Source organism: Pipistrellus kuhlii, unplaced genomic scaffold (genome assembly GCF_014108245.1).
Source record: "Pipistrellus kuhlii isolate mPipKuh1 unplaced genomic scaffold, mPipKuh1.p scaffold_m20_p_8, whole genome shotgun sequence".
Lineage (NCBI taxonomy): Eukaryota > Metazoa > Chordata > Mammalia > Chiroptera > Vespertilionidae > Pipistrellus > Pipistrellus kuhlii.
The window spans coordinates 32,134,104-32,206,192 of NW_023425584.1; the positions used below are offsets into that span (position 1 = coordinate 32,134,104).

General features: G+C 39.7%; 2 protein-coding genes and 1 long non-coding RNA gene across 9 annotated transcripts; 2 read left to right on the forward strand and 1 right to left on the reverse strand.

The window, feature by feature from the left end:
* Positions 1–6,411: 6,411 nt before the first annotated feature.
* On the reverse strand, positions 6,412–47,714 carry LYRM7 (LYR motif containing 7). Of its 7 annotated transcripts, XM_045576669.1 has the most exons (6): positions 30,427–30,540; positions 21,531–21,585; positions 20,585–20,602; positions 19,067–19,137; positions 15,141–15,222; positions 6,412–6,721 (listed from the first exon to the last, which is right to left on the reverse strand). In XM_045576669.1, the coding sequence occupies exons 1-6, from the start codon at positions 30,442–30,444 to the stop codon at positions 6,651–6,653; spliced, it is 315 nt and encodes a 104-aa protein (XP_045432625.1). In that variant the 5' UTR covers positions 30,445–30,540; the 3' UTR covers positions 6,412–6,650. The 7 variants fall into 7 exon arrangements, with proteins under 7 accessions (XP_045432625.1, XP_036279642.1, XP_036279646.1 ...); XM_036423749.2 differs by lacking the exons at positions 20,585–20,602; positions 30,427–30,540 and adding an exon at positions 46,904–47,262 and having other exon boundaries at positions 21,513–21,585; XM_036423753.2 differs by lacking the exon at positions 20,585–20,602 and having other exon boundaries at positions 21,513–21,585.
* LOC118710927 lies at positions 29,827–30,877 on the forward strand. Its single transcript, XR_004985594.1, has 2 exons — positions 29,827–30,001; positions 30,458–30,877. It is a non-coding gene; the product is annotated as an uncharacterized LOC118710927 (long non-coding RNA).
* Positions 34,961–39,152, forward strand: HINT1 (histidine triad nucleotide binding protein 1). Its single transcript, XM_036423754.2, has 3 exons — positions 34,961–35,143; positions 37,181–37,285; positions 38,829–39,152. The coding sequence occupies exons 1-3, from the start codon at positions 35,033–35,035 to the stop codon at positions 38,991–38,993; spliced, it is 381 nt and encodes a 126-aa protein (XP_036279647.1). The 5' UTR covers positions 34,961–35,032; the 3' UTR covers positions 38,994–39,152.
* Positions 47,715–72,089: the final 24,375 nt, after the last annotated feature.

Consider the following 72,089-nt stretch of genomic DNA (forward strand, 5'->3'; position numbering starts at 1 on the left):
ACCTTATTCCAAATAGATACCTACATTACAGTTGCTGTGGCAACCCACCACTTTTCTGCATTGTGTGTATATAAAAGCCACAAAGTGATGTTTTTGCAAACGATGTTATAGCAGCCTCCGTTCTGAATTCAATAGTTAATCACCCACATCATTGAATTGTATTTTCAGTCTTATGTGTTCACTCTTGTGGAGGGAAATAATAAAGCACTACAGTTCCTGGGAAAAAATGGCCAGGCTTTATTTTTAGTATAAAGAATCAGAATTTTGCCACGGCTGGCATTGCTTAGTGGTTAGAGTTTTGGCCTGTGCACCAGAAGGTCTCATTTCCTAGTCAAGGGCACATGCCTGGGTTGCAGGTTCAATCCCTGCCTCAGTCAGAGGCAACCAATCTCTCTCTCTCTCTCTCTCTCTCCCCGCCCCCTTTTTTCTCGCCCCTTACACTATCTCTAAAAAATCAATGGAAAAAATATCCTCACTCCTTGGGTGAGGATTGAAGAAAAAAAAAGAATCAGAATTTTATTCTTCTGAAAAAGATACTGAAGTACATTCAGAATAAGCACCAAATCCTGGAGAGTGTGAAGCTGTTACTGTCCTTTCCAGAGTACCCCTGGAAAACAGCAGAGACTCGATGCACTGCTTGGTCTCTGTAGGGCTGGACATCTTTGCCATGTTGGAGTGGAGTGAGGCGCAGAGGCTGTGAGCAGGTAGTGGCGCGGCGAGCTCTGGGCTGTGCCCCCAACGGTCCCCCACCTCTGAGCCAATTTGCATTACCACCAAGAGTGCACAGGGTTCCCTTTTTTTCAGATCTTCTCTAATACTTGTCATTTATCTTTCCGATAACAGACATACTAACAGGTGAGAGGTGATATCTCATTGTGGTTTTGATTTGCATTTCCATAATGATTACTGATGTTGAGCATCTTTGCATGTCTATTGCCCATCTGTATGTATTCTTTGGAAAAATGTCTATTCAGATTCTCTGCCCATTTTAAAAGTAGAATGCTTGTTATTTTTTGCCATTGAGTCATATGAATTCTTTATGTATTTTTTTATTATAACTCCTTATCAGATACATAATTTGCAAATATTTCCTCCCAGTCTATAGGTTGACTTTTCATTTTGTTGATAGTTTCTTTTGCTGTGCAATATAAATAAGTCTTTGTATGGATAAATGCTTCCATTTCTCTTAGGTAAATATCTAAGAGTGGAAAGTCTAGTATAGGTGGAGTATATGCTTATCTTTTTAAGATACTGCTAAACTATTTTCCCAAGTTGTTCTGCCATTTTACCTCCTTGCCAATACTTGGTATGATCAGTCACTCTAATTTTAGGTATACAGAAGCATCTCATACCTTTTAATTTCCAGTGGCTAATAAGTGCTTATTTTCCATTTGAATAGCTCTTTTAATAAAGTGCTCAAATATTTATCTATTTAAAAAATTGGGTTGTTTTATTAAAAGTTCTTTATATAATCTAAATAAAAGTTTTGTAGTTTGTGATTTGTAAATACTTTCTCCAAGTTTATAGTTTGTCTTTTCATTATTTTTCACAGCAAGGGTTTTTTTCAATTTTGATAAAGCCTAGTTTATTAAATTTTTTAATGTATTGTACTTTTGGTTCCTTATCTAAGAAATCTTTGCCTAACCCAAAGTCACGAAGATTTTTTCCTGTTATTTCAAGAAGTTTTATAGTTTTAGGTTTTACATTTAGGTCTATGATCAATATTGAATTAATTTTTGTATGTTAACTATCAGCATGTGTTAATATTCATCATTCTGTATTATATTCTCCTGATCATAGGAGGATGTTTACATTTTCAGGTAGATTTTTATACCCAGGGAAGTGTTGTTTTAAGTAGTCCAGAGTTATTTTCTATCTCCGTTAGGCTTTCCATTCCAGAAACATGATTATCTTTTTGCTAGATAGTCTCTGTGTTCCATATCTGTTACCTTCTGATGACTAATCTTGAGCTCTTTCTGTTGCTTTTTTTGTATCTCAAATTTTTCCTTTGTGCTAATAATTCCCTTTTTGTTGTGTCTATTATGATCCTTGTATATTTTGTTTCCTGCCTTTTCACCTCATTCTTAGTTTATCCATTATTTGAGCTTCTTTTATAAACTGGCTTCATATATTTTGAAATTTCTCTTCAGTATACAAAACACCCTTCCCCCCTTTTCTATTATATATTCTCTTATCGGAGACTTGCATTTCTTTCCAGATAGTTTGAGATATAGGTGTTGCTTTTTTGCTTTTTTCTCCGTACCCTAAAGGGCATGGGGCAGGAAAACTTCCTGCTGGGCCGAGGAAAACTGCTGAAGACCTAGGCTCTGATCTCTTCTGAGATCTTTTAATGTTTTATGTTGGAGGCCAGTCAGGGCATCCCACTCCTGGGAATTTCTGCTGAGGTCCAGTGGTGCCATGAAGAGGCTCCGTTCTGCTATTAATATTTTGTTCTTTTGACATGTCTCCTTGGGTGGTGTAATAACTCCTCTGTATGCTTTTAAGTTGATCGGGGGAGGGGAGAGGTACTGAGGATTTAAGAGTTGTGTCAACCTGCTTTAATTTCCTTAGCAGTTTCTGTGCTCCAAGGCCAGGAAAGAAATTATGTTCCACAAGTTTTAGTTCCTCCTTACATGTTTTTAAGTTTATGGCTTAAGAACATATCCTTCTTCCTTTCGATCTCCGGCCAGGTCCCCCATTGGTACTGGAACTGGTTCACTCAGGCCAGTCTTTCCAGGGAAGGCTAAGAACAGGGTCAGTTCATAGCTGTATCCTACTTGTGTAGGTTTACAATAAATTGGTGTCTAGGTCTCCATTAAAAGAGGGAACAATCACTTATGTCAAGTGCTACTGAGAGGAGGAATAAGATAAGGATGAGATTTGACCTCTGCATTTAACAAGTGCAGGTCACTAGTAACTGGGACAAGGAATTCAGAGAAGTGACTGGGATTAAATCTTTTATTTTCTTTAAACAACTCACATTTATTATTGATAACAATAAAAAAAATCTTGTAAAGCCTCTCAGTATTGAATTACCAAGAGTGAGGTAATAGGTTTACAAAACATTTACAGAATTTGATATGCAAGTAATGCATTTAGGGAGGAAAGTGAGTTAAGACACCAGTGCTGGGAAAGGCAGAGGGACAGCTGCGTGGGGAGCGCAGGGCACAGGGGAGACCGGACGCCTTGTCACAGGAGGCACAGGCCCCTGCCCCACCCAAGAAAAGCGCGTGGGCAGTCCTGTGTCCTGGCGTGCACCAGTGCCGATTCCCAATCAGCTTAACAAGAACACATCCTCAGAGTGAGGTGGGTGCTGGAATGGCTGTGAGTCAGAGTTCTACAAACATCCCTGGGCTGAGGTGGACTGTCATTTTTTTGGTAGATGTCAGCATGGGATTAAATCTCGATTGGAATCTGTACAAGAGAAAATGGGGATGTAGATATGCGGAGGCCTCCTAGGACAAAACAGAGCCGATAAATCGTGCTGAAGCTTTGAGGGCAGAAGTTTCAAGAAAGTTTTTTTTTAAAGATGGGAAATATTATATTTCAGAATGTTGAATACTGTTGAAAAGATAATCTAGTGGAGAGAGGGGGGAAATATTTGGTAGTAAATAATATTATAGGAGTAAAGTCCTTGACTAGCTAAGAGGGTTAGAGTAATCCCAACATACAGTTGGCCGTGCCGAACCCCTGTGGAATAAAAAATCCATGCATAGTTTTTGACTCCTCAAAAACTTAAGTTGTCCCTTGGCAATACGCAGGGGATTGATTCTAGGACCTCCCTTCCCCAACAGATAACAAAACCCATACATGCTTAAGTCCCCTATATGAAATGGTGCAGATCAATGCAGTCTGCTCTCCACATCCACAAATTCCTGACTGTGAATCAGAAACTCTATAGGTATTCACTAAAAAAAAAAAATCACTTATAAATAGGCCTGTGCAGTTCGAACCCATGCTGTTCAAGGGTCAACTAACTATATATTTTAAGTGACATAGGAGATGATAAAGATTGCTTTATATGTGATCAGAAAAAGGATGGTCTATTCAGTAAACTATGCTGAGGCCAATTGTTTTGCCATTAAAAATGATATAGATTCCTCCTTCATATCATAAACAAAAATAAATTCTAGATGGCATAAAGGATGGGATATAAAAAGCAAAACTTCAACATTCAGAGAAAAATATATTACAACATGTTTATGACTTTGGAGTAGAGAAGAATTTCTTTAAAAGATACAAAAGCAAAATTAATAAGGAAAATATTTAAAAAAATGGATACACTAAAATAAACTCCTATATTTTAGGTTTATAATAAACAGAGTTAAAAGATGAGTCACAGATTGGAAGAAAACATTTATATCACAGGTAACTAACACAGGATTAGTATCCAGAACACACATCTATTTAATTTTTATGTAGGTATCATTTCCATATATACAATAATATACATGGGAAGTAGCAAACCTTTTGACATGTATAATCCATTCCATAGACTACTAATTTCCTAAAAAATACTAGGAAGCATTAAGGGTAATCTCTGGTTTAAGTATTCTAGATCTAAATAATTTTGATAATGTTCTGATCTCCTAAAATTGTTTTTAAGTATTAATTTTTTTTTTAGCTTAATGATTTTCAGAGGGAGAGAGAGTGAGATGAGAGGAAGAGAGGAAAGGGAGAGAGAGATGGAGAGGGAGAGGGAGAGAGGGAAGGGAGAGGGAGATGGAAAAGGAGAGGGAGAGGGAGAGAAGAAAGAAAGAGGGAGAGGAAGAGAAACATCAATGTGAGAACACAACATCCATCAGCTGCCTCCTACACACCCCTATCGTGAATGGAGTCTGCAACCTGGGTATATGCCCTTGACTGGGAATCAAACCAGCAACCTTCTGGTGCACAGGATGACACCAACCAACTGAGCCACACGGGCCAGGGCTTAAGTATGGAATTTTATATCCAGTGTTGATAAACCAATATGTTTTGCCAACAAAGCATCTTGCAAAATCATGTGTTATCACGGAATGGGAGAATCAATCAGTGAATGGGAGAAAACACTGTTCACTGAGTAAAACAAAATGGTAAAGATACTCATAAAAGAGAAAGAAAAATAATATTAAATATAATTTTATAGTTACCACCATTAAATGGTAGAAAGCTAACTATTTTGGAATACTGCCAATCTCTTCAGGGATGAGAAATGTAGAAGAAAAGCCACTTAAGTTTTAATGATTAAAAATGAAGAGGATAGCTGAAACCGGTTTGGCTCAATGGATAGAGCATCGGTCTGTGGACTGGAAGGTCCCAGGTTTGATTCCGGTCAAGGGCATGTACATTGGTTGTGGGCACATCCCCGGTAGGGGGCGTGCAGGAGGCAACTGGTCAATGTTTCTCTCTCATCGATGTTTCTAGCTCTCTATCTCTCTCCCTTCCTCTCTGTGAAAAATCAATAAAATATATATTTTTTAAAAATGAAGAGGATAGTCATATATTACATTTTTACAATAAAGCCTCACTGTGGTCTAAGAAAAGATAATTCTACGAAGGCTATAGTTTGACTAAAGATCATTTAAAAAAAAAATTAGGAATTTTTTATTCCACATAGGTGATACTAGGTGATTTTGATATATTATCATCTATTTTCAGAAGACTGATTAAAAAGTGTCTTTTTAGGAACACAGAGATATTCTCTATCTGTAAAAAGAAACTATTGCTTGTTAGCTACAGAAACCATTTCAGTGCTTCTGGAAACAAGGGCCACTTTCTGTGAGAGTTAGCACATACTGTGATTGTTAAAAAACTTTTTATTTATTTTACAGAGAGAAAGGAGAGAGAGAGAGAGAGAGAGAGAGAGAAACATCAATTTGTTGTTCCACTTATATTTACATTCACTGGTTGATTATTATATGTGCCTTGTGCAGGTATCAAACCTGCAACCTTAGAGTATCAGGACAATGCTGTAACCAACTGAACTACCTGGCTAGGGCCACATACTGTGATATTTTGACCAATGTAGTATGTTTGGGACTAAATGTCAATTTAATCTAATGGTTTCATTTTACATGGGAGGAAAACCCATCAACTTGCCAAAACACAGCATTCTCAAATAGTTATAATAAGAGCAAAATAGCCAAAACCGATTTGGCTCAATGGATAGAGTGTCGGCTTGGGGACTGAAGGGTCCCGGGTTCGATTCCGGTCAAGGGCATGTACCTTGGTTGCGAGCATATCCCCAGTAGGGGGTGTGCAAGAGGCAGCTGATCGATGACTCTCTCTCATCGATGTTTCTAACTCTCTCTCTCCCTTCCTCTCTGTACAAAATCAATAAAAAATATATTTAAAAAAAAAATAAGAGCAAAATATTCATCAAGGTCAAAGAAAAATAAATATGATATATTTCCCTAAGCATTTATATCACTTGATAAAGTTTTTTTTTCAATGAAAATTAAATATCTTCTTATCTAATGTTCTTTAGAAATACTTCGCTATGGCCTGAAGTTTTCAGCAATGTCTTTTAAATGGGAAATTTAATTATAAAACTATACTCTAATTTTCAACATGCTAATTTAGAGAAAAATATCTGCATTTCTAGGACTTATGTTGCAGTATATATTTTAAAATTAAAAATTATAAAGTCTTGATTTTATCCTAGAAATTCAGTGCTTCTGATTTGGTGTATCACAATATGGCACATTTTCTAAAAGAAGGTCTTTCCTAGGAACCAATTCTGAAAAACAAAACAAAACAAGAAAGGAATAATTAACATCATTAAAATTAAAAAAAATTAAATACTAATATGCTTATTCCCCCTAAAATTTGTAACAAGAATATATGGAATTTTAAGGCAAATTTTCCATGGATATTTTATTTCAGCTAACTTCAAAGGTGGAGTCCTTGATTTTAAATGAAGACAGTAGGATTCTCATTTCAAATTATTATAAAAACATGTATGGCCAACTTAACCTTTATCACTTATTTATTAAATAAACTAATTAAATAACCAACCAGAATTCAGCTAAAGCACATTATCAGCATCTGATTACAGATTATTAATAATTAAGACCATCAACTGGAAAATGTTTTTATATGACTTACTATAGAAAAGGCAAGATGGCTTTCATAACTTAAAGATTCTAAATGTTATAGAACAGTGGTTTTCAACTGAGGGTGTTTTGGGAGGTCATACCAACTGAAGAGTGCTACTGAAATTTAGTGGGCAGGAGCCAGGGATGTATAGAACAATATGGTACAGCAAAGAACTACCCTGGTCAAAGTATTAGGAAACAAACAACTCTTTACAAGTTTAAGAAGACTGAAATCATATCAAGCATCTTATCAGATCACAAGAGCATGAAACTAGAAATCAACTACAATATAAAAACCTCAAAACATTCAAACACATGGAGGCTATTTAGTATGTTATTAAACAATGAGAGGCCCTCTGCAGGAAGAAGACCTATGCAGGAAGATTTGTGCAAGAATGAGGCTTCCTTCCTCTGGCTGCCAGCATCGCCTTCGCTCTGGCTGGAGCTACCTTTTGGCTCAGGTCTGGAGCCACCTTTCTGCCTTCCCATGCTGCCCAGAGGCCCTGAGTGGCTGGGGCAGTGCAGAAGCCTGCATCATTGCCATGGTGATAACACAAGCATTCTGCCCTGTCCCCTCAGCGCCTGCATATGCAAATTAACCCACATTCTTTGGTGGATTAATTTGCATGCTCACTCCTAATCGGCTGGTGGGTGTCCTGAAGGTATGGTCAATTTGCATCTTACTCTTTCATTGTGTAGATCACATGTGTCAAACACAAGGCCCGAGGGCCAAATCCGTCCCGCCAGGCCTTGCAATGTGGCCTGCACCGCGCTGTCATCACTGCACTCCGCTGCGTTTCCATCACAATGACAGTTTATGACTGTTCAGTAAACCATTCGGCCTGCGATTTAGACTGGATTTTAGATTTTGGCCCCTTCTCTGATTGAGTTCGACACCCCTAGTGTAGATGAATGGGTTACTGATAAAGTCAAGACAAAAATAAACAACTTCCTGGAAACTAATAAAAATGAACACACAACAACACAAAATCTATGGGACACAGCAAAAGCAGTCCTGAGAGGGAAGTTCATAGCATTACAGGATTATACCTCAAGAAATAAGAAAAAGCTCAAATAGTAGTAAATATTCTAACCCTACAAATGAAAGAATTAAAAGAGAACATGAAGAAAATTCAAGAGTAAGTAGAAGGAAGTAAATAATAAAGTCAGAGTGGAAATAAATGACAGAGACTAAACAAAAAAAACCCAACAAAACAAAATATTAATACAACCAAAAACTGGTTTTGAAAAGATAAACAAGATTGATGAACCTTTAGCCAGACTCATAAAGAAATAGGAGATAGGACCCAAATAAATAGAATCAGAAATGAAAGAGGCAGAGTAACATCTGATACTATAAAAATACAAAGGATTGTTAAGAAGTTGCTGTAAACATTTATATGCCAACACACTGGATAACCTGGGCCAAATGGACGAATTTCTGGAAATATAATTTTCCAGAACTCAATCGGGAGAAATCAGAAAACCTAAATAGGCTGATAACAAGTAATGAAATTGAAGCAGTAATGAAAAAAAAAACTCCCATCAAACAAAAGTCCTGGACCAGATGGATTTACAGGCGAGTTTTACCAAACATTCAAAGAACTAGCATCTATCCTCCTCAAACTACTCAAAAAAATTCAAAAGGAAAGAATTCCAAGCTATTCACCCTTTTCAGCTACACACATGAACATATGCCCTTCTTCCCATATATAGAAATATCTATTTACTATCTGACCCCATAGATTTCATCCTGATTCAAATCAGGGATTTCTGTCTGTGTCCATTAGATACATGGAATATACCTGTTAGACTATAGTAAAGAATAAACAGGATATAGCAATAAAAACCTGAAATGGGAAACACATGTTAGTCTACTCCACAGAAAATCCTAAATCCTGGTGGACAGGAAGAGCAAGGACTACTGCCTTTTGACAAAGAATAAATTCTCTAGTCAACCCATCTGGCAGTACTTAATCCTGTTTTCTGGGAGACCCAAAGACTCTCTCTTGTCCACTGTCTTTCAAGGCTCCTTGTTCATCCTCTTGGGTATTCTACTTATATTGGGGCATAAGCCCTTATTTGAGGCTCTGAAGCTTTCATATAAGAGTTCTTAAAAAAAAAAAAAATGGCAACAGAGAAGGAGGAAGCTGCATGGAAATGCTCCTATGAACAAGCTGGAATTACAACTAAAATAAGAAAAGGCTTCCTGGAAAACTCACAGGAGAGAATGCTGATACCCAAGGACCGAAGGTGGAGATGGCATAGAGCACATGTGTCAAACACAAGGCCCGCGGGCCAAATCCGTCCCGCCAGGCCTTGCAATGTGGCCCGCACAGCGCTGTCATCACTGCACTCCGCTGCGTTTCCATCACAATGACAGTTTATGACTGTTCAGTAAACCATTCGGCCCGCGATTTAGGCTGGATTTTAGATTTTGGCCCCTTCTCTGATTGAGTTTGACACCCCTAGATAGAGACTGGTAGGAGGAGCGGAGGCACAAAAGAGCTGGCTGGGCACACACAGACAGCAACTGAAGTCCCAAAGAGATATCTCAGTTCTGGAGGGGTGCCACTGAGAACTCTGAAGTCTAATCCTGAAGCTGGGCTCCTCAGCTGAAGCATTGAACTGAAGAGGGTACCCACATAACATCTAGAGGTGAAAAGTGATGGGGTGCTGTCTGCCAGGGAGTAGCAGCTGGAAGTTTGGGCACCTTCTTTTAGGGCCAATGCACAGAAATTCCCTGTGGAGCCATCCACCTTGTGCTCTGGCAGAGGGAGAGTGAAGTGGACTGGAGCTGTGAGAGCAGAACCCAGGACTGGAGACTCAGGGTATAGAGCTCAGAAGGCAGACACCCCAAGTTTCCTGGGCTGAGTCATTCCCTCACACAGCAGAGGACATCTCTCCCACATAGATATCTGCCTTGCCTGGGATAGTCAATATACTCTATTGGAAAACACCTTGTCCTGCGGCCACTTAAGAGATTAAAAGTAACAATGATTATGCTGAGAGGCAAATGAATCAGTTTGTAGTGAGTTCCTTTCTGGGCCAACAGTTCTTTTGAGTCCCAATTTCAATGTCAAATAGTTCCTTATGTGTACATGCCAGCCATGCTATTTCAGATCTGGTTGGCGGACAAACAGTGGTGATGCAGTTGCCTCTTAGCATAACCATTATGGCTTGTTGCCGAGACCGGTTTGGCTCAATGGATAGAGCGTCGGCTTGGGGACTGAAGGGTCCCAGGTTCGATTCCGGTCGGGGGCATGTACCTTGGTTGCGGGCATATCCCCAGTAGGGGGTGTGCAAGAGGCAGCTGATCGATGACTCTCTCTCATCGATGTTTCTAACTCTCTATCTCTTTCCCTTCCTCTCTGTAAAAAATCAATAAAATATATATTTAAAAAAATTGTAAAAAAAAGAAAACCATTATGGTTTGTCTCAGTTTAGGTTCTTATAAGGGTATTTCTTAGATCACATGAAATCACACATCTAGAGGGAATGTTGAACAACATAGACTGATGAACAAAAACAGACCCAGAGAAAGAGAAGCAGCAAACAGACTCTCAAACCCCAGAGGGAAAGTAGGGGAGGGTGGGGGTAAGGGGAAGAGACCTACCAAAGGACTTGTGTGCATGCATATGGGCCTGGCCAGTGCTCATGGGCAACAGGGGGGGTTAGAGGGGGGGTGAGGGCATATGTAGGGAGGGGTTTGAGATGGGATTGGGGGGATGAGGACAATTATGTGACACCATAATCAATAAAAATTAAAATTAAAAAAATAAAAGTAACAATGAGCCTCCAGGCAGGAGCAACTGTCCCACCCAGTTGAAAAAATTCTCATCATACCTAAGGACAATTGCCTGGGGGCAGTTCAACTGGAATCCTATTAGTCTGTAGACATAGGCAGTCTCTGGAGGCTTTTGAGACTTTGCCTGATCTAATTAGTCAGAAATAGCCTTAACACTGTCCTGAACTAGAGAGTGAGAGGTATAGAGGATCTACCTAAAACACAGTCACAAACCTGACAACCAAAATGAGGAAACAAAGAAACAACCCACAAAGGAAAGAACTAGTGAATTCTCCAGAAGAAGAGATAAATGAAGCAGAGATAAGAAATTTATCTGAAACAGAGTTCAGAGTAATGATGTTAAAAATGCTCAACAGTATGAAAAAAAATATAGTAACTATGGAAAAAGAACAGCCTGAGATAAAGAATGACATAACACAAATAAAGAACACATTGGAAGGAATACACAGTTGATTAGGGGAAGCTGAGGATCGAATTAGTGAATTAGAAGACAGTTGAAAACATCACTCAATTAGAGAACCAAAAAGAAAAAAACAATTAAAAATCAGGAGAACAGCTTAAGGGAGCTGTGGGAAAATGTGAAACATAACAAATTTAGAAGAGTAGGCATGCCAGAAGAGGCAGAAAGAGAGAAAAGAAAAGAGAAGGTGTTTGAATAAATAATGGTAGAAAACTTCCCTAACCTGGTAAGGAAAAACTCACATAAGTTCAGGAGGCACAGAGAACCCCAAACAAGAAGAACCCAAACAGACCCACACCAAGACACATCATAATTAAAATCCCAACAATTAAGACAAAGAGAGAATCTTAAAGGCAGTAAGAGAAAATAAAACTGGTACCTACAAAGGAGTTCCCATAAGGCTGACACCTAATTTCTCATCAGAAACTCTATAGGCCAGAAGGGAATGTTATGAAGTACTCAAGGTAATGAAAAGCAAGGATCTGAGACCAAGATTATTATATACAGCAAGGTTATCATTCAAAATAGATGGTCAAATAAAGAGCTTCCCAGACAAAAAAAAAAGGATAAAGGAGTTATGAACACCATGCTAGCATTACAAGAAATGCTAAAGGAATCGCTATAAGGGATTGCTAGAAGAAAAAACAGAGAGAGAAACCTAGCTATACAAAATTAAAGTATCTATAAATAAGTACCTCTCAATAATAACCTTAAATGTAAATGGATTAAATGCTCTAATCAAAAGGTGTAGGATAGCTGAATGGATACAAAAACATGGACCCAAAAATATGATGTCTACAAAAGACACACCTCAAAAAAAAAAAAAAAAAAAAAAAAAAAAAAAAAAAAAAAAAAAAAAAAGACACACACAGGATGAAAGTGAAGGGATGGGGAAAAGAATAGTCTTTAAAAGCAAAATAAGCAAGTTGGAGAAAGATAAACATATAATTTCACTGATTTGTGGAATATGATGAACAAAAATAGAGCCAGAAGGGGATATACTAAAATATAATAGAAGTCATCCTGTTATTTATAGATTTTTAATATTTCCTACAACTTTTGTGATATCATACTATGTTAGTATAGCTTTGGTAATATTATTATACTTAAAATCCTCTTATTCTTGAAATCCTAAAGTTTATTGCATGTGGTCATTTTCTTAAATAATTGGTGTTTACTGCATGTAACGTTATCATATTTAAAATAGTTTCTCTTGAGATATTAATTTTTATTGCATGTAACATTATTATATTTAAAAGCATTATCCTTAAAATAAAAAAACCTGAAAAAAGTAGAGCCATCATGGTAATATAATAGTTAAGAGGTTTGAGTATTTTAAGTCTTTCTGTTGCCAATAACTATATTTAAGTAAATCAACCTGAAATTTTGGGTCCTTGTCTATAAAAAAAAGAAGAATTCTTTTAGCCCAGCTGGTATGGCACAGTGGCTGAGCATTGACCTATGAACCAGGAAGTCACAATTTGATTCCCGGCCAGGGCCTATGCCTGGGTTTCAGGCTCAGCCTCCAGTGTTGGGCATGTAGGAGGCAGTCAATCAATGATTATCTGTCATCATTGAAGTTTCTCTCTCTCTCCCTTGCCTTTCCTCTCTGAAATAAATAAAAATATATTTAAAAAAATAATATTTTCAAATCAATAGTAAAAAGGCAGATAATTGCCAAGAAAATGGGCAAGAGACTTAAACAGCCATTTCATAAAATAACAGGCCATTAAACAACTGAAAAAGTGCTGATACTTCATTAGTTATCAGAGAAATGCAAATTAAAATCAAATGTAATACCATTACACAACTACCAGAAAGACTAAAATTAAAGAGTTATACAGTACCAAGTATTGTTGAGGATATAAAACAACTGGAGCTCTAAGATGCTGCTGTTGGAAGTGTAAATTAGTTTAACCACTTAGAAAACTGGTTAGAAGTATCTACTTAAACCTAAATTCTATATAATAAAACCCTAATATGCAAATCAACTGAACGGTGAACAACCGGTCCCTATGACGCACACTGACCACTGGGGGGCAGACACGCAATGCAGGAGATTCCACCTAGTAGTCAGTGCGCTCCCACAGGGAAAACACTGTTCAGCAAGAAGTCGGGCTCGTAGCTCCTTCGTACTGCCTCGGAGGTGGGAGGGGCTACCACCACTGCACTCGCTGTGGTGGCGGGCTTACAGCTGGTGAGCGCAGCGGCAGTGGCAGTAGCCTCTCCCACCTCCATCACAGGCCTAAGGACCCCTTGGGGGATGTCCACCTGCTGGCTTAGGCCCACTACCCCAGGGTCCAGTCTGGTCTGAGACCACAGTGCACAAATGTCGTGCACTGGGCCTGTAGTAAACACATAATCCTTTTGACCTGGAAAATTCACTTTTATCTCCAAGAAATGCATTATATTTGTATTTGTGTATGTACATATCAATGTACATACATATTTTTTTATGTATTTAAACCACAAGGCACACATAGAATATTCATAGAATTATTATTTATTACAGTCCAAAATTAGAAACAACCCAAACAATAGTAGAATGAATAAAGTGTAGTATATTCAAACAATATTTATAGAAATGTTGTTATACACAATAATATAGATGATTCTCACAAATACAATATGTTGAAAGAAGCCAGATAAAATAGCAAATGCTGTATGATGTAATTTATATTATATAAAGTAAAAATATTTATTATGTTAAAAATTGATAGTGTTGAAAGTCAGGACAATGGTCATACTTGTGGGGTGGGGATGACGGGGAGAGACATAAGATCATATGGGGTCTTTTGAGGAACAGGTAGTATTATATAGCTTGATATGGATGTTGATTACATGAGTATTTTACTTTGTGAAAATTCAGTGGGCTATACAGTTATAAATTGGGCACTTTTCTGTTTGTATGTTATACTTTAAAGAAATGTCATCTTTTTGGTATTATTGTTGTCCCCAAAGTAACTTCGGGGAATAAAAACAAATCCCACCCCGATTGCACGTCTGGTTGCCTTGCGCAGAGGGAGGGCACGGGTGTCAGCAGTGGCAGGGCAATTTGGGGAGGGGCTGGCCACTCGCCATCCCCAGATTGTCCGCCAGGTTTGCCTCCCACAGAGGGAGGCCACCAGTGATCACAGTAGGGTGACTCAGGGCGGGGCCAGCTGCTCGCTATTCCCAGATCGGCCCACTGGTCACCTCCTGCAGAGGGAAGCCAGGCTCCCTGCATGTTGGACACCCACTGAGGGCTCCTAGACTGTGAGAGGGTGCAGGCCGGGCTAAGGGACCTCTCTGAGAGCATGAGATTTCATGCGCAGGCCTCTAGTATAATATAAAATGAGATTCTGCCGAAGCCACACTAGGAGTTTTAAGGTATAATGAAGGATCCTCTATTCTATTTTTATTTTTTATAACCCCAATTGTTTTGAATTAAAATAACTCTAATCATAGAATAAAGGGTAGAGAAATAGACTTAGTTTAGGTACATGTTAAATGGTACTAGAAATATTAAGAACCCCAAATAAATGATAAAAATAGTCATACTGTCTTTGTAACTGTAGTTTTGTAATATAATCAGTAGTTAAGGTTTTTAAAGAATTTTAAGAATAAAAAATCTGATAAAACAAAGTTTCATACTTCAGTATTTTTAAATGATAGCCTTATAAATATGTGAAATATATACCACATTGTCTGGCAAAATCAAACTCTTTTAGCAATCAGCATTAAGAGCACTGTAATTGCTTAATATTTTAAAACACACTGCAATCAGAAAACATTTTTCTTTCATTTTACTTACTCAGTGTATTGTTGTCTGTGTGAATACCTTGTATAACAGATGTTCTGAGCAACAATTCCACATCGGAACCTATTTTTATTAGCTGTTAAGAAAACCAAACAGAATAAATCCTTTAGGTGTTTTTCAGTTGTTCATACAAATGTACTGTTTTTGAAAAGTATAGGTTTACTACAAATTTTTATGTAATAATCTGCCTTTAACTTTTTATAATCATTCCAAGTGTGCAAAAAGCTCAGACAGGCATATATTATACTTTTAACTTTTATCCACCTGTTCATATTTTGATCCAAAACAGGTTTAGAGTATTTTTTTGTTGTGGTACATATATATTTTACAATGTGTTTAAAACACAGTTTTTTTTAGGGTGGTGGTGGTGAATCTTTCTTTTATAGAATTGGATGTTCTGAACACTAGAATGTTGGATTAGGAGTCAGAATACTTGGATTCCAACTCTGGTTGTCATTAAGTGTATGGCCTTGGTTTAATAAACTGAGTTTCAGACCTCATTATTTGCAAAATGAAGAAATGGATTAGAATAGCAATTCTCAAAGCTGTGGACCGCTTGAGCCACTTTAGGACCCTTTCAGGCAACCCTGATGTCAAATTTATTTTCATAATACTAGACCCTAGACCATTCTACAGAGTTGTGAGAAGTAGAGTTTTCTCTATAAAATACCATTTGTACTTGAATGAACCATTGATAGGCAGACAAACTGATTATTTAGACGGGTATTTGCTAGATTTTTTTTCTTGAAAATGAGTGAAGTGAGAAGGGAAGTTAACCGAGGTCAGATGATATAGTCTTATAGATCATGGGATGATCTCTTGCTGCTTTTAATATACTCTGTCTTTTGCTCTTGGCATTTTAATTATGATATGTCTTGGTGTGGTCCTCATTGAATTAGTTTTGTTTGAGGATCTCTGTGCTTCCTGGACTTGTAAGTCTATTTCTTTCACCAGGTGGGGGAAGTTTTCTCTCATTATTTCTTCAAATAGGTTTTCAGTATCTTGCTCTCTCCCTTCTTCTGGCACCCACATAATTTGGATGTTAGTATGCTTGAAGTTGTCCCAGAGGCTCCTTACACTATCTTCAAATTTTTGGATTCTTTTTTCTTTTCTGGTTGGGTGTTTTTTGCTTCTTTGTATTTAAAATCTTTGACTGGATTCTTGCAATACTCTAGTCTGCTGTTTGATCTCTGTATATTATTTTTTATTTCAGTCAGTGTATGTTTAATTTCTAGTTGGTCCTTTTCATACCCTTGAGGATATCATTAAATTTATTGGCCTTTTCTAAAAAATTCTTGAAAAACCTTTTAACTGTGATTTTGAACTCTATATCCAGTCGTTTGCTTTCCTCCATTTTTTTCTTTTATGACCTGTTTCCTTTTCTCCACATTTTGGCTGCTTCTCTGAGTTGATAGAGTGGCTTTGTGTGCTAGGTGTCATATAGGCCCAGTGGTTCAGCCTCCCTAGTCACCCGAGGTGGACACTCTTGGTGCACCCCTTTGTGGACCGTGTGCATAGTCTTGTAGTTAAGCCTTGATTGTTGTTGGTATCACTGGGAGGAACTGACCTCCAGGCTAATTGGCTGTGACAATCAGCTGTGTCTATATTGGGAGAATTTCTGTGCTGGAGACACCCTTATGAGACAATACTTGCAAAAAACCTCTGTGCTTAGCTTGGATGAAGTGGAGTCTCAGGATGAAGGAAACAGTATGAGTCTGGGTCCCCAGTCTCGCCCGGCACTGGAGTTCAGAGCAATCAGGAGCTTTTGTCCCCCTCCCCGTTGAGAAAGTCAGCCGCATGCTCAGTTGCCAGTCCTCTCCATGCGCACGTCTCCGTACCTCTGCCTTCTGCAGCACCTCTGAGTCTCTGAGTCTCTTTCCTTATAGCTGTAGAATTTCCACTCAGCCAGCCTTCCTGTAGTTCTGTATAATGTCTGTTTTGTCTTTTGGTTGTAGTTTCGAAATTGTTGTGCAAGGCAGCAGTTTAGGTGTTTATGCTGCCATCTTGGTTTCTCCCTGTAGTTCATTTTCTCAGTTTAGTTGATATAAACAATTAAAAATGTAAAAAATCTTAAAAGTTTAAATCATGATTTAAAAATTTAGAAATTGTTCCAAGACTGGTTTGGCTCAATGGATAGAGCGTTGGCTTGGGGACTGAAGGGTCCCGGGTCCGATTCCGGTCAAGGGCATGTACCTTGGTTGTGGGCACATCCCCAGTAGGGGGTGTGCAAGAGGCAGCTGATCGATGACTCTCTCTTATCGATGTTTCTAACTCTCTATCTCTCTCCCTTCCTCTCTGTACAAAATCAATAAAATATATTGAAAAAAAAAGAAAAAAAAAGAATGTAAAATGTCATCACTCTGGAAAATTAAAAAAAAATTAAAAAAAATAAAAAAAATTTAGAAATTGCCAAATTGTTATCAGTCTACTGAATAGCAAATTGGACAAACCTTCATATGTACCTTTTAACTTCTATTCAGTTCATGACTTGAGTCTAATTTCATCTTAACTTCTACATGAATAAACATTTCATAGTCCCTGGTTACCCTATCATATGCTTAAGGGAAATCTTTCCCTTTTTTATTACAGGGATAGAAATTCTTTTTTTTTTTTTTTTTAAATATATTTTATTGATTTTGTACAGAGAGGAAGGGAGAGAGATAGAGAGTTAGAAACATCGATGAGAGACAGTCATCGATCAGCTGCCTCTTGCACACCCCCTACTGGGGATATGCCCGCAACCAAGGTACATGCCCTTGACCGGAATCGAACCCGGGACCCTTCAGTCCCCAAGCCGACGCTCTATCCATTGAGCCACACCGGTCTTGGCAGAAATTCTTAAGCTATTTCATTGTCTCACTGGCTTATTATAGATATTTACTATTCAAAAATGTAAATGATTTTCATAAAATTTTAACATTCAGAAATTCTGTTAAACACAGAAGTATTTCTCTAATTTATATTTTCCTTTTAATCAAACCAATTCTTGGAATCATAACTACCCTTGCAAATAGTTTTCCATTTTTCACTTTCTTCCTATGGGTCCTTTCCCTAAATTTATCCAAGGTTAGAAACAGGAATACTTATGAAGCTCAAAACGAGATAGTGTATATATGCAGCATGATTTTATACAGGAAACAAAACATTGTGAATTTTTTCAATGAATATGCATTGGGAGTACTAGGGAGCTCACGGACTGGTTTCAGTAGACTGTCTTAAACTAAAATAAGTGATTAAAATGCAAATATTAAAGGCAAACCAAGAGTCGTCATGAACTGTGGCTGGTTCACTTCCATTGCCAAGACAGGAATTTAAAAAAAAAAAAATCTGTCCAGTTGAGCTAAATGAGTAGGTGTTTCCTCTATAGTTCTGAGTTACCAAAGCACTCATTCTTTTCAGTTTCAGTGAGAAGATAGCACTTCTGTGGGTGACTGGGCTGATTCAGCTGCTCTTGTTTTTGTTTGTTTGTTTGTTTTTAAAAAAATATATTTTATTGATTTTTTACAGAGAGGGAGAGAGATCGAGAGTTAGAAACATCGATGAGAGAGAGACATCGACCAGCTGCCTTCTGCACACCCCACCTGGGATGTGCCCACACCAAGGCACATGCCCTTGACTGGAATCGAACCTGGGACCCTTCAGTCTGCAGGCTGACGCTCTATCCACTGAGCCAAACTGGCTTCGGCAGCTGCTCTTGTTTTAACTAGGGTTCCCATCCTTATTCTTTTTACCAGGCAACTTGTTTTCTTATGGTTGTAGGCAGATGACACAGAGGAAGTGAGCCATACCAAGCAAGTGAAGCTTATTTTTAACTATCGGGTTTTTATTTCGCGTAACCCCTCTATTTCCATCACTTCCTCTAGTTGCTAATACAATTTACAAGTGTTTTATTGTAAAATTGAAAAATTTAATTACCGTACCTCTTCTATTTTCTTAGAAGAAGTTTCATTTTTATTACTTTTGAATTCTTCATTTATTTTTATTCTGGCTGCTACAGAAAGAAAAAATACATATAGTTACTTGCCTAATTTATTATTTCTGCCACAATAATTTACATGTTATTCATTATGAATCACTACTTCTCTAGTAAAGGAAATAGTTTTGCCCCATGTAAAACAAAGTATAAAAATCATAAATTTATTAAAGAAGTCTTTTGGAGAGCTTATGACAGGCTGACAAGTTTGTAATTAATATAAACCTTCAGCACTCTAATACTTTTGTTTCCTGATTTTCACTTTCAATTTCATTTGTGTACTTATTAGATTCAATAAATCAATGTAATTCTTTGTTTCTATAAATCTAAGAATTTAAATTAAATGTTTTTAAGATGGCTAAACTCAATACTTTAAGCACATTAAACCAGACACACATATACACATTAAAATAAAGATATAGCAGCTCTGAGCACTTTGGCTGACATTTAAAGTAAATGATAAATAAAACTTTTGTTCATGTACACCACTGGGACATCACCATCATTACAGTAGCATAATTCAGTTTAACTTGACAAACTGCCTTATTGTATTGCTGTAAGCATTTAATGAAATGATCCATATAAAGTGCTTAGTAAACATGCAATGTTACCTGTTCTTATAATTATTTCACTTAAAAACATTTAAAGCAACAAAACTATGCTATTTTGATGTGAGAATAGTCATAAAATCTTCCTTCTATGCTTCAGAATTTCAATATGCAAGGTGGTTAGAGTTTAGGCTTTGGAGCCAGACTGCTTAAGCTGAATCCTAGCTCTACTTCTTTCTAAGTATAATGTGGGGCAAATCCTTTCACATTTTTTAGTTTCTTATCTGAACAGAAATCATACAGTGAAATCTCGATATAATGGACTAATTCGGGCGAGACAAGGTGTCTGTTAAAGCTGACAGCCCATTTTATAATAAAATTAGAGGCCTGGTGCATGAAATCCGTGCACAGATAGGGTCCCTAGGCCTGAAAGGTGATCAGAGACCATCTGGACTTCCAGCTGCTGGCTGGGGACTTCCTTTGTTCTGCAGCACCCCTTGGTGGTCAGTGCACGACATAGCGAGCAATCGAACTCTTGGTCTCTCCTGGTTGAGCTCCCAAGGGGACACTTTGCATATTAGTCATATATATATAGACAGGTTTTTCAAATGTGTATGTTAAAAATTTGACAAATATAGATACATTTTTGTAATTAAAATTAAGTATTTATGAAAGTTTAATTTCACAGAAAACTTTTCTATATGTATGAATGTAATTTTAAATTTGTACTAAATAGGTCTAATAAATGTGTGCATTCACCAGTCGCTGTGAATAAACAAATGCACAAGTCTGGGCTTGGCTTAGCTCATGTTGGAAGATGGGTGGCACGTGTTAAAACTGCTGCAGAAAGTCACGCATGCAACAATAAAACCAATTACTCTGTGGGATGTTCCAAAGGAAAAACAATAAAAACTTACCTTCTAATGCTCTGGTATCTGTGTTCAAATGCTAATCATTTGCTGAACATGGTTTACGAGAGGTGACTCTGGGATTTAAATATGCAGACTATGGTTGTAGATATGTAACATTTATTTATGTTGGTGAAATTACTAGTATTTTTCAAACATATGGCTTATTCACTAAAATTTGTTAAAAATAATAAATTTCTTAATAACAAATAACAAAATAACAAATTTATAGATTTAATTATAAGCAAATCTTGGTATATAGCATTTTTAAATTAATAAGGTGTTAAATTAAATTCACATATGACATACAGGCTAGAAATTTTTCCATTAAATCCTAATTCTGTTAAATCAATCTCTGCAAAATTGAGGGTTTACTAGCAACTACATCACAGTGTTGTTATAATAATTAAATGAGGAATTTGTGCAAAGTATAATATCAGGCATATATTTTAATATTCAAGAAATTATTTTGGGTGAATTATGAAAACTAGAATATCCTGGGACAGTGGAGACACTTTACCTAGGTTAAAGAGGTTTTGAAATGTATGAGGATTGGAAGTAAACATGACCAACAAAGAACCAAGTAAGACAGAAATCACTTAAAACTGTGCAGTACTAAATGTGGAATTGCTTGGAATAGATTATCTTTTTTAGCTGCTGTCACTTCTAGAATGACACAAGGCATTAACAATACGGTAGTATCTAGTCCTAGATGTGTGAAATTGTGATTATAAAATAGAGAAAGGACTTTAATTTTCTTTAAGTGTATACTCCTCAAAAAGTGTAATGTAAACTAATTTTTATAACACATAACAACATTAGGGAAGAGGTAGTGAAGGTCATTCCCTAAGATGAGGCTTGGCTATGTTGGGTCTCTTGGACATATGAGCAGCATCTGAAGAATGGACTTGTTCCAACGGAAAATTAATACACTTACCTTCTAATGCTTTGGTATCATTTTTAAAAACTTGTTGTCTGGTCCTGTGCAATGTTTTAAAGAGCTGTAAAACCTATCAAGAAAATCAGAACTTAGACTGCAAAAGAAAAAAAATCACATTTTACATAATTAAGTAGCTGATGAAAACCAGGGTTTGTGGAAATACCTTTACATTGATTATTTATCTTTAAATTTTAAAAAAACCTCTTTATTTACAAAAATAATACAAAGTTATTTGAAACAAAATAATATAAAGATAGTTAAAAGTTAGTAATTTCCCTACAAAACCAGCCAAGGTAAACAATTTTTCCAGTCTGGTATGTACTATCATTTCTCTTAAGATATGGAGGCCTACTTTTGTTTTTAAAAAATATATATATTTTATTGATTTTTTACAGAGAGGAAGGGAGAGGGAGAGTGTGTTAGAAACATCGAGGAGAGAAACATTCATCAGCTGCCTTCCTGCACATGCCCTATTGGGCATGTACCTGCAACCAAGGTCCATGCCCTTAACCAAGAATTTATTAAATCTTAAGAGAGCTCATAAGGAAGATGTTTCAGGCAAACTCAATTGTGATTTCTCAAAAAACAAGTAGAATGCTGACACTTCTGAAGTGTCAGCATTCTACTTGTTTTTTGAGAAATCACAATTGAGTTTGCCTGAAACATCTTCCTTATGAGCTCTCTTAAGATTTAATAAATTCGAAAAAGCAGCCAAGTATGTTGCTCCATTAAAAAAAAAAGATTTAATAAATTCATGAATTTGTCTATACTAGTATGTGCCTCACTTTATGAACAAAAGAAAGCCCTAATTGATTTGACTCAGTGGATAGAGCGTAGGCCTGTGGACTGAAAGGCCCCAGGTTTGATTCTGGTTAAGAGTATGTTAAAAAATGGAGAGAAAAAGAATCAGATTGTGAGGAGGATCTAGGATTGACTGAGGCCACCTCACACTTCTTTAAAAAACAAAAACAAAGGCGACAATAAGCAACAACAGTAAAGAACCCAGTCCCAAACAGCCAACCTGTCTGGAGGGTAGAACCTCACTCCAAAGAGCCCAGCCCCTAAGCAACACCTATTTTTCCAGCAGGCCCAAGGAACCCAAACTGTGTGTCAGAGGGATTTCCACAGGCTCCTCTCCTTGTGAGTCAGCAGCCCTTTCAGCCTCTGGCTCCTAGGCCAGAATGCTCCCCTAAGGGTCCTTTCCTATAAGGCAATCTTGTGGAGACCAGGACTTCCCCAGGGCCCGGATCAATACGATGTTAATGGACCTACCCTGGAATTGCCCAGCCAAGGCCTAAGAGAGGAATCTAGTTCCAAAGGGCTGACACCGGTTCTGAAGTGCCGAGCCTGGACTCTAAGACCCAACCTAGTGCCAAATAGCCAGTCAGTACTGAAGGGCGGGGCCTCGCCAAAAGCCACCTCATACTTCTCAAGTCCAGAAGGATACTCAATGTTATTCTCCCAATACTGCTTTTTCTCCTGTCTTCTCAATTTCAGTGATGGAAGACACAGACTTTCTCAAGCCAGAAATTTTAAAGTCATCTCTAAAGCTACATTACTCTTCATGTGGAAACTTTAGGATGTCTAATTTTTTTATATCCACCATAGCCCCAAACTAAGTTCAGATGCTCCCCATGTGTTTCTTAGAGTACTTAAAAAGATCTGTCTCTCTGCCACCCTTCCCTCCTTTTCTCCAGTCCATTCATCAGATAACATCTAACATTTACTGAGTATATCCTGTGTACAAGGTACTATTTTAAATATTTTATATATTTTAGAAAACCTATAACTTCAAAGGCATACACCAAAACAGAAACAGGAAACAAGGTGCAGAAAACATAAAGACAGACAACTACACTTAAATCCCAAGTTGTTGCAAACATGCAACAAAAACAAAAAGGAAGAATTTAAAAGGAGCCTTTAGGCCTTGGCCGGTGGCTTAGTTGGTTGAAGCATCGTTCTGCACACCAGAAAGCTTCAGGTTCCGTTTCCAGTTGGGGGAGATGCTTAGGTTTTGGGTTTGATCCCTGGTCAGGGAGAGTGTGGGAGGCAACCTAATTGATGTCTATCTTTCACGTCAATGTTTCTCTCTTTCTCTCCCCCCTCTCTAAAAATAGTAAACATATCCTCAGACGAGGATTTTTTTTAAAAAGGAATGTTCAGAAACTCCCAAAAGCTTATGGATATCAAATGAGTAAGAGCAGAGGTTAACAAATAAAAATTTAGAAGAGAAAAGATAAGAAAATTAAAAGAGTGATCTAGATGGCTCCAACAAGAGAGAACAGATAAAACAGAAATTAAAAGGGAGAATAATTAAGGAAATTTCACCAAGTAAGGTGCTGGAGTTAGCAGATTGAAAGGGCTCCACCAAGTGCCCAACATAAAACCCACACAATGGCTCATGATGTAAGTTCAGCTAATAAGTGCTAATAAAAAGAAAAATGTGAGAGAAAAAACCAGTTCACATACACTGGGTATGTGATCAGAATGGTACCTGACTTCTCATATCACTGTGAGAAGACAATAGTATATTATATTCAAGTTTTGAAAAAAAAAAAATCCAGCTTAGAACATCAGACACAGCCAAATTATTACTTAAAACAAGAGCAGACACATTTTTTAGAAATGCAAAGTCTCATATGTCATACACCTTTTCTTGGAACAATGCATGTGTTCCACAAAACAATGGATGAACCACTAAGAAAACAGCAAGGGAATCACCTGTCCAACAAAGGAGAGGCAGAGATAACGGTAAAGGACAAATATAGGTCAGCATTTGTGCAACCAGTTGAGAAAGCAACTAGTCTGGACTACAGAAAAGTCTGAACTGATCCAGAAAAGATTACTAGAGAAAAAATAAAACTGGTAGACGTCAGTTTGGCTTAGAGTTTGGGAACAGATATGCAGGAAACTAACCAATGATACATACAAGGCAGTTATTAATTTTAAGAAAATATAAGAATTATAAATTAAAGACAATGTAATCATCCTATTTAATAAAAGAGTAATATGCAAATTAACCATCATTCTGTCACAAAGATGATGACGCCCATAGCCACAAGATGGTGGTGCCCAGTCCTCTCAACCACGCCAGTCTCCCTGTCAGGAGTGTGTGTGTGTGTGTGTGGGAGGGGGGGGGGGGGGGGGGTGGCCGGCGGGAGCAGGCCGCGGAGTGCGCTGGTGGAATGCTTGCTTCAGCGCCGCCGCGGTGACAGGCAAGCATTCCACCTGGCCTTTGAGAGCCTCTGGGCAGTGGGCGTGGAGCGGCTGGGTGAGGCCTGAAGCGGGGAATGCTTGCATCGTGGCCCCAGCGATGAGACGAGTGTTCCACACCTGGCTGCAGACGGGCCTCTGGGCCGCGGAGAGCCTCTGGGCAGTGGGTGTGGAGTGGCCAGGCCCTGCAGAGAGCTACTGGTGCATGGATTTGTGCACAGGGCTATTAGTATAGTTATATTAGAGATCTCAGCTGTGGATAAATTTTACAGTCAAATAATATCAGAGACGAAAACTGATTCACCAAAATGTGTACATTGTGAAGAATAGGCTGTAAGGGGAAGCTTAGTCTTCAACCTCCAATGTAAAAAGTCAACAAATAATATCTCCAAAGAGAAAATAAATAGTAGTTTAAGCATGTTTAGAGACATGGAGGTAAATATCAGAAGGAATAGCTAAAATGATTAAAAGCTCTTATCTCAGGAGAGCAGGAATTAGGAGTATGTGGACGGAGGTAGATACCTACTAGCATTTGTGTAACATTCTTTTTAATTCATCTGCATTTGTCACAACCTTTTTAAAGCAGAATGTGACTTGACACTACATTTCCATTCACAAAACTTGATCTAAGTTACTTTCAAATGGCTTTACAGTATGCCTAGGTGAGCTTATAATTTTGCTTCTCTAAGTAATACTTTTCTTTAGAAAACAAACCTATGGATAATTACTCCCGTCAGATTGGTTCAGCTTAGTATACTAATTTCTAGAGGCCATACATGCAGTTGATAAATACAGAGATAGAAGGTTTAAGAAGCAGACCCTAGGGGATGAAAGTTGTTTTAACCATATTTATCTCAAAACATTTCAGTGACAAAAGATTTGGTCTACTAAGGAACCCACCTGAAAGCTAAACACTTTAGAGTTAGGCCACAATGTTAACAAGCATTAGGTTACACACTTCTCACAACAAACACAACCTCATTCTGTTAAAATAAGCCAACATGAAACTAGAAGAGAAAAACTAGTTCTGCTTAGAACCAATATCTTTGATTTCAGGTTTGTCACTGGACTCCTTTTCTTCTTTTTTAAAATACATTTTTATTTATTTTAGAGAGGAAGGGAGAGGAGAGAAACATCAACAATGAGAGAGAACCACCTATTGTCCACCTCCTGCACGCCCCCCTGTGGGTTTCAAGCCCATAACCTCAACCGGGGGTCTGCGCCCTGGGAATCGAACTAGGACCTCCTAGTCCATAGGTCGAGGCTCAACCACTGAGCAACACTGGCTGGGCTCTTTTTTTTTTTTTTTTAATCTTCCTCTTTCTCTTCCTTTTCCTTTTCTTCAGCCTCATTATTACTGACTTCTTTACCACATTCTTCTCCCCAAAAAAGTAAGGGAGTATCCAATAAATTTAGTGGTTTTTTCCCCCCACAATCTCCTTTATATTTCTCTCCTCCAAATACTTGGTCTGGTCTTCTTTCAGATTCAGGATGAGCGCTGTTTACTGTGTCAGTCCTAACTGTGAACAATCTTACTGGGACGATTCCCAGGCATACTGCTCATCATTGTTAGATTTGGTTATGGGCACCTTTTCAGCAACCAAATAGGCTAATTACAACCTGACACCATAATGGCCAATCATAGAGATATCTGCACCAGCATGTAAAGCTTCCATGAATGCTTTGGTCTCAGACTTGGCAATAGTACCAAGATTATTGATCAAATCAGCCTTGGCCATTCAATTCCAGTATCCACGATAGTGAGAGCTTGGTCATATTTGTTTGGAATGAAGTTGATGTGCAATTCTTTCCCCGAGTCCAGTTTACTGGGATCTGACAAGCGTTCACAGCTGCTATTGTCCAGTGGATCTGATGAATCTGAAATAAGTTCCCTCAGAAATATCTCTTTGCCGAAACCGCTTTGGCTCAGTGGTAGAGCGTCGGTCTGCGGACTGAAAGGTCCCAGGTTCGATTCCGGTCAGGGGCATGTAAGTTGGTTGCGGGCACATCCCCGGTGGGGGGTGTGCAAGAGGCAGCTGGTCGGTGTTTCTCTCTCATCGACGTTTCTGGCTCTCTATCTCTTTCCCTTCCTCTCTGTAAAAAAATCAATAAAAATATATTTTAAAAAATATCTCTTTATTCAAGTAGGAAATAGTAATGATCAGTGACATCAACTGGGCAACTTCTACCTGAAAGGCAAACAACTCAACCTCTTCTCCCTCCATCAATTGGTTGTGAGTCTGGGTTTCCTCAGGCATCTCAGCTAAGGGACCACTTGGGCTCCAAAATAATGCAGCACCAGGATACAGAACCAACTAGCCAACTATTTCTTAATCTTTACTACACATTTATCACCTTTATAAAAACAAAAATTTTAAGTGAGAAAGGGAAAGGATAGGATCAAAAAGAGAAAAGACATCCCACAGAATGGGAGAAGATATTTGCAAACCTTATATCTGATAAAGGGCCAGCTATCTAAAACATATAAAGAACAACTCAATAATAAAACATTTTTTTTTAAATAGGCAAAGGATTTGAATAGACATTTCTGCAAAGAAGACAAACAAATGGCTATTAAGGCAAAAGAAAGATGTTCAACGTTTGCCACTAGGGAAATACAAATTTAAATCTCAGTGATACTACTTCACTCCAGTAGAAGGGATACAGTAAAAAAGATAGTAAAAAACAAATGTTGACAAGAATGTGGAAATATTGGGATGTATAGATTGTTGGTGGGAATGTAAAATGGTGCAGCCATTTTGGAAATGCTTGGCAGTTGCTTAAAAATTAAACAGAGTTATAATATGACCTGGCTGGGTATATACCAAAGAAAAATAAAATGTGTATTCACACAAAACTTATATATGAATGTCCACAGTATCTATTTATAATAGTGACAAAAAGTAACCACCCAAATGTTCATCAATTCATAAATGGGTAAATATAATGTGTTCTATCCCCAAGACATATTGAAGTCCTAATCCCTAGCACCTACAAATGTGACCTTATTTGGAAACTAGAGGCTTGGTGCACGAAATTTGTGCACTCAGGTGTGGGGGCGGCATCCTTCAGCCCGGCCTACGCCCTCTCGGCCTGCGCCCTCTCGCAGTACGGGAGCCCTCAGAGGATGTCTGCGCCCGGCTTCTGGCTGAGCGGTGCTCCCAACTCCCGGTGACAGGGACAGGAATTGCATTGAGTGTCTACCCCCTCGTGGTCAGTGCATGTCATAGTGACTGGGCATTCTACTGTTCGGTTGATTTGTATATTAGCCTTTATTATTGTATATAGGATGGGGTCTTTGTAGTTATAACTAAGTTGAGGTCATCATTCATTATTGCCTTGGGGCTATCAGAGCTACTATCATGTTGGAGTAATTAACTTTTATTAAAAAATAGAAAGCTGCTTGGCTCGTCGCATAATGGATAGTGCATTGGACTTCTAAAAAGCAGAAAGTTAAGTCACATATTGTCTTCTCTTTCCCATTTACTTATACTGACTTGTCAAATTTAGGCAGTGTATATAGAAATGTATTCTTCACAGATTAGTTTGAATCTGACATTGCCATTTATTATAAGCTTGGACTTTTTGCCTCGGTTTTTTTTTTTTTTTTTTTTAATAATGAAGTAATTTTAAGGGTGTATGGTATAATTTCTATACTAGGTTTCACTGTAGTTATTATCTACTAGAGGCCCAGTGGATGAAATTTGTGCATTGGGGGGAAGGGGGGGCTCAGCCCAGCCTGCACCCTCTCCAATCCGGAACCCCTTGGGTGATGTCCAACTGCCAGTTTAGGTCCAATCCTGGTGATCATCCCTCTCACAACCCAGAACTACTGGCTCCTAACTGCTCACCTGCCTGCCTGCCTGCCTGATTGCCCCTAACTGCTGCCCTTGCTGGTCTTGTCACCCCCAACTTCCCATGCTTCCTCCCCCCACCACAGGCCTAGTCTCACCCAACTTCCCTCCCCACCAGCCTGGTTGCCCCTAACTGCCCCCCCAACCTCCGCCAGACTGGTTGCCCCATATTGCTCCCCCCCCCCCCCCCCCCCCCGGCGACCTGGTCATCACCAATTGCACCCTCTGCCCCCACCAGCCTGGTTGCCGCTTGCCCCTCACTGCCCCCTCTACTGGCTTGGTTTCTTCTCACTAACCCCCTGCCGGCCTGGTCACCTCACTCAGCTGCTGCTCGGTCGTTTGGTCACCCCTCAGTAATCCTCCTGCAGGCCTGGTCGCCCCGTGCAGCCTGTTTGGTCGTCTGTTCGGTTGCGATGGTCGCTTAGGCTTTTATAGATAGAGACACCTTTTAAGTCTGGGTTATATGCCCTCCTGAGCACATCCCAGCATCGGGCACTTGCTACACTGTATGTTAATGTAATGGCTCACTTGCTGTACCATACTTCTTCAGAGGCTTCTTGGTTACCTCTGTATCCTCCACACTTGGCATAGGTGTCTTCTACATTATAGGCCTGACTAAAGTGTTTTTGGAACAAATCCTTTCATTTGTATTCAAGTTTTCCAAGCGATTTTCCTTTTCAAGAACTTTCTATATGCTACTTCTTCTTTCTGAAATGGTCTTTTTCTCTCTTCTCCTACCTATTTCTAATTAAACTTCACATCTCAACCTAACTTAAACTTCTATGAAATATTGTTTTGCATCCCTCCAGATTAAGTTAAATCCCAATTATATGCACACAAAATACACTATTGTAGCTCAACGCACTTAATACAATTCTAATTAAGTAATTGTTAAAGGTTTCTGACCTGCTAGACTTCTGTATGAAGGCAAAGGTGGTCTGTTTATTGTTGCACCCACTATGCCTTAAAAGTATAGGCTAAATGTTGGGTCTTAGGTATTACTAATAGCTATCATGTAAACTCAATAAAAGTTTAAAATGAATAACCCTTTACAATTGTTTCTACTGGTGCTGGCATGTATATTAAAACATACTGAGAACGCCAAGTTCAGTAGTAGATGAGGCATTGCTTGGAGGCTGGCTACCTATTACTGACCATAGCATTGTTCTTCCTCACTATATTGAAGCAGGCCATTTCCCCCTTCTAATGCCTGAGTTTCAGCCAGTGACAGGGACAGTTCTCAACCTGCCATGCTGATGAAGGTTAGGGATGGCTAGCCCATGAAATTGTGCACCGGCCAGGAACGTGTAACGGTGGCGAGAAATGAACCTGAGACCATGTGACCCCGGCAGGACCACTGCTTCCCAAGCTCATTCAGGGAACGTGGGTCTCTGCTCTGTGTCGCGGAGTGTTACTCTGGTAAGTGACTGCGCTGACTTCCTTGGTCCCCAGACCTCTGCGTACCTTCCAATTACATGACTAGACCACACCTTTCACCTCCTCGGGTGCGTGGGGCGCAGGGATGCCGTCAGCGTCCCCGGCACCTTCCCACGGAGGGGAAACGGGTCCCTCAGACAGATACTCGGCGGGGAGATGAACCGCGGGCGGAGCTCAACTCTGGCATTACTCAACACACTCGGTACCCAAGCAGATTAAGAACTAGGAACCATAGGTGCCCCCCACCCCTCTTCCACACCTGCACAACCCGAAAACCAGTCCTCCGAGGAGGGCCTGAACCCGTATATCTTTCGTCAGGCTGCGCTCTTACCCTCCCCTCCACCCCCCCGCCAGCCGCCGCTCTCCCCGGTCGGCATCGCACCCAACACCTCCCCAGGCCCTGTCACCTTGGCCGCCTGACCCATGCTTCTCCCACAGCGGCAGCTACCTCTTCAGCAGTCGAGTCGCCCCGCCTCTCGGCAATCAACCGCGGCCGGGGCGTGCGCAGGACAATTTCCTAACGCGCTGCAACCAATCACCAAGCAGCATCTCTCCGTAGCCCCGCCTCCCAGGGAGAACCGGGAGAGAATAGTTTGCTGAACCAGTGACGTCTGGTAAAACCGCGAGACGCTGCCGTGGCCAATGAATGTAACCGTAGAGAGGAGAACGGAAATCACCTGGGCGCCATGTTAGTTAGGGGCAGAGTCACTTCCCGTTACTTCTGCTGCAACCCTCTGGTGGCGGAGAGTGGGTTGGGATTTAATAGAGCGCTTCGGTACCAACATACCATACTGTTCGCTACCTCCGGTTTTGGGACTGAGCTCATTTATTAAAGAACTCTCTCTCTCTCTCTTTTTTTTTTTTTTACGTTGCGTCTGTTCTTGCAAAAGTGCATAAATAAGAGCCCAGTCATAACAACTGTAGCGAACAGACATTGATTGGAACGCTGACTCCCAAAAGTGCTATGCCTGCATTTTCTAATTTAATTTCCCCAGAAGGTTCCGCTGTTACTTGCTTAAGACCTCAAGACTAGTAGATGGAGTTCGGGGATACAAATCTCTATGCCTAACCTGAAAGCTTAGTTTTACCCTCTACACATCCAGCCTGCTCAACTTGCCTTACTCCTTTTTTTGCTAGTCAAGAGGTCAGAAATAGTTTATTAGCAGCATCACGATCATAAACAATCATAAAGCATTTATTTAAATACATTTTAACTTATGATCTTGCAAGCATCAGGAAAAATCTTAACTTTGTTCCCATTGCATAATCATTGTTTGCCTTTTGTACCCCTACAGCCTTTCAGGTTAGGTTAACTTCTAGGTAAAACTGACTTTATTAAAAATGAAACGGTTTTGAGCAATGGGTCTCCAACACCCTTCCTTTTCCTTCTCTAATTTACATAATTGGAAATTCGTCATGAAAATAGCAAGGTAATTATCCACTTTGCTTTTTTTTAGAATTAAAAAGTTGACATTCAATATTATTTTGTATTAGTTTCAGGTGTACAGCATAGTGGTTAGACACTTAACATCATTTACCAAGTGATCTTTCTAGTACCCAGATGGCACCATACATAGTTATACAATATTATTGATTATATTCCCTATGCTGTACTTTACATCTCCATATTTTTGAGTTGACTTTACTTTTCTATTAGAATGCATTAGGTTTGTAGAAGTGTTTAATGTAATCAAACAATTAAACCAAATATAATGGGTACTTTCTTTTATCCAGGAAACAATAAGATGATCTTATGACATTGCATTAGAGTCTTCTGATTGCTAATGAATGATTAAAAATTGCTTATTTTCATTTCCAGATTAAGATCATAGCTCAATTTCCTGAAAGTTTATAATTTATTGTTATAAGGTCTGGCTAACTGGGGTTCTGTATTCAGTTAATGTTTGAAAATACATTGTTTCCATAGTACCCAAATCGGTTCAGTCCTGAAGCCTCTTTTTTTTTTTTTTTAGATAAACCTCTATGGTTCCTTCAATTTTTTATTTTTTTATAAATGGGGTGACTGTTCTGGTTGTTCTGGGAATATGTCTTGATTGGTGTGGGACCCAGAACTGAACAGGAAATTCCAACATATTCATCATTCATGTAAGTTCTTGGAGCTATGTGGTAGGCAGAAAAATGGCTTACAAAATTCTAGGAACTTCTGAATATGTTCCTTACATGACAAAAGGGACTTTGCAGGAGTGATGAAATTAAAGATTTTGAGATGGGATGATTATCCTGGATTGTCAGGTGGGCCCAAGATAATCAATCACAAGAATCCATATAAGTGGAAGAAGGAAGCAGAGTTAGGGAGAGGATTGAAAGACGAAAATGCTCTGCTTCTGGCTTTGAAGATAGAGGAAGGGGCCCCAAACCAAGGAATGCATTGGCCTCTAGAAACTGGACAAGAGAAGGAAACTATCCTCTCCTAGATCCTCTGGAGTGCAGGCCTGTTGACACCATAATTTTAGCTCAGTGAAACCCAATTTGGGTTTCTGACTTCCAAGAAGCCATCTGCTTGTGGCCTTTTCCATCTTCAAAGCCAATAGGATAGCACCTACTATCAAAGCCTCATCCCTGCTTTCATGATCATATCTCATCTGATTCTCGTCTCTTATGTTCCTCTTTCACTTATAAAAGCCCCTGCGATTATATTGGCCCCACCTGAAAAAAAATCCAGGAATCTCCACACCTCAAGATCCTTAACTTAATTACACAAGCAAATCCCCTTTACCATTTAAAGTAACCTACTCATATGCTCCTGAGATTAGGACATGGCCATCTACACTGAGTGGTTATATTATTATGATCTCTGAATGCATAATAATCTGGCTACTCAATATATATACACACATATATATATATTAGAGGCCTGGTGCAGGGGGAAGGGACATGGACAGTTGGCCGGCCTGCCTGCTAGTCGAACTCCAGGTTGAGGGGACAATTTGCATATTAGCCTTTTATTATATAGATATACACTGAGTGGCCAGATTATTATGCGTTCAGAGATCATAATAATCCGGCCACTCAGTGTGTATGATAGTAGCTTGGATTAGGATGGTGGAATAGAGGTGAGAAATGATTATATTCATGAAATGTGCTGAAAGTACACACAGAAAAGTTCAGGATGATTCCTAGGCTTTTGGCTTGAGCAATTCAATGAATGGCATCACAGTAGATACGGAATTCTGCAGGAGGGGGCTTTCTGTTTGATTGTTTATTGTGATACAAACAATTGAAAGCAAAGATAAATTTGAAATGCCTAATAGACATCCAAATGGAGGTGGTGAGTGGGCAGTATTATATACCATAAACCAAATTGGAATTAAGGGAAGAAATAGGTTAGATGATAAATACTGGAAAGTCATTTCTCTGTAGATGATAAAGCCCTCAGACTTAATGAAAGGTGACCATATCATTTATTATCTAAACCAGTACATATTTTTCTTTTTAACTTTTTGACAATTTCAGACTTACAGAAAATTTTCCAATGACAGAATTTTCAGATACCTTTCACTCAGATCCCCCAAATGTTAACATTTTATCACAACTGCTTTATCTTTTTTTTTTAATCTACATATGGATATGGATTTTTAAAAAACTTCTTTGCTGTTTGACAGTGAATTGTGAACATGAAACCCTTATACTGCTAAATAATTTTAGTGGGTTGTTTCCTATAAAAAAGACATTCTCTTACATCAGTGGTTCTCCAAGTATGGTTTCAGGCCCAGCAGCAACTGCATCACTGGGAAACATTTTATAAACCTAAGTTATAGAGCCCCAGCATATACCGGTATATCAATTTATTTTGATAATTTTGCTGAGGGTATGTGAAGAAATTAGCATGATTTTCAGAACTATTATATAATTTACAGGCATTATTTAGATTTTTTCCAATTGTCCTAGTAATGCCTTTGATAGCAAAAATAACAAATGAACTTCTGATATGTAAGGGGGCCGCTATCTGTAATTTTGCCAAGAGAAAGTGGTAAAATAAAATAATTTAGGGTTGTCCAGGAGGTGTAGTTAATTTTTCTTAATAAGGACACTTGGAGATTGCTGGCTAGAGAAGAGGGCCCAGAGCATTCTGCACTGAGAGTCCTGGGACAGGATGCTCACTGTAAAGGAGAAATAGCATCCGGAGAGGTTGGGGAGCGGCCTATTGCTGAGGAGAGGTCATGGTCAGCAGTGGCCAATGGTGCCAAGAGGTCCAGTTTGATAACTAGAATCACCTATAGGATTTTGTAAGCAGAGGTTCTCAATGATTTTAACAAGAGGGAAATAGGCTCAGAAGAGATGAGAAATATATATACATATCTTAAAAAGGAGCAAAAACGTGGAGGAGGCTGTGGGTTAAGGCAGGTTTAGGTACTTTAAGGTGAGGCATTTGACTTTATGTTGGGTACTGCTGGGAAAAACTCTTCGTACAACAGGGTAGAGAGGTTTACATACTACTGATTGAATTGATCTGGGTTGCAGCCAGGTTTTCTAAACGCTCTCCAAGCGAGTCTAACGTGCAGCTCAGGTTGAGAGTCACTGTTAGAGGGGGGAATAAATGATGCGAGGAGGGCTTAAATCTTGGAGCCAGACCTACTGCAGCTGAGAAGTGAAACTGTCAGGCACGGTGTCTCACCCAGCACACACTGGACCATCAAATCTTTCGTTACAGCAACCAGTTTTCCTACAAGGATCCTTAAAGCCAGCGAAACCTGGCTTATACGAGCACCTCCACTCTCTTGAGACAAGAAAAGAATAAAGAAAAACGACCTCACCGCGGCTCGGGAAGCCTGGGATCGAGAATAAACCTGCCGCAGGCTGGGTCGCGCGGGCCGCTCCCCTCCCGCGCCCTCGCGCCCGCCGCGCCGGCCGCCCGTGCGCAGGCGCAGAGCCGCTGGGCCCCGAGCAGCGGTCCCCGCGCCGCCCGCCGCTCGCAGCTCCTCCCTCCTCCCTCCTCCCTCCCCCGCTCCCGCCGGAGCTGCGCCCCCGGAGCCCTGCGGAAGCGAGGCCGCGATGGCAGATGAGGTCGCCAAGGCCCAGGCCGCTCGGCCTGGTGGCGACACGATCTTCGGGAAGATCATTCGCAAGGAAATCCCAGCCAAAATCATTTTTGAGGACGACCAGGTAGGCAGCGGGGGCCGCGGGCCGAGGCGGGGCCGCCGCCCGCAGACACGCCGGCTTCCCGGCGGGAGGAGGAGGGTCGGCGGCGCCGCGGGGAAGAAGGAGCGGGACGGCTGCCGGCGCGGCCTCCGCCGCGGGCCCCCAGCCAGCGGCCTGCCGGCGGCGCGTGCGGCCGCTCCGGTTACGCGTTATCTGCCCGGCGCGGCCCGGCCGCCAGGCGCCCGCGGGGCCGCTCGGCGGGGTCCGGCGCACGTGCAGGACGCGCCCGGCTCCCGGCGGGGCGCCCGCCCGGCCCGCGGCCGCCCCGGGCCTCCCGGGTCAGGATCTGACAATCTCGCCGGCGCTCTGCCTGACAGCGCGAAACCCGATCGCGCCTCGCTCCGGCCCAATCTCCGCGATCTCCCGCGCCGCCGGCCGCCGCCTCCGGCCGCCTGGCCCGGGAGCGGGCGGAGGGGCGTGCGGGGCCGCTCCCCCGGGGCCGACCCCCACCCCGTCCCCGCGGACCGGAGCCCCGCGGGCCTGCCTCCGGGATTTGCTCCCGGTGGCGCCTCCCGGAAGCAGTGTTATGCCCAGAGACAGAATGTGGGTCCCCCTGACTTGGCCATAGGTGAAATTTACACGTCTTGTGTAAAATGCTGAGTGGGCTGTTGTTTTTATGGTTTGGATCTCAGATAAAGCTTGGCAGGAGGTTGGCTGATTTACGTGGACAACATTCTATAACTTTGGCAAATTAAGACATATGGATTATAAGAGAAACATTCATTTTATGCTGCTAGTAGTGTTCTTAGATTCAAAATGTTGGCTAAGGTTTAGATTTCTCAAGGTGAGCTTTACTTGTCACTAGTTAGAGAAATTCTTTTATTTTGGAGAGTGCGCATTTCTTTAAAATATTCATATACTTATTGATTTCAGAGGAAGGGAGAGGGAGAGATGGAAACATCAAGATGAGAACCTCCGATTGGCTGCCTCCTTCACGCCCCACACCAGGGATGGGCCCACCACCCGGGCCTGTGCCCCACCCACCGGGGATGGAACTGGGACCTCCCCGTTCATAGGTCAACATTCAGCCACGGAGCCCCGCTAGCCAGCTAGAATGCACATTTCTTTTGAAATATTTTCAATTGCTTTTTATGAATGATAGTTAAAATAATGACTTTTGAACCACTGTAGTCCCAATAGCCATTAAATGATTCAGCATTCTGTATGGAAGACCCAGGAGAATTACTCCTGAGACAGGTAAGCAAGATAGGGTCTAAGTAGCTTCCACCTTCAGTAGGGAAGAGAGATACGAAAACGTTCTTGTCTACATGCTGCTTATCCTCTTCATGTCTACACAAGAAAACAGGTGTATGTCTTAAATCGCTGAGTACAATGGGAAGAAATAGGTATTTATGTAACTACAAATATGTGATTTTAAAACTGATCACTGCAGTCAGGGAAAAAGCCCAGAGATTACACAACCACGGGCTCCTGACCTGGGGAAGGTGCCCAGGGGAGTGGGAGAAGATACCCTTCGGAAATGACGGAAACAGCAGTTTAAGTCAGACAAAAGTTGGGGTTGAGAGGATCACTGCAGTAGAGGTAACTGCACTTGAAAAAGCCATTAGGGTAGAGAGAGAGGGAGAAGGTGACTTGAGAAGGTGGAGTTGTATGGGATCAACCTGGAAAGGTAGACAAGGATTTGTCTATGTAATTTCTACCCATCCTTTGGATCTCAGTTTAAATATTGCTACTTCTAAGTGGTTGACCCTGACCACCCAGTCTAACTCAGGCTTTTCTCTGACAATCATCTCTTTCACCCTTTACTTTCACTTTGTAATATGTAGGGCTTTTGGTTAATTATACTTTTGTTTGTTTAAAGTCAATCTTCCCATTAGACTGGTAAGTTCCATGAAAAGGACCAGGAAACCACATGTATTGGATACACTGCTGGTTTCTTAGCATTTACTACAGTGTCTCCCAGGGAGTGTGAAAGAGTTAGTTTAGCTCACAAGAGGGTATACTTAACTTTGATTTTTTTTTTCCTCCCCTTCTCCTTAGTGTCTTGCTTTCCATGACATTTCCCCTCAAGCACCAACACATTTTCTGGTGATACCTAAGAAGCATATATCCCAGATTTCTGTTGCAGAAGATGATGATGAAAATGTAAGTAAACTTATTAGCACAATTTTTATTTTCTTGCTATTTACTTATTTGTTTAATTCTCACCAAAAGATACTTTTCCATTGATTTTTTTTTTTGAGAGTGGAGGGAGAGGTTGAGGGAAACATGATATGAGAGAGACACATTGATTAGCTGCCTCCTGCACATGCCCTGACCAGGGCCACACAACTGAGGTAGGTGCCCTTGAACCGGAGTTAAACCCAAGATGCTTCAGTCCTCGGACTGACGCTCTAATTACTGAGGCCAGCCAGCCAGCAAAATATTCTTGCTTTTTAAATTGGGAGGCTAAATTTTGATCTTAAACTGAGGTTACATTTTCATCTTACTAAGTGCATAACTGAGGAAAACAAAATCATTAGGGCTTCAATATAATATATAGTTTTATTTTTTAAAGAATGAGATATAATTGATATATTAATTTATATACAACATAATTATTTGATATACATATTATGAAACAGTCACCACAATAATCGTATTAACATCTGTTATCACAAATTTTTAAGCAGAAAGGTTCCCCAGAAAGTTGAGGAGATTCATTTTTTCCTCAACAAAGAAATAGCATATCATATAGGAGAGGGTTCATGGACTCTTCTGTTAATACTGTTAGAGAAAAGAAAAATACTGTTTTGGTTTTGCTAAGAGATATAGGCCTCAATTAAAACTTTTTTTTGCACCAAAACCGGTTTGGCTCAGTGGATAGAGTCTCGGCCTACGGACTGAAAGGTCCCGGGTTTGATTCCGGTCAAGGGCATGTACCTTGGTTGTGGGCACATCCCCAGTACGGGTGGTGCAAGAGGCAGCTGGTCGATGATTCTCTCTCATTGATGTTTCTAACTCTCTATCCCTCTCTCTTCCTCTCTGTAAAAAATCAATAACATACTGTATATTTAAACAAAACAAGACTTTTTTTTTTGCTAATGTTCTTTGTAGTAGATTGGATAATGGCTTGTAAATATTTACTATTCTTTAGGGGTGTATTGTACTTGCTGCCTCATTGATGTCAGGACTTGGTTTGGCCAATGAATGCAAGCAGAAATGATTCATGTTTTTTGAGTGGAAACTTTAAAAGCTAGCACATGGTTTGCCATCTTCTCTCTTCCCTCTGCCACCATATCGTTATAGAGGCTGTGCCATCAGCCTGGGTTTCAGAGGAAATATAGAAATAGAGCCTGGTCACAGCTTAATCAAATCTGTCCTGACATACTGCTCTGGACAAGAAAGGGAGAAGTCTTACTTTATTAAGAACACTTATATACCACTTGCAATTTGATTTAAAAATTGTTTTAATTAAGCAGATTTTTGTTTCCAATTTTTAAGTTGAAAATAGAAATGAATATTTAATCTTACTGGGTTTTTATTTGTAAATTATGTTGTATTCGGGTGAAAAGAGCTTCCAAATATTTGTCCAAAGGAGTATGTTTTTAGCAAATTTTAAATTTAATTTTTCTTCTTGATAGTTCATTATTTAATGGTGAAAAGTTGTAAACTGCCTGTGCTTAAGAAACTTTTTCTTCTTTTCCAGCTTCTTGGACATTTAATGATTGTTGGCAAGAAATGTGCTGCCGATCTGGGCCTAAAGAAGGGTTATCGCATGGTAGTGAACGAAGGCACAGATGGGGGGCAGTCTGTCTACCATGTTCATCTTCATGTTCTTGGAGGGCGGCAGATGAATTGGCCTCCTGGTTAAGCATGTTTTGGGGATAATTTTCCCTGCTGTAGCCAGTGATCAGTTTTGCAAATTCTAATATGCTAAACAGTACATTTTATTTTTGCCTGTGTATGGAGTGATTGAGGAAATAATTTCTAAAACCCATACATAATAAAAGACATCATTGCATGTTCTGAATTGTTTTTGATTTATTACTTTAAAAATATATATGCTGGGATGTATGAAGGGGGTGATCATAATTTAGTAGGTTTTTTTTGTTTTTTTTTTTCTCCCTAAGGAGGATCCACATATGTACATTTTTAGAGTGGTGTGACTACTCTTTGAAGACAAATTAAAAAATTATAAATTTAGCTTTAGCTTTGAAAGAAGCTTTTAATCCAGGAGAAAATTTACTAATCTAGTTCTCTTATAATCTAAGAACAAAGGAATATGTGATATGATTAGCCCAGAAAGTGACAGTTTTGGGTTTAGAAACACTGTTTTTTGACCAGGCCATATTCCCCTGGATTGTTTGGATAATTTGGAAAGGATGAAAGTAGATTTGTCACAGAATTTTGATGACCTTGTGAAACCATACATTGGTATTTCCTTATCTAAATTCTGGCTATTATAAAGACTTGAAAACCTATTAGAATTGACTTCAAATTGAAAATTTATAGTTTTGAATGTGAATGTGTATGCGCATGAATCTGGCTAGATGGAATAAAAGGGAATCTCAGTCTTTATGTAGACTGACAACCAAACAAATATTTTTTTAATCCTCATCAGAAGAGTTTTTTTTTTTTTTGTTTTTTTGTTTTTTAAGAGGGGAGGGGCAGAGAGAGAGAGAAAAAGAGAGAGACAGACATTGACTGGTTGCTTCCCAGCGGGGCTGGTGATCAGACTTGCAACCCTTTGCTCTGGAGGCCAACACTAATCACTGAGCAAATTCCAGGGCCAACTTGTTTTTAGTCTTGCCAAGTACCTAGCCTTTCTGAAGGCCACTTTAGTAGGGTTTGACACATTTAATTGAAAATAGTTTTTCTTCTTAATTTTTAATTTTGTTAGTGATTTTAGAATCATTTTGGGGGGTGGGAATTAGGAAATTGGTCATTTGTTATCTTGAAAATAATTTTTCCCCAATTGCCGTTTTTTACTTTGTCATGGTGTTTTAAAATATTTGTACAGTTAATGTATGGATTTTTATTTCATATTTTAAAAAGCCTTTTTCCCATCGGGAGGATTAAAAAAAATGGTTGTTTTTCTCCCTAAATCTTCTTCTTCTTTTTTTTTTTTTTAAATATATTTTATTGATTTTTTTACAGAGAGGAAGAGAGAGGGATAGAAAGCTAGAAATATCAATGAGAGAGAGACATCGATCAGCTGCCTCTTGCACACCCCCTACTGGGGATCTGCCCACAACCAAGGTACAGTCCCCAAGCCGACGCTCTATCCATTGAGCCAAACCGGTCTCGGCTCTCCCTAAATCTTTTATGGCCTTATGTGGGGGAAGGTCTGAGGAAGAGTTTTATAGGGTTTGTGCCACTGTAAAGAATGTAATGAGAGAAGCATTTGTATTGTGTGTAAGAGCCTTCAGTCAGCTTTCTTTAGATATATTCCCACTGATTTAATCAAACCAGTGCTAATAAATCAGATAGACAACTGCTGATGTGTCTTGCTCGTGTCTGTAACTTTTCTGCCTAAAATGGTTCTGAGACAAAATTTTCATTGTGTGAGGGGGGTGGGGTTTCCTCACAGCACCAAGTTATTCACTAGACACCAGCTGAGTGTCTTACAGTTCAACTCAGAGATAGCGTCAGATTCCATGGTTAGGGGTTCTGTGCCACAAGACTCCCTGCTCCCCTGGCCAGATACAAGTCCCGGTTATTACTGGTGCTTTAAACCGAACTGGCTATAAATCAGAGGTTCCCAAGACCCCTTCTTTGGGTTCATTAATTTTCTAGAACAGGCACGGGCTCTCCCTCCTGGGAACACACCCCCTCTCCCCCATTCTTTTCCCTTCTTCCCCTACCGGTGCATGAATCGCCTAAATTTGAAGGGACCCCATGACACTTGAACCAGGGAAGCAATGGGCAGTGGCCCCTTGTCCTGGGCTAACCCCTGGGGCCCGTCCTCTTTTCTCTGTCTGACTGCAGTGAGCTGCGAGCAGTCCTACCTTGGCTCACTTTCTGTTTTTCTTTTAAATCCTCACCCAAGGATATATTTAAAAATATATATTTTTAATTTATTGATTAAGATATCACATATTTGTCCTCATCGCCCCTATTCCCATCCCAAACCCCTCCCCACGCATGCCGCTACCTCCCAGTTGTCCATGACCACTGGTTAGGCTCATAAGCATGCATACAAGTCCTTTGGTTGATCTCCCTTATCCCCACACAAAGATATTTTCCCATTGATTTTTAGAGTGGAAGAGGGAAGGGAGTTAGAAAAACATCCATTGGTTGCCTCCCCCACACACCCTAACCCAAGGCCAGGATCCAGCCTGTGAGCTTGTAACCGAGCTATGTGCTCTTGACGAATAGAACCCATGACTATTCCAAGTGCTGGTCCTCTAATCACTGAGCAAACCGTTAGGACTTGGCTCACTTCTTTCCCATAATGTTTCTAGAGAGCCAAAGCAGCTCTGCCTAGGCTCCCCTATTGCTTCTGTCATAAGCTCTTGTTTCACTGTCCCAAACATACCCTCAACCTGTGACAACACAGGTTGAGAACCGCTGCTGTCGAGCCGCAGACCATCAGAAAACATAATCACATTATGATTCATAACAGCAAAATCACAGTTATGAAGTAGCAACGAAAATAATTTTATGGTGGGGGGTCACCACAACATGAGGAACTATATTAAAGGGTCGCGGCATTAGAAAGGTTGAGAACCACTGCTAAACAGTCAAGATTATTGATTTATTATATAATTTAAAGTAAAATCCACCTTTTAAAATTGTACAGCTCAATAAGTTTTGGCAAATATACATAGTCATGTATCCAACACAACAATCAAGTTGTGCAATATTTTAGTTATTCCAAAAAGACTTGTTAGGAGGCCATTTTATAATCCATGCAAGAGATGATGATAACTTGGACCTGTATGAGTGACAGAGCTGAGGAGAAGTGATCAGATTCAGTATGTATCGGAAGGTAAAGTTGGCAGGATTTGCCAATGGGTAAAAAAGGGGAGTAAGAGAAAGAGAGAAGTCAAGGATTTATTACTTTTCAAGTTTCTGTAGACGGCTTTCTCTGCTGCTTTTACATGAGCTTAGTCATGTTGCTGTGTTCTGTGGAAGGTTGGAGGGTTCAAACGGAGCCCACTCAGATGTCTCTCAGTTGGTACTGGCAGTCATCTGGGGTCCTTTGACTCTCCTCTGGAATGGCCCCTTATTTACCTTTAGGCTAGGCCAGTTTACATGGTGGCCAGACAGTAATAAACAATCCCAAATTTAGTTTTAAACAGTTACAATGTGTTATTTCGATTTTATGTGTTGGTTGGGCAGTTCTGCTTATCTCGCCTGGATTCACTCATTTAGTTGGATGAAATGGATTCAGCTAGGACTAATGGAATGGCTTAACCTCTTTCCCTGTTGTCTTTAACCCCAAACTTCTTCATAATTTAATGTTCTTCGGGCAACATTTCAAGAGGGTAAAGCAGATATTGCAAGGCCCCGTAGGCTTAGGCTTCAGAACTCAAATAACATCACTTCCACCACAAAGCAAGTTAAAAGACTAGTTTAGATTCCAGGATTTGGAGACGTAGGTATAACATGCATGGGAGAAGCTGGAAAGCCACATTGGGGTGAGGCAATCTGGTATCCCTGGTAGCCAATGTGTAAAGAACTCACAGACCATTATACAAAGGACAATGGCTGTGGCAGGTTCTCTGAAGTGTTACACAGGCACCTTGCTTACCTGGCATAATGCACCTGAAAATGTAGTGTGTATAAAGATCAGCCTATAATTAAGTATGCAAGAAATATACCTCTGATGGATTTTCTATAACAACGTATTTTCTGTTTTGAGTCTCTGATCCATCCATTTTAGTCAATTTAGAATTTCCCCCTATCCCTGGGGTTGTACCTAATTTCTGGCAAGTCTTATATAGTACCATGGCATCAGGAGGGGCCATCGAGGCCTCTTCGTCTTTGGTCTGTACAGTCTGCCTGGGGCTTTTGTTATCTCATTCCTTATCCATTGATCCCTATAGGTTGATTTTTTCTAGTGATAATGACCATGATTACGATAGTAATTATGATAGCTTTTAACAGTATGAATAGCAATTGCTATGTATTTAGTGCCTGCTGTGAGATAGGCACTGTGCTGAAAACCAAAACAGCGCCGTGTGCACCTATTACAACCTGTGGCACTTGCCAGAGCATTATATGTGTAATGGCCACTTGTAATTATTGGTGTTCAGCATTTGAACCCAGTTGGTATTTGAGGGATGCCTTGCTTCTCCCAAGAGAAGCTGCAATGAACAGACACCTAATATTCTAGCTCCTCTGCCAGCTGGGATGTAGGCACTTGTCTTAGACTCTGCCAATCAGATGCACTCATCTGGGATTTTGAATTTGAAACTAATGACACAAAGAAACAAGGACAGTGGAGATTTCTTTCTGGTGTCAGTGGCAGCGGCAGCCAGTTGGCAGGCACAACAGTGTCTGTGTTGCCAACCTTTGGATCTGGTATTGAATACCAGGGGTGACAACAGAGCAAACAGCAGTCTCTGTGCTCAGTGGCCGCAGTAGCAGTGTACCAACAGCCAGCTTTCTGGTCCTATTTTTGACTGGGTATTATTTGCATAGCTTCTCTTTATTCTTGCCTATTTTCTCAGTAAATCTGGAGCTACCCATTAAATATTGTTCCAAGAAGATCCGCTGCTGGATACATTTTTACCAGGAATGGTTAGTTGTAGGCAGTAGATCCTCAGGGAAAGGTGCTGGTGCAGGTCTGAAGGTGGCTGGAAAGCTGAGATTCGTTACTACCTGGTTTGAGATAAAGGCAAAGAGAACCCAGCTAACATTGAGGAACTGAATTTTCACAGCCCATGGTCAATAGTAGCGAAATGGTTAATTAAATTATTCCATGGATCACAAGTACTGATATGCCAACTGAAGTCAAGCCTCTGGGCTTCCCAATGCTACTGCCATAGGTGGTATGAAGAGTAGGTGGGACTCAAGGATTATGGAGGTGTCATTGCTTCTAATATTGCAGAACATCCTAAAGAAAAAATAGCAAGCTAAGATTTCTAAATTATTAGTTTATCAATCAAAACCTAAGGGATCTCTATGACTGCTGTAGACATTAATGAGATTTTTTAAAAAAAGATATAAGCTCTTGCAGCTGAAAATTTCAAATAGTTGTAAGCCTAACACTACTTTTGATCCTCAATGTTGCCAACTTTTAATTCATGGACTGCCTGGTCTCTTATGAGGAAGTGAGGTTATTGATCAGGAAAGAGGGGTATCTGAATATTTGGATTGAGCTATATTGAGGAATTTGGCTGACTCAGACCATCCCGAATTCCCAACCTACTGGGCCTCCCTTGTCAGCTGAGGCAGCTTCTTTGGATTCTTGATTGCTTGAAGATCCTTTCTCAATTACTCTTCATATACTGCAGTTATTTTTGTGCCTCTGTCTTTCAGAAGGGAATTCTCTCAAGCCCAATCCTCTCTCTTGCACCTCTTGCATTTCTTTCTCTGCACTAACATATCAGACTTGCCAAGAGATCCCAAATAGTATATTGGGACCATCCTCAGAAACGTAAAAAGATAAGATGCCAGGCAAAGCTAGCACTTTCAACTAGCTAGCACTATTCTCTATTGACAGAATAGAGAAAGGCTGGAAATATTCAAGAGTTAAGGAGCTAAAGTAAATTTAAAAAGATTAAAAAGTAGAGGTTAAAATTAAATGCAAAGAGAGCCAAATGAAAACAATTATGTATAAATATTAAACACAGAAGCATAGACAGATGGAACAGATTGGCAGATCTAAAGGGGAGGTTTGTTGAGGTGAGGGGAAGTAAATAGAAGGTGAAGAGATTAGCCCAAGATCATAAATACATATACGTATAGCCCAGGGATACATACAGTTGTGTGGTGAAGGGGACGGGCGGGGGGAGAGAGAGAAGGAAGAGCTGGGGGGAAATGCGCAAAAACAAACACAAAGAAAATATAAAGTTACTTTTGAACACAGCACATGGATTCCATAGCCTTAACAGAATAAATTCTAAGCACAAGGACAACCGAAAAAGAAATCCTGAACATTATTTTATGGGCTTGTTGGTGTTACCACTGTTTTTTATTTTATTTTAATTTTTATTGTTGACAGTATTACAAATGTCCTCCATTCTCCCTTTTGCCCTCCCCTCCATGAATCCCCCATAACTGTTTTTGTGTGTGATCGTAGGATAGAACAAATGAATAATGAAATTGGTGTGGATGTAACTTAAATTTTCACTGTGGTGGAAAAGGAAGTAAAGTCATGGAACAGGGAAAGATGAACAAGAAAACCATGAAGTTGAGAGTTATCAATATACACAGATGATTAAAAAACTCCATAGCTTTGGCCATAAGTTTTAGATTTTGGCTCTAGAAGGCTAGGAAATGGGTGAGGCCCAAGAGCCTATATCAGCCCTGGGGTACCAAATGACATCTGACATGTCGACTGGTATGGCAAGGTGCTACTTTATATAGTACGCACTTTAAAAAAATACATTTTTATTGATTTCAGAAGGGAGAGAAAGATAGAAACATCAATGATGAGAGAGAACCATTGATCGCTGCCTCCTGCACACCATACACTGAGGTTCGAGCTTGCAACCTGGTTATCTGCCCTGACCAGGAATTGAACCGTGACCTCCTGGTTCATAGGTCCACACTCAACCGCTGAGTCATACATGCCCTGTGATAGTATACACTTTTAAAAGACAGCAACCCTGCCAACTCTGCACACTCATCCCAACTATGCGCATTCACATCACAAAGCAGAGGACAAGGGATTTCTACCAGCAGGATGGTCAAGACCTGCAGACCCAAGGCCCAAGTTGTCAGTCAAAACTACAACTTCCAAAGAGCAACGATTTGAACTTTTTTTAAAAAAATATATATTTTATTGATTTTTCACAGAGAGGAAGGGAGAGGGATAGAAACATCGATGAGAGAGAATCATCGATCAGCTGCCTCCTGCACACCCCCCACTGGGGATGTGCCTGTAACCAAGGTACATGCCCTTGACCGGAATCGAACCTGGGACCTTTCAGTCTGCAGACCGACACTATCCACTGAGCCAAACTGGTTTCGGCAATGATATGAACTTTTGAGCAATGCTGATACAAACTCACTAAAGCATCTGACCTCCTGGCTTATCAAACAGTTATTTCCACATTCAGCCATCTACAGGCACTGCCCAGGAAGGAATGTTTTCTGACTTCCATGAGACACAATCAAGGAGAAAAGGACTCAGCGCAGGGCCAAGTCCGCCCAAGGCAACTGACTCCTTCCCATCACTGGAGTGAACTGCAGGGAGAACTGCCTTTAGATAGTGCAACGCCTCGCCCTGAGATCCTCAATCCTCACTTTATCCAAGAACTTCACAGGTGTAATAACGTCTTCAATGGGAATCAAAAGAAAAGAGATGTCTCCACCTCAAGAGCAGGAAGTGGAGGAAAGCCAGACTCCCTCTCTTGCCCCCAACTCTGCTTCACTTCCAATGAACTCAGGAGATGGAGAGTACGTGAGCCCTGGGGGAGAAAACTTGCTGTCAAGAAAGTGCACACTTAGAGGACTTCCACCTCTCAAAACAAACGTGCAGGTCAGGTCTTTCCCCGTTACACCTCTGTATTAGTAAGAGTTCTCCAGGGGAACAGAGCCATTGAGAAAATATCGATTACTAGATAAACATATGTAAGAGGAGATTTATTTTAGGAATTGACTCACCGAGGTATGGAGGCTGAGAAGTCCCATGGTCTGCCATCTGCAAACTGGAGAACCAGGAAAGTGGTTGTATAATTCAGTCCAATGTGAAGGCAAGAGAATCAGGGCCTCTCCAGAGTCTGAAGGCCTCCTGGAGAACCAGGAGCTCCGATGTCTGATATTCAGAGCAAGACAAGAGAAAGTGGACATCCCAGCTCCGGAAGAGAAACAGAATTTCCCCCTCCACCTTTTTGTGCTATTTGGGCCCTCAAAATGCACTGGGTGACACCTGTGCACATTGGGGGAAGATACTCTTTACTCAGTCTACTACGTAATTTAATGCTAATCTCTCCTGGCAACAACTTCCTGTACGCACCCAGAAATAAAGTTTTAACAGCTCTCTGGGCCTCCCTTAGCTCAGCCAAGTCAACAAAAACATTATCACAGCTCCCTGGGGGAGAAACACCCCTAAGGGTGCAATTCCCCGGCTTTGAAGTTTCTAAGTTACTGCTTGTGGTCAGCTAGTCTCCACTCATTTGTCTCATCCCCTCACAAGCATAGGATTCAGAGCTAATCTAATTTTCATCCTGAGGACACCTGGCCCACAGGTTGCTGGCAAAAGCTTTACAACCGGCTGGGAGTTGTCAGTGTGGAGCCCTTGCTTGTAGCATCTGCTGATTTTCATGGTATAAATACTCCCACTGATTTTCAGCTTCCAACTGAATGTAGATTTTTGAGAGGTGATGTGCAACACTAGAGAAGTACAATAGACTTAAAAAAATCTCAAGAATATAGTTATTGCAAATCGTAGTAAAATAATTAGGAAATGGTGACTTTTGAGTATTGTTTAAAAAACATTTTTATTTAGAAATATATATAAACTCACAAGAAATTGCAAAATAGCACAGGAAGTTCCTGTACCCATCACCCAGTGACCCTAATGGTAATACCCTACCTATTTATCACATATGGACAAAGCAGGAAATTAAGATTCTATTGCTTCTGTTTCTAAAAACATTTTTAAAAACTTTTAATTGTGGTCAAGTACACATGACATACAATTTATTACCTTAACTGTTTTTAAATGGTTGGAGTTCAGAATTATTAACTATATTAACACTTTTGTGTAACAAACCCCCAGAATATTTTCCTTGCAAAACTGAAACTGTACCTTGAACTGCCCATTCCTCCTATCACCAACCCATGGCAACCACCATTCTATTTTCTGAATTTGACTAGGCACCTCAAGTAAGTGGAATCATACAATATTTGTGTTTTTGTGTCTGACATATTTCACTTAGAAAATTTTCTCAAAGTTTATTTGTATTGTAGCAGGTATAAGAATTTTCTTCTTTTTTAAGCTGAATAATATTCCATTATGTGTATACGAGAGGCCTGGTGCATGGATTCTTGCACTGGCGAGGCCTCTTGGCATGGCCTGCGAGGATCGAGGATCGGGCTGAAACTGGCTCCTAACATACCCTGAGAGGTCCAGGAATGCAAGAGGATGGTTCTTGGGCGACACCCTCTGGAATCAGGTTTCCTCTTCTCTGGTTCCAGGTGCATCACCCAAGAACTGCAGCTGCCAAGTCACCACAGCTCTGCATCTGCCCCCTGGTAGTCATTGTGTGTCATAGCTACTGACTGGATGGTTGAATGGTCAGATGGTCACATTTTGTTTATCCATTCACTTGTTGATGGACATTTAGGTTGCTTCCACATTTTGGCTGTTGTGAACAATGCTTCTATAAATGTGAGTGTGGACTTATTGTTAAGTTTGTATAATTTAATTTTCAATCATAGCTATATTTAAAAATTGGCTGACAAAATTCCTGAAAATTTAACAATTAGCTACTATACCAGCCCCAGCACCCCAGTGGGCCTGAGCCACTCCAGATGGCAATGGGCACCATTTGCTCCAAGATAGAGGAAGAGGAGAAGCAAAACCAGAACTCCAGTGTTCTCCCTCTGCTTGATCCTTTCTTAACTGGACTGCCTTCTGTTCCAGGCTAATGCAAACATACCCTACACATACCCATTCAAACACTTCCCCATCAAGGATTTCTCAGCTTCCCTTTTCTAACTACTTGGGGTGGGTTTTAGGGAGAAGGAGTCAGTATTCCTGACAGTCAGCATCAGCATCTCCTCCTGCTATGCTCTCTCTACTTTTCGCCATGATGTTTTCCATAGTGAAGTGCACAACACCACTACTTTTATAGGAGTGTGGCTTGCTAATGCTTGGTGTGTTCCATGCTTTCTCCAGCCCTTTCCTGGAGATTGGTTTCAGGAGGGGGAGTGTCTGTGCCTTGGGCGTAGGCTGCCTTCTTTCCAATGTGATTCCCCTTCTAGGCTATTGCCAACACCTCTGCAGGGAGGGAATCATCTCGGGAGGCTTTGCGGACTGTTTTAGTTCCCTTGAATTCTACACAGGTTAGAGGATTTCTGATTCCAGTGGGAACACAGCCCTCCCTTAGGAACTAATGATAGTATTCAAACACAGCAAAGAAGGCCTTATTTCATTCATGGTTGGTAGTGGAGTGTTAATTTTCCAGAAGTGTATGTTTTTTTCAAGTGCAGGAAACAATGAGAAGATCTAGTCAGCAACTTGGATAGTACAATAATACAATTATACTTTTGGTGAGTGCTATTTTGAAACGATAGTCATGCACTTTGGGGACTCACTAAATTTCATTTAGGCAATGCATTTAAAAATTCATAGATTTGATAGGAAGTTTTAATTAACCTCTATTTTTATGCATGGAAGAAGTTGAGAAATGTAACATCTTATGAGGTATAAAGTGAGAGACTAGGTAGAGAGGAAAAGCTCAAGAAGGCAGGAGTGCAGGACCAGATGGCCAACCTGTAGGACTCAGAACATCAGGGAGACAAGTCCCTAAGGGTCACTGCTGGCCACAAACCAGCCAGCTGGCCATGTTCACATTCTCCCTTCTTTTCTTAGTGCCTATGAGGTATTTTGGGGACAAGAAAACGTCACTCTTCCCCTGTTTCCTTTTTTTGATTTGTTTTTTAATCCTTACTCTACTAGAGAGACAAAGAAACATCAATGTGAGAAAGACACATAAGTTGATTGCCTCCCAAACACACCCCAACCAGGGCCAGGGATTGAACCTGCAATGAGGTACGTGCCCCGCACTAGGAATCGAACTCACAACCCTTTGATGCACAGACTGATGCTCTAACCGCTGAACACACTGGCCAGGGCTATGTTTTGCTTCTGAGTTGGTACATTTGCCAATCATTTTAGTAAGTGTGTGTGTTCCTGAGCTTCTCTTGCTGGTGATGGAAAGCTTACCTCCCAGTGATATTTGACCATTTATTTAATGAATAAATTTATCTTGAAATTCCTATCACTTTAGTCTTCCAATGTGTTACTTCTCCTTAGGGAATAGAAATTGCTTCCTGTTCAATAAGCATCGATCAGCTCCTAGGCCGGAAGTCCTACATTTTAGAATATTAGTTAGGTATATTTGTTTAAAAAAAAAATCTAGCTAACAAACATTCGAATAACAGATTCTGTTCTGGACTCTGTTCTGGCTGATATACCTTTGTATAGACCTGGAAGGCTAGGTTTGAAATTTCCAGACTCCAATGGGACTTCCCTAGAATGTAGCACTCCAGGGAGGGCTGGCCCCTAACCCAGCTCCAGCTCCACTGGCCACCACGTTCTTTCCTTTTTCTCACTGAGGCAGTGCACTCTGTGCCTATATCCTGGCTCTCACGACTGCACTCCTTCCATCTCCCCACAAAGGACCCCACTGTCGCCAGTGCTGGTGACCCAAGTCCCAGTGGAAGAGGGCAGACTCAGGGTGGGAGTATCCCCGTGGCCCTGCAGCCTCCTTGCTCCAAGCCCCATGCAGAGCAATGAGCCAAGTGAAGGTTCAGAGCCAGCATAGGGGCCCGTCTTGCAAAAATTGCTATTCTCTAATAAACGCTATAAGTAGTAACTTTAAAATGGGAAAACTCCCATCCAAATTTCTATACAATTAACTTGCAAATAAACTTTTTGTAACCCACTTATAAGTTTGGAACCCTGTTCTGTGAAGTCTAGGTCAGGTAAACTTAGTCCTTGCATTTGGTAATTCCTGGTTATGACTATGTCATTTGAGTAGAGTCAGTCTGAAGTTGGGAATTTAATTTTTGAAAGTACAAAATGTATAAAATATTTACTCAGGAGGAGCTTGCTGGAAAAATCAAGCTAAATTTAGACCGAAGCTTTCAAATACAATTCACCACAGGATTGAAGGCTACAAATCTAAATTTGTTAGCCCCAAAGCAACCAAAAAGAAAACCAAGCCAAAACCCAAACAAAAACCAGGCAGAAAATGGATAGCTTGTCAAGACCAAGCCACATTAGTCCTTTGGAAAGTCTCATGGGTGTATAAGTTTTAGGGACAGGATTTAATAGAATAGTTCAGATCAATGGGGGAAGAAAACTTTGAGAAACTTCAAGTATATTTTGGGCTTTCAGATGGAACTGAATGCTAATAACTTACCTTAAACCAAGTCTGATTAATATATAATACGATACATAATTATGCTTTATTGTTTTTATAGTTTAGTCAGCATCATTTTTCTTCCAATGTTAAAAATAGAGAAAAAACATGTAATTGTCAGATGTAGTCATGATACTTTTTGTTTATTCCATTGTGATAGGCATTTCCTAACATCAGTCTGGTAAATGGTTTTTCTTTAGGTGTGTAAACCGACATCTGTGTGTAAGTAAAAGAAAGGCTGCCTGGGGAGTTAGGGACTTGGGCTCAGATTGTGACTTGCTTGAGCAGTGCTCTGGGGCCCACCTGTTCACTTCAGGGTCTTCAAGGTGTCTTATGTGCCATGAGTTCCCCGTCTGCCTCCGAGCACTGGGTGAGGAGAAAACGCTTATGTGAAAGCACTTTGAAAAGCATAAAGAGCTAGTACTCATCTCATGGCTTTGTTGTGAAGATTAAATGAATTAATATTTATTTGCCTAGTGCCTGACATCTGGTAATTGTTCAATTAATGTTAATTATTATTGTTACTCCTGCTTTTTCCATTTAAACCTGTACCATGTTTTCTACACCAACCAATTTTTGGAAATATTAGAAGATAAATATTCAGGAACATTAAATTCAACTTTACAAATGGATGAATTAAAAATGATCTGAGATTTGCAAATCACTTCTCCTTTTGCATCCAGTAACCGCTATGTCCAGAAAATATGAATATTTCAAGTGGATTTCCTATTAAAAGGGAGGCCTATGTTTTTATTGATGCTTTGTCTGTTTCTCTGTGAAAACCCATGTGTAGCAGTTGGTTCTGAGTTCTGCACACTGTCTTCTCTTGCACTTCTCAGTGTTCCCACAGCAGGGCAGAGCAGCACCGTAAAATGAATGGGCCAGGGCAGCTGCCTGTGCCTTACTGGATTTGGCAGTCTGATTTGAAACCCTGTGAATGCTTTGTTTGAAGTTGTGCTAATGAAATTTACAGGTCATTCCTGAAGAGCTTGCATGCCCTCTGAGGTGTGTGTGTGTGTGTGTGTGTATGCTTAGGGCTTATTTGGCAGTTTCACATGTAAGTCAATAAGCATTTGTTAAATACTATTACTGAACACTCTGCTAACATGGGAAATTTAATACAAGCAAAGAATATAGACTTTATGAATGTACAGTTTGGAGTTGAGTGAGAAGACATAGGAGATAAGACCTGTAGATGTGAAACAACTTTATATTCTAAAATTTAAACATTAGAAGTGGATAAGCACTAAGGTTTTTCCAATTCTAAAAATTTGATTCTATGATTTCAATGATAAAGAAAAAGAATATATAACCAGATGCTAAATTTTATGGCATAGCTTTAAAGACTGCCTTGGAAAATTTATAATGACAATACTGATTCAAAGGATAGAGAGCAAACAAAGGATTTGTATGCATGTATATTAGCATAACCAATGGACACAGACATTGGGGCAGTGGGGCTTGCCCAAGATGGAAATGGCTGTGGGGAGAGGAGAGTCAACTGGGGAAAAAGAAGATATGTAAAACTTTAGACAATGAAAAAAAAAGTGAATTTTTTGTTGTTGTTCCAGAAACTGTTACTAATAATAAATTAAGTATGAAAGGAAGAATTCTTATCTTTTTCATTCCTTTTGTTGAAAAACACATATCTGTGGGCTATTTATTTATTTATTTATTTACTATATTCTTAACAAAAGGTGCTTAGGATAAAAATTAAGCATTGTAAACCCTTCCCAATGCCTTTTTAAAAAAATTCTGAGACACATACACAGAGAAACTTCCACGTGGGAGCTGACATCGCTTAACTGCCTTCTGCATCCCCCATACTGGGGATCGAGCCCCAAACCCGGCGAGTGTCCTTGCCTGGGAATCGACGGGCAGCCTTTTGGTGCATGGACAGCACCCAACCAACTGAGACACACCAGCCAGGGCTTTCCAATGCCCTTTAAGGGTATATTAATTATCTTAAAAGCTAGTTTTCATTTTAACTTACTCATCAAGCATTCCAGGAGCCACCCATTGTGTGTAAACCAAAGGGAATGCAAAGACAAATAAGAGTCAGCCTTATTGTTCCACATTATACATACTGAGCTTATTATGTTTATGTGATTTCTGAGGAAATGTACTTATTCTGAAATGTATTCTCTCTCTTAGGATAACAAAAACATAGGGCATGCTTTTCGTGTGTGTCCACATAAAAGAGCCACAATATCTGTGGCTTCTCAGAAGTCAGTGGCTATTCTCAGACCATAATTTCAATGTTGGCAGAATCTTCTTCACAAATGAATTCCAAATCCACATCCCTAGCTTTGAACACTTCTGAATTCCAGTCATAAAACTCCAACCCTTGGATACCCTGCTCACCTCAGCTGAACTTAACTGTGTCATCATTATCCACACCCCCTTCTCCCAAAAGAATTATCTAATGGTGTGTGCCACCATTGTATGTTCACCTGTGGTTGAAACTTTTGAGCTATCTTAGACTCCTTCTTCCTTATATCTCATGATCTTCCACTAGAGCCTCTCAATTCTTACTTCGTAATTTCTCTCATACGGGATTCCTCCTTTTGACTTCTGAAGTTAATGCTCTAAATTATCACCTATTTCTTACCTCCTCACCTCAGGCTCTCTTATCTAGCCAAGCATCATTTCATATTGATTTTTCAAAAGCATAACTTAGATCTCTAAAGGCATTTCTGGTTCAAAGATATTCTAATTCCATTATTCAAGAACATTTAGAACTTCCCTGTTACTTGAAAGATTGAGTTCAAATTGGCATCCAAAGATTTCCAGTCTGGTTCGAATTCATGTTTCCACTTATACCCATGTCAGGACTACTTGCAACAGATTTGATCATGCATTCATGCCTTTGCATTCTTCCACATCTGTGCCTGCTATATTCATATGTTAATCACTTGTCCAAACTAAGCCCTGTGATCATCCCTCCTCCATCTGCCCTCCCCCAGTTGAATCTTCCTTGACTGCTCTACATGCAGTGAGTGGCCTCCCCTTTGGCTGAATCAAGAGCAATGTCTGTTCTCATATATGGCCTTGTGTGTGTATGAGGTTTATTATTATTCCACTTAAATTTAGATTGTCCACTATTCTTTATATCTCCTATTGTAGATGTAGCAGCTCTCAGAATATATCTGTTGATCTGTCAACTGAATGAGTGATTTAGTAAATGGAGAATGAATGAAAAAACAGACCAAACTAATTTGGACTCAAAGTCTTACATATAATATTGACTTAAAAATTCAAGAACAGCCAAAACCGGTTTGGCTCAGTGGATAGAGCGTCAGCCTGTGGACTGAAAAGTCCTGGGCTCGATTCTGGTCAAGGGCATGTACCTTGGTTGCGGGCACATCCCCAGTGAGGGGTGTGCAGGAGGCAGCTGATCGCTATTTCTCTCTCATCTATATTTCTAACTATCTCTCCCTTCCTCTCTGTAAAAATCAATAAAAAATATATTAAAAAACAACACACTTCAAGAACAGCATTACGTTCTTTCCAAAATGCTTTGACTAAATTGTAGTCAAGTCAGGAAGAAATGTTATCTGTCCTTCTGGAGCAAATTATAGACTTGGGAAGTTAGGCAGGAAATTTCTTCTGGAGTGCCCAAAGGGTATAAGTAGTCCTGTATCCTTCTGAACCTCAAGTCTCTGAATATTTCATGAAGATGTAGGTTCAAGATTCACATAGATATGAGTTCAAGACTTGCCTTAGCCCTGTCCAGACTTAATTGAAAACCCAAAGTCAATATCCCTGATCTTCCCAGATTTCTGAGGAATGCTTCTACTATGAAGGCACCAAGTATCCCTCTGTCTTCAGTCCAGAGGTTTTGACAAATATCCACTGACCTGTTAGATATTCAGCAGAGCTATCAGCTTCAGCATGGGGCACTCTATCCTTAGAGGAGTCCAAGGGTATGGCATGATTAAAATTACATTAGGATTTAAAGCAAAGAGTTTATCTGCCTAGATTTGCACACATATAGGTCCACACAGTACTTAGGGTCCATTTAATAACTTTCTATGGGTAATGGGACTCTGAGGGAAACTGATGAACTCACTCTGTACCCTCTTTACTGACAATAATATGCAGCATTTAGGCCTATAATTTTGTATGGAGTAAGCATGATGAAATATTAAAAAGTTGTTTTATTATATTTTAAGGTTGTTTTATTGTGGTATGGTTCAAAAATGAAATGAGGAATTTGACTAAAGACTAATCAGTTCTGTGTGTACATGGTTAAAATAATTCCTCTTGGTCCAACTTCCATGATCATTACTGCTTTGGATCTGTGAGATTGTTGACCAAACAAGTTGACTTGTAGAAGTTCTAATGTTGCCACCTTTCTATGATTGGTTTCCTACACAGCAGCCAAAGGGGCTTCCTCTCCCTTCACATGCTTGTTGTCTGGGAGGGAAAAGGAACCGTTTGTTGACACTGTGATAATATTTTAGTTTGAGGCTGGGATTTCACAATAATCAAAGAATACATACACAATTCCCCTGTTCTCAATGGCAGGTGCTCTGAGCCTGCAAATATTCTTCTACTTTTCCTTAGGAAGTTACTGTACCTAAGCCTCTGCTTCTGCCTCTTTAAAGCCCCAGCAAGGCCTTGGCTGGAGGCTCAGTTGGGTAGAACATTGTTCCTATATGCGAACATTGCCAATTCTATCCCCAGTCAAAGCACATAAAAGAATTAATCAATTAATGCATAAATGAGTGGACCAACAAATTGGTCCCATATCTCTCTCTCTCTCTCTTAAAAAAAAAAAAAAACAAGCCCCAAGCAAGTGTTGTGTTTACTCAGTCTCCCTCTCCAAAAATACTCCCTGTAGAACTGTACTACATTTTCTAGTCTTTGAGGATTCTAAGGTGCTGTGCTTTCCAGTGAGTCTTGATCAATTTAAACAGATGACTAACTACTTAGTATCAACACCACCATAGTTATAGAAGCACATCATTTAGAAATTAGTAACATTAATAATTGACACATAGTACAAGATACTGAAAATGACTCTTTTGACCAGAAGCCATTCATTCATTCGTTCATTCATTCATTCAACAAATAATTCCTGAGCACCTACTTTGTGCCAAGCACCATGCTAGTAACTGGGATACAAAGGTTAACTGGATAACAAAGTTCCTCATCTTCATGGATCTTACATTCTAACAGGCAAGACAGGTTATATGCAAGTAAACAGTGAATAAATAACATTATTGCACATTGTATTTGTGTTAAGGAAATAACCAAGCATTGCAATTGGGTGGTCATGAAAGACTTCTCTGAGATGACATTTATGTGGAGGTTTGAAGACTGTAAAGAAGCTAAACACATGAAATGTCAAGGAAGAGATTCCACAAATTATGGATCAGGAAGGGGAAAAGTGAAACTAGATGAGTGGAGAGATGGGTAGGATCCAAATTCTGTTAAGAGAACCTTGAGAGATAAATATAAAGGGTGTTTGTTATGGAACCCTAAGTGGAATGGGATGACTTGAAGGATTTTAATCAGTGGTGTGGTAAGAGGTGAATTTTATATTGAAAGATAATCCTGGCTGCTGTGAAGGTGGGAATGGGGGAAAATTAGAAGCAGGCCAGTTAGGACATATATGTGCTAAGTGTCTAACCTTGCTCCTATAGATCCTCCTTATACTCTGCCCTAAGTGGCTAATCCTTGTGGGTTACTTCAACAGGATTCCCATGCTCACTGGCTTCAGTAGGGTTTGACCAACACTCAGCTAGAGATCAGAGAAAGAGCATGAGTTGAGGCTAATAATTCAACTGGATTCTTTCTTGCAAGGGCTGTGTTCCTCAACTAAGATCATTGCTTCTTTTGAGGTGGCCTACTCTTTATGACTTCTCCTTTTTTTGGGTTCTGGTAACCTTTTCCGCCTGTCATTTTTTTGTAGCCAAAATATTGGCAGATAAGGTATCTTGAAATATGACTGAATATTTAGAAAGTGAATATGAAAAATTAATCTCAAGATTAATTTCACATTTTGATTTTGGAAAGAAAAAACAAATACCAGATTTTACAACTTTTAAACATTTCCTCAAGAAGAAAGCAGCACATTACATTAGTATTCATGGTTCTTCCCCTTTTAAAGTTTGTCAATTTTGAGGTTTCAAACAGTTGATAAGCAAAACTGAGTCACAGGGCTAAAATCATGTTATTTACCTGACTCCAATGTGAAGCAGGTTCTGGTGCAGTTAGTGTCACCTGAGTGCAGTCAATAGGTGGGTATCCAGGTGTGTAGTTCTTTCTTCTCTCTGATCAACAAACTTCCTCCCCTCCATATATATAAAATTGATTTTAGAGAAGAAGGGAGAGAGATAGAATCATCAATGATGAGTGAGAATCATTGATCGGCTACCTCCTGCATGCCCCCTACTGGGGATTGAGCCCACAACCCAGCATGTGCCCTGGGCTGGGATTGAACCGGAGACCCTTCAGTCTGCAGGCCAACATTCTGTCCACTGAGCCAAACCGTTTAGGGCAAGATCCACTTTCCAACTGCTTCCTGAGAGACTCAGTCAATTTTGAAGACCAGTCAAAATTTGAGTCCATTTACATCACCATTAGTGGAGTTCCTGAACTCTAACCAGGCAAAACAAATGATGTGCAGGTGAGGACAGCCCTTCTACTCTCAACTGCTCTTTCAAAGACCAACAGGGTCGACTGAAATAACAAAGCCAGCTCTTGGTCTGAGACATCATCCGAGGGGGTAGCCATGCACACAGTACCTAATGGTGGCTCTCTGTCTCTCTCTTCCTTTTCCCCTCGCTCTCCCACCTACCATCCTTCTCCATCTGCATTAGTTTCCTATTGCTGTCATAACAAGTTACCACAAGCTTTGTGGCTTAAGATAACACAAACACATTATCTTGCGGTCAGAAGTTGGAAATGGGTCTCACTGGGCTAAAATCATCATGTTGGCAAGGCTTCGGTACCCAGGCTGCGTTACCCAGGAAGGCTCTCGGGGAGAACCTCTTTCCTTGCCTTTCTAGTTTTGCATTGCTTAGCTCCTGGCCTCTCCAGCAATTGCATCAATCTGACCTCTGCTTCCATCATTGCATCTCCTTCTCTGACTTTGACAAAGACTTTTCTGATTCCCTCTTTTACGATTAAGGACCCTTGTGATTACACAGGATCCATGCAGATAAGTTGGGATAATCTCCCCATTTCAGACTCAGTTGATCAACAACCTTCATTTCATCTGTAATCTAAACTTCCTTTTCTTGCAACCTAACCTAACATGTTTGCCAGGCTCTGGGGATTAAATGTAGACATGGGTAGTGGGGAGGAGTGCATTATTCTGTCTACTGAACTATCTTTCTGGAGCCATTGCAAAGCAAAATAGTTTTTTAAGGTAAAAAATAAGTCTAGGATGATGAAAATGTTCTGGAATTAAATAGTGGTGATAGTTGCACAACCTTGAGAATAGATAACCACTTACCTATACGCTTTAAAATTTTATGACATATGGATTATATCACAATAAAAATATTAAAAAGTCTAAGTTGATTATATGGGTTCTATCTACTCTGCTGTTTTATCTGTTGCTTTACTTATACACCAGCAGGAAATATCACTTGCAGTCGTTCCTTCCCCAGCTTCATCTAATTTAATTTTCTACTGAGTGGGAACACGATTAATAAATCCAGATGTCTCAATTTCAAGAATGATGAAAGAGGAGACAGATAAACAATAAAGTAAAATGTACTGGAGTGTCAAGGATGCTTTAGATATCTGAGGCTTTTAGCCCCAAGACCAACCTCAGTCACACTCCAGCAAGTCTTCTTATTGATCTGTACATAACTTGGAATAATCCCTAGATAAATGAAGTATGCACTTGAAAATGTTCTGGGAAGGTATGCGCAGAAGCTTGAATGGTGCATGGTAGTAAATACTATGGAGGAGGGAATGTAGACGATCTCAAAGCAGCTGTATCTCCACACCCAAATAAGCAAACAGAAGGACCATGTGGGCAGGAAGTGTCTCAGGTAGGTTTTAATGACACTAATCATGTCAAAGAAGGAAAGAGCTCCAGGGTCCTTTCCTGCTCACACCAGCTTAAATCCAGGAGTAAGAATCCATGAGTAAGTCCTAACCTGACAACAGAGCCCCAGGTGAGTTGGGAGTGTTGGTCCCAGGAGCCCAGGGCACAGACATAAACCAGTAGGTGGGCCAGAGGTTCAACAAACTTCCCTTTGCTATAGACCTCCAACTTCTATGGATAGAACATATGTGGCTGCTTGCAGCAAGTTTTCCCAGCTTCACTTCTTATGCATCTACTTGGTTAAAAGGGAGAAGACATTAGAAATAAGGAGTATGGAGCTGGATAAGGTACAATGTCAGATATTATTGAAAATGGAATCCTTGAACTGCCATTCTTGTTGGGCTATGCTATAATAAACAACAACAACAACAACAACAAATCAAACTAGTTACTTTTGCTGCCTCCTTTATTTCTGTACTCAACTTAGGGGAAATTCAAAGTTTATGTTGACGAAAATGGTATTTGTAGCTGCTAAAACTACTTTTCTTTACTCTGAAAAGTGCTTTTATTTTTTCAGGAAATCTCATAACATTTATTAATCCTCCCACACTGCTGTTATAAGAGATAAACCTGAGATAAGCTTTTCTTCCTTCCTTCCTTCCTTCCTTCCTTCCTTCCTTCCTTCCTTCCTTCCTTCCTTCCTCCTTCCTTCCTTCCTTTCTGCTTTGAGTTTGCATTTAAAAGAATATGATACTGCAAGAGAGGTTTTAAGAATTTACAAGAACTCACATAGTTATTTACTGCCGAAATTTTGCTTCACTATCACCAAGGGAGCACATTTATTATATTTTTCCCCGGTGTGCATTGTCATTTCTGAGAAGTCTCCAGAAATGGAAGGAAGTGGGGAATCGGTACACTTACTCTGCAGCCAGGGAGACACTTCATCTTTAATAGCTCACGGCACCAAGGGGATGGGAATCAAATATATTTCTTGACTGGAGACTGTCAAGCTGTGATCAATCCCATTTCCTTGTTGCTCCTACAGCTGGATGTTGCTTATATTTCAAAGTCTCTGAAAACACAGGTTACAAATTTCTAGTTTTAGATGGGATGGGAAAATCCTTTTGATGTTTTTGAGGTGAAAACATCAAAGAAGTGGAGTTCAGCATGTGCGCCAGAAAAAAATTATATCCTAGTTCCATACTTGGAAAAAGGATGAAAAACAAAACCAAAGATCCTGTAATTCCTTGGATACATTTTATTAATTTCAGGCTTTCACAGTAATTTTATCCTAATCTCTTATAGGCCCTAGGACATGTTAAAAAAATCAAACCAAAATTATCAGTAGGATTATAATCTAAACCTTGATTTATTCACAAAAATTGTGAAACATCAAATTGCTTCTGCATTGCAGTATTTTTGCACAATTCCCTCAAAACTTCATCTCTCTCTTTCTCAGACACACACACACACACACACACACACACACACACACGTCATTGTGTTAGTTTTTATAGACTGCAACAAAGCTTAATGCAGTAAACTTCTATTATGGGATACTTTCTCCCATAGATTTGAAGAATAGTATGAAATAAATAATTCTTTATTTCCCAAGCTTATAGTTGGGAACCAATGCAATTAGCCTATGCTATAAAACACCAGGAAAGGCAAATAATCAGTTCCTCATGTAGGTTATCTTAAGCAGGGTTTCTCAACCTTGGCACTATTGACATTTGGGTCCAGATAATGCCATATTGCCAGGCTGTCCTGTGCATTGTAGGACATTTAGCAACATTCTGGTCTAGATGGCAATCTATTTGTTAAAACTTTCATTAGCTTTTTAAACTCTCAGTGAAGACATGTAAAAATAAGCCAACAAAAAGGAAAATAACCTGGCCAGTGTGGCTCAGTTGGTTGAGCATTGTCCCATGCACCAAGAGGTCACTGATTCCATTCCTGATCAGGGCACATATCCAGGTTGCAGGCTCGATCCCTAGGAGGGGGCATGCAGGAGGCAGTCGATCGATGATATTTTTCTCTCATAGATGTTTCTCTCTATCCTTTTCCATTCCTCTTTCTCTTAGATAAATAAAAACATATTTTAAAAAACAACAACAAAAGGAAAATAAAGGCAACTTGTTGGAAACAGAGCTATGTAGTAAAAAAAATACAAAAAACAAAACTCCACCACCCAAAATGACATAAAATGTACATGAATATACCAATGCATAAATTGAGATTCAATCATGAAAACTGTTAATAATCCCAAATTAATTTATAGATTCAATGTAATCTAAATAAAAATCCATGTAAATTTTTTGAGGATAGAAATAAACACACACATTCTAAAATGTATATGAAAAGGCAAAGAGCCAAAAATAACAAAGATATTTCTGAAGAAGGAGAATAACACTTGAGATATCATCCTTCCAGATATCAACACTTATTGCAAAGATGCAGTAAATATGAATGTGATATTAAACAAGATCAATGGAATAGAATAAGGAGCTGAATAAAAACTGAGATATAGACAAATATATCAGAGTTATTCTACATGTAGTCTCATTCCAATGCAATAAAGAAAGAATGATCTTTTCCCCAAATTTCAGATATATAATTGACAACCATATGGAAAAGTGATAAATCTAGATCTTTCCAATCTTTATCATATCAATTCCAGGAGTGTCTTCCTTTGATATGTCAGTACATGCTCATAATACAATAGATCAAATCTCACAGAAATATTAGCAATGGCATAGATGTCACCATGACTAGCCAACAAGGACTCTAGAGCTACTCATGCCAATGAGTTGAGAATGATCTATTGTTCACATAAGGAAGAGGTGGTAGCATTAGTAACTTCTGTCAGAGTTAGTGATAACCTTTCTTTCAGTCTTTTCTGTTTGTTAAGACCCTCACCCTAGCAACACTGCTCTGATTGTATAAACACCGAGTCTGTAATTCTTCCCAGTAGAGTGCCTAAGGAGTTAAGGATAGCCGAATTTTGGAGGTCATGTAATTTCTAGACTTGGTTATTTATAGAATTAGATTTCAGAATATTATGTCCCTAAACATGTGCTATTAGTATGAGGCAAACTGAACCAGATGTCTGGCTGTAAAGGAAGTAGTAACTGGTAGGAGCACAGGAAAAGAGGGTTATTCAAAACGAGATCTGAACCAAAGCCTTACACTAGCTTGGTTAGATATTTGGATCTCTATTAGTCTCCTCTAAGTCACAATTACTTGGCCCATTATCCAATGAAGGTTTTTGAATTTGTATTTAAAATGATCTGTAATTTATCAATTGCAATACAAGTTTCCCTGCTATTCAGAAAAGCAAAGAAGCAATTATTAATTGAGCATTCCCAGACCTACTAAATCAGATCAAATAACACATAAAACCTAAAATAACACTAACATATAATAAAAGCAGAAATATGATAAATACACAGCCTGCATTAAGTAGAAATAATATATGTACAGTGTAGTTTCATTTATTAAAAAGACTGATTTCTTCTTAAGTATAAGATAATGGCACACTACGTTTTATACACCATCAATCCACTCAAGCAATAGACTTTCCATTTTATTCATTGCTGCATGTCACGTTGCTATTAGCAGAACCAAGAGTAACTTTAGCAGCTTTCAAGATGCTTTCTCTCTGTGTGTAAAATAGTACAAATGGTGGACCCAGGCAAGTTCAATGCGCACACAATGTCTTTGTTTCGTTGACCATGAGTGGAATGCTAAATTACATCCAGTTTTAATCTAAGCATAACAACCTTATGAGCTCTCTTAGCCTTTTCTGACACCTTGGAACACCTCTTACTAATGGTTACACAAAATAAGTTGAGATAAGGTACAGTTGCTCACAGACACATTTCAAAGCTGTGGGGCCTGCTGCTGAGATGGGGCCTGATGCAGTGGTTCCCAGAGAAGGAGTGGGCCTCTCACTGCAGGGTGTGTGCAGCCTCTGTAGAGGCTGCTGCAAAACAAATGCTGAAGGCTATTTTTGCTTTCCTCCATTTTTTGTAAAAGTGGAAAATCCTCCTTGGATTTTGTTTGGTTAGGGAACACAGGTGCTAAATGAAGCTCTTTCTTAAAAGGGAAGTGGCCTAAGATGAACTCTCAAAAAGGAGAGAATGTCTGGAATTAGTTCTTTTTCCCAGGCAGTCTCCCATCCAAGTACTAACCAGGCCCGACCCTGCTTAGCTTCTGAGATCAGGCAAGTTCAGGGTGGTATGGCCATAGACTGGAATTAGTTCTTTTTCAAAGAGGTGGGGAACCGCCAAATTCATAGGCTGATTTTTAAAGTTATTTGTCCATGTATGTGCAAATGGAAATGCTATTGGCTGTAATTTCCTGTGGTCTCTTTTGATGAGAGCAGAATTTTCCAGAGTTTTTATCATGGGAGTCTGGTGATGAATGGCATGCCCAACAGTCAGTAAGATAAAGAATAAATGCATTAAAAAAAAAAAAAAAAGGAATCTTACATAAAAAAAGAACAAATGCAATATGTTTTACTCCCTCTTTACTCCCTTTGCTGTAATAACATCAAATGGCATATAATGTTGAATTTAAATTGTAAATTTTCAAAATAATTTTAATGAAAAAAGGTGCCTGAAGACATTCCATCTTTTGACTGAATCTATCTAATATATTGTTCCCAGAAATATGATCTTTAGAATACTATCACTGCAGGGTGTAAGTAGGTGTTACAAGAAAATGTCAGACGAGATAGGGAGAGATTGAGATCAAACACAATTAGGAAAAAGAAATGTACTAATTAATGAAAAGTTATTTGGTTTTGATTTTTCCTTTACATATTTTTTTCAAAGCACATTTATTATTTTAAACTGAAAACATGTAGTTTTACTTTTCAGTATGTAAGCCATGAAAAGTGATTAAAATGCATTGACTAATGAAATTATCAGGCAAGTCAATAGTTCCTGAAAAAGGAAATGGCTCCAAAGAAGCAATGAATAATTGCTTACACAGTTTGTGTACTTTAAGAAACAAAGCCGCAAGAAAAACAAAACCAGCCCTCTCAGGATCCTCTCTCTGCAATTGTTATATTCTGTGATGACTTTCATTCTCACTGGAATGAATCATTGTCTTATTAGAATAGCTTTTATAGTCAGATTATGCTGAAATTCTTTCATAAAGCATTGATCATGTGGTCTTTGAAAATCTGTGGGGAGACTAAATTTACATTTATACTAGATAACATTTTAAAAAAGTGCTTTTGATATTTTAAGGTTCAATTAATGTACTAGAAAAAAGTAAAAAAAATCTTGTATTCAAAAGATGGACTAGAGTAAGTAAAAAATTTAAGAAGGTTTAAGTTAGAATAGAAAATTAAGCATTGAAAACAGTATAAAACATGAAAAACATGCAATGAATGTTACTGTAATGGAAGTTCCAGAAGTATTTCCTCTGCACTATCATGCTCACTGCAGTATTATTCACAACAGCCAAGACATGGAAGCAACCTAAATGTCTGTCAGTGGATGAATGAACAAAGAAAATGTACTATTGTATATACATACGATGGAATATTATTCAGCCTTTAAAAAGGAAACCCTGCAACAATACAGATGAACTAGAGGACATTATGCTAAGTGAAATGAGCCAGATTCAGAAGGACAAATATTGCATGGTAACATCTATATGAGAAATCTAAAATACACAAGTTCATAGAAACAGAGAGTAGAATGGTAGTTTCCAGCTGCTGGGAGGAGGGAAAGTGGGAAGTGTTACTCAAAGTGTACAAAGTTTCAGTTATGCAGAATGAATAAATTCTAGAGATTTACTATACAACATAGTGCCCATAGATAATAATAATGTATTTGACTTTATAAGAGGGTAGGCTTATACTGTATCCTAATAACTATATATATAAAAGCTCAATATGCAAAGTGTCCTCTCGGGATTTCCACTGGGAGACCAGGAGTTCAATCGCTTGCTATGATGTGTGCTGACCACCAGGGGGCGGTGTGGAAAAAGGAAAGCCAGCCTGGTAGCTGGAGGCTCTGATTGGCCCTGATCACTGGCCAGTCTTAGGGACCTTACCTGTGCACAAATTTTGTGCACTGGGCCTCTAGTAATAGTAATAAAGTGGATGGGAGGGGACTTTTGGGGGTGATGATATGTTTATGACGTAGACTGTAGTGATGGTTTTATAGATATATACTTATCTCCAAACTTAATCAAGTTTTATACATAAATATGTACAGCTTTTGGTATGTCAATCATAGCTCAATAAAGTGGATTTAAAAAAAGAAAATTTCATTTAGCAGTTTATTTGTGAAAAAAATATCAAAAGTTGTCAAGTTTGAATACCTGTTTAAATAGGATGGTGAATCACTGAGAAATAATATTTAGCTACTCATTTAAAAAAATATATATTTTATTGATTTTTTAGATTGATTTGAGAGAAAGAGAGAGGGATAGAGAGCTAGAAACATTGATCAGCTGCTTCTTCACACCCCCCACTGGGGATGTGCCTGCAACCAAGGTACATGCCCTTGACCGGAATTGAACCTGGGACCTTTCAGTCTGCAGGCTGACACTCTATCCACTGAGACAAACGAGTTTCAGCTAGCTACTCATTTAATCCAAGTGGAAAAAAAAATTAAAAAAATGTATATGAGATGACATGATTGTAAAAAAATCTTTTTTTAAAATAAACTTTTATTGTTCATATTATTACAAATGTTCCTTCCTCCCACCCCCTCCATTGCTCTCCTCCACCAGGTTCCCACCCCACCCTCTGCCCTTTCCCCACCCCCCAATGTCCTCATCCATAGGTGTACAGTTTATGTTCAGTCTCTTCCCACATCCCCCTCTCCCCTTTTTCCCAAGAATCGTCAGTTCACTCCCCTTCCATACTTCTGATTCTATTATATTCAACAGTTAATATTGTTCATGAGATTTTTTTTTTAAATTTCCTTGGTTTTTAGATTCACTTGTTGATAGTTACGTATTTGTTGTTCATAATTTTTATCTTTGTTTACTTTCTCTTCTGAAAGAACCCCCTTCAGCAATTCATATAATTCTGGTTTGGTGGTGATGAACTCCTTTAGCTTTTTTTTTTATTAGTGAAGCTCTTTATCTGACCTTTGATTCTGAGTGATAGCTTTGCTGAGTAGATTATCTTTGGCTGTAGGTTCTTTCTATTCATCACCTTGAATATTTCTTGCCATTCCCGTCTGGCCTGCATGGTTTCTGTTGAGAAATCAGCTGACGACCGTATAGGTGCTCCTTTATAGGCAACTACCTGCTTTGCTCTTGCTGCTTTTAATATTCTTTGTTTTTTGCTCTTGGAATTTTAATTATGATTTGTCTTGGTGTGGTCCTCTTTGGATTCCTTTTGTTTGGAGTTCTGTGCGCTTCCTGGACTTGTAAGTCTAATTCTTTCACCAGGTGGGGGAAGTTTTCTGTCACTATTTCTTTCAGTATGTTTTCGATATCTTGCTCTCTCTCATCTTCTGGGATCCCCATAATTCTGATGTTGTTTCTCTTAACGTTGTCCCAGAGGTTTCTTACATTATTTTCAACTTTCTGGATTCTCTTGCCTTCTAGCTTCTGTGGAGGAGTGTCTTCTGGCTCTTTATGTTCCAAATCTTTGACTTGATTCTTGCGATCTTCCATTCTGTTTTTAGGACTCTGTATAATATTTTTTATTTCAGACAATGTATTCTTTATTTCTTGTTGTTCCCTTATCATTTCTTGTTGATTCCTTATTAATTCTAGTTGATCTCTTTTCATATCCTCATAGGTCTTATCGACCTTTTCTAGGAAATTCTTGAAAAACCTTATAAGCGTATATTTGAACTCTATATCCAGTTGCTTTTTGTCCTCCATTTCTTTCATTTGTGATCTATTTTGATGTCTCTGGCATTTTCGCAACTTCCCTGATGGGGCGGGGTTTCAGGGTGGAGCCTACAGCCTTGGCTTCCATCAGCTCCGCCCTATGCGGTTCCTGAGTCTCAGTAATCCCCAGGGTCCTTCAGTACTCGTTGCAAGCACCTCTGAGAGAAAGGTGCCTTCGATTTTTGCCTGCTACCAAACAGTTTAGTCTCTCCCCATATGAGCCTGGAACTGGGGTTCAGTTCAGGTGGAAGTGGAGTTGGAGGTAGCGTTCAGAACAGTCCTGAGCTTTTGTCTCCTTCCCACCAAAGCAATCCCGCAGCATAGCCAACCATCCCTTCTCTGCGCTCAATGTGCACGCCTCCGGGACCTCCTTTCGCCTCTCCCCCGGGGTTCCGCCTTACAGCCCAGCTCCCTATGTGTGAGCCTGGGTCCCTAGGGACTGGCCAAGACCTGGGGTTCAGAGCAGTCGGAACTGGGGCAAAGCACAGTCGGAGCTTTTATTTCCTTCCCGCTAGGGAATGCCAGCCAGGCACTTAGCCGCCCTCCTCTCCGGCTCCGTCCTCTCCGCGCGCACTGCGTGTCTCCATACCTTAGGCTTTTACAGCTCCTCCGCGCTTCCTTCTGGTTTTCTCCTTGCTTCTCATTGTAGAATTTCCAGTCAGTCGACTTTTCTATAGTTCTGTGTAATTTCCATTTTATATTTTAGTGAAATTGTTGTGTGCGTCTACGGCTAGGTGTTTACCTGTCAGCCATCTTGGATCCTCTATATAGGATGTTTTTGTAAAAAAATCTTTAGTTAAAAAAATGAAAAGACTTGCTTTTCTTCAATAATCAAAGATATGATAATTTCAACAAAAACACAGAAAATAATTCTGTTAAGATAATCTGTTTACTCAATAGTAACCTCTTATCAAGAGTTTCCCAAAAATCCAAGAAAAATTTGTCATTTTAAAAGAAAGAGAAAATCAAACTCTAGTTTTGCATCAGTATAATTACAGATACTGAAGCTCCTTTTTAAAAACCTTAGGAGCAAATCCATCCGGTGTATGTTGGTCAATATTTTTTCTTAGGTCCACTTATTCATCTGGGCATAACACAAGCATACTAAACTGTCGGAATTCTATTTAAAAATGAGAATCACAAAATTGGAATTCACAGAGTTGAAGATAGTTATTTCCCTCAAAAGCAAAGAGGATAGCAGTTAATGATCTCTTCTCATTATCATGTTTTATTCTTCCCACTAGGTAAGAATTCCTTTCTTCCCTAACCAAAGCAATGCCCTGCCAAGAAGTTTAAACTTCTGAGTTAGATGAGTATAATTATTTGATCAAAAATACCTACTTCTCTTTCCAGCTATCCCTTTTGGAAATCCAGTCACTTGTTAGCACTAATTGAGCTTGCCATCTGCTACTGCACATGACAGTGTTAATCAATTCCTCCTTCAAGAAGTTTTTCTGCCTTTGCTTTTCTATTTTCCCTTCTCTCCTCGAAAGCTGCCCAAATAAGAAAACTTGAGTCATTCTGGACACTCCCATCTCCCTAATCTTTTATATTTTGTTTACATTATCTTTTTCACTCTGTTATGCCCTAATGTGTAGCAGAATTTTTGAGTAGTGGGGACTTGAAGTCAGACAACCAAATTTAAATTCCAGCTCTATTGTTTATTGGATTATTCTAGCTTTCTGATCGTGTGAAATAATGATAATAATAAAAATAATAAAGCTGTGTGCCAGGCACTAAATACTTTATATATATCAACTAATTTAATTATCACATCTTATGAAATAGATCCTAATTATTACTCTTATTTTGTAGATGAGAAAACTGAAAAGCAGAGGTAAAATAATTCATTAAAGGTCACACAGATAATAAATTTTTAGCCAGGATTCAAGCCTAAATAGTCTAACTGAAGAGTTCATACTTTAATCACTTCATTTTTTTTGTTCCTAGGTTTCAGTTTGTTACCTATCAAGTAGTAAACAACAAACAATAGCACTCTTACTAATAGAAGTGTGTGACATACCAAGCTTCCATCATTTCTTACTTGCTTTAGTCTTAGATTTCATCTCATTGCATGTTCTCCAGGTTAACTGATCTCACACTGCTGCCAGGAACATCTTTTGAAAAACAGAACTAACCATGATACTTACCTGTATTAGAAACTTTAATGATTTCCATTTATCTACCAAATAATATTCAAACACAAATGGCCTTAAAGGTTTGCCCCCAGTTAACTAACCCCATATTTTTTTTTTTTTTTTTTTTTTTTTTTTTGCCATTTATTCTAGTTTATTGTCTGGGAAATTTACAGATAAACAGAAGCCATCAAAATAGATAAGAAATCTTAATACTTGAATCTTTATCTCAGTTAATTTAATTTTCCTCTGACAAGTTGTTCCCAGCTAGACAGTGGCTACTCTTTGAGAAAGACCTGCTGTTGTTGAATAAGAATGAAAGGGTCCAAATGGTTGCCTTGGTCTCTGAGAGGCAAGGAGTTACATAAAACACAAGGTTCTGTGACTAACTTTATGGACAATATAATAGAACAACTCAGACATATCCAGCTTGCTTTCACTGTTTTATGGGACACTGACGCTTCTGGTTTCGAGGTCAAAGTGCCTTCCCATTTTCTAAGTAACTAACCCCATATTTTATCACTTCTCTTTTCTCACTCATCCCACACTTGCCTAAGCCCCAGTCACACCAAAAGTTGACTGGTCTACATGGCTCTGTGGATTTTTACAGCTCAGTGTGCACTCAGTGGCACCATTGCTATGTTGGGCAGTTGGGTATCACCAATTTGGTTTCAGCTGATAACATGGGGTAAGAGGGCCTCTGGGTAAAATCTGTTATTAGCGTGTAGGTGTCAGGTAAGAGACGAGAAGCCAGGTCCATGGAGAGAACCAGTGGGGGATCCCGGACCCAGACACGAGGTCTGATTCCCACAAAGATGGCAGCAAACATAAACAAAAGTGGGTGTTTCTGCTGCTCTGGAACTCTGGGGACCAAGCTTAACACCAACTTGGGAGCCAGTAATCTCCCACTTCTTTTTTTAAATATATTTTATTGATTTTTTACAAAGAGGAAGGGAGAGAGATAGAGAGCTAGAAACGTCGATGAGAGAGAAACAACGACCAGCTGCCTCTTGCATATCCCCCACCGGGGATGTGCCCGCAACCAACGTACATGCCCCTGACCGGAATCGAACCTGGGACCTTTCAGTCCGCAGACCGACGTTCTACCACTGAGCCAAATTGGTTTCGGCAGTCTCCCAGTTCTTAATCAAATGCACGACAGCTTGATAGCTCCAGGGGCAGGAGGAGGGCAATAAGGTAGCACACTATTCAGCACCTGGGTGGTGGGAGCATTGAGAGCAGGCCCTGACACAGGTAGAGAGGTGGTAGCTGAGCAATGCCTGGGGCTGCTGGTTTTTGGGGACATGCTAGGTACTTTGGAGATCCCAGGGGCCACAGAGGGACACTGTGGCTGCCAGGTAGCTGAGATATAGAGATAAATATTCGGCAGCTGGGCTTGGCGGTGGGGTGGGGATGAGGGCACAGACCAGACATTTAAGTAAATTAGGTATAACTTACGTTGTGAGATACTCCACAATTGATCTGGCTAGACCAGTATGCTATAACATTATGTTTAAGAGTTATTGCTCTCCCAAATTTGCTGCTACCCTCCTGGCAATACTTCAACAGTCTCAGGTTTTCCTCTGCCCTTTCCATAAGCAGAAAAAAAGAAGGGACTTAGGACCAGTGCAAGACTGGGTTTAAATCTTGTATTCCGCAGTGTGACTCTAAGGGTTGGGAACTGTGACTAAAATCAATCTTGACTCTGGTAGATTGCACTGTGAATGCTAAAAAATACCAACATGGCCCTAGTGGGTTTGGCTCAGTGGACAGAGCATCGGCCTATGGACTGAAGGGTCCTGGGTTCAATTCTGGTCAAGGGCATGCCCCCAAATGCAGGCTCGTGTGCATGAGGCAAACCATTAATGTGTCTCTCTCATACATGTGTTTCTCTCTCTCGGTCTCTTCCCCCTCCCTTCCACTATTTCAAAAAATCAATGGAAAAAAATACTTCTTCTGGTGAGGATTTAAAAAAAAAAGATATCAACATGTGCAGCAGTCAAATTCCAGATCTCAGAATTAGAATCTCATATGATATGCTATGCCATTTCCAAGACACCCACAGATGATTCACACTCTTACTCAAGGGGTGACACACTCTACCCCCGTTTATGCTTCAGCACATCAGGCAGCAGCTACTTCCACACATGCCATGATTTCCTGAGGGACACGTTTCTAGAGTGATGCTGGAATCCACACCAGTGCAGAACTTCTCAAATGTGTGAATTTACCTGGTGCGCTAGTCAGGGTCTGGCATTTGAGCATAGTCTGTCTCTGAGCATTAAAGTCCTTAATAGGAATTTTAAATAATCTCCTATTTCTTTTATGTTTTTGTTTAATAGTAAAGAAACATTAAAATTTATTGGATATGGATTGCTAGCAGCATAGAAAGGAACCAATAAGTATATTTTTAAAATTCTAATCAGTCTGATCTTTTATAATAATTTAGTCCTAAGTGCCTCTTGCCTATAATTCCCTTCCTGATACCTCAATAAATTTGATTTTATATAATTACCAATGAAAAAGTAGACACTTTATTCTTTGTTATCTCCTTGCTATCCTACTGATAATGTTTAATCTGGTATCACATAATTCTGAAAGTAAATATCCTTAGTAGAGTATTAGTTATTACTGGATCACCTTACCTCACAATATTCTACTTATGCTGTTTTCCT

Bases quoted from the DNA above. Each gene is read 5' to 3' on its own strand.
- HINT1 (XM_036423754.2), top strand. From the start codon at position 35,033: ATGGCAGATGAGGTCGCCAAGGCCCAGGCCGCTCGGCCTGGTGGCGAC. The intron at 35,144-37,180 runs GTAGGCAGCGGG...CCTTCTCCTTAG, and splicing joins TCATTTTTGAGGACGACCAG to TGTCTTGCTTTCCATGACAT. The intron at 37,286-38,828 runs GTAAGTAAACTT...CTTCTTTTCCAG, and splicing joins CAGAAGATGATGATGAAAAT to CTTCTTGGACATTTAATGAT.
- LYRM7 (XM_036423749.2), bottom strand. From the start codon at position 47,089: ATGTCCACTTTCTCTTGTCTTGCTCTGAATATCAGACATCGGAGCTCC. The intron at 21,586-46,903 runs GTGAGTCAATTC...TTTTCTTGATAG, and splicing joins TTCTCAGCCTCCATACCTCG to GTTTTACAGCTCTTTAAAAC. The intron at 15,223-19,066 runs GTACGGTAATTA...TTTTCTTAACAG, and splicing joins CTTCTAAGAAAATAGAAGAG to CTAATAAAAATAGGTTCCGA.